Source organism: Haematobia irritans, chromosome 4 (assembly GCF_050003625.1).
Source record: "Haematobia irritans isolate KBUSLIRL chromosome 4, ASM5000362v1, whole genome shotgun sequence".
Taxonomy (NCBI): domain Eukaryota; kingdom Metazoa; phylum Arthropoda; class Insecta; order Diptera; family Muscidae; genus Haematobia; species Haematobia irritans.
Window position 1 is genome coordinate 216414500 of NC_134400.1, and position 72089 is coordinate 216486588.

Genomic DNA, 72089 nt, shown 5'->3' on the forward strand with positions numbered 1-72089 from the left:
TTCGACAGCGAATTTCATACATGTAGTGAAAAGTTATTCGATGCAGATCTCCAGTCTTAGTATTAAATATCGTGTCGATAAAACAACTGATCGCATACAAACATTTTACTAACTGGTAATTTATACTAATCATAGTCGGAGAATGAGAAACCACTCTAAAATGTGTAAACTGTCGTTAGACAACCAGTATGGGAAGCACAAAATACGCGATGGAATCACTTCACGGTTAGTGGAACATCGTCACATTAAAACTCATTTCAATTCCTTAGCGATGCACCTCCAGCTGAAATTTCCGCTACCAATATATTTGCTAACGAAATTTACGTGGGGCGTTATTATCGATTGTTTACATTTTGCTCCTTTCTATTTTAACGTGTCAACCCAAACGCTTAAACCACAAGTAGGGTCTTAACGCCCTTATTGATATAAAATTCACAGATTCTAATTACCCCTCAAGGACATCTAAACAACAATGATAATGCCATAAGTCCGGTATGCACCTCTAGCGAAATTTCCGCTACCCAAACTCAAAGCAAAAATACTTTCTTCCGAAAATAAATTCCTCTGTATTTTCGTAAGAGCACATAAACCCAAATTTATGACAAACAATGCTACGATTACTCCTACTATTTTTTTATTTGTTTTTTTTTTTTTATTGTTTCCTTTATTTAAAATGTCGTTCCTCAGAAAAGAAAACTATTCTTTCTGTGCATAAAATATTAATTTGCACTTTTGCTACCGAATATTCCCTGAGACTTTGTTATCGATTGTTTACATTTTGCTCCCATAAGAAACAGATGGCAAAACTGTATTATTGGCACATAGAAATTTACATTTGCCTATATTGCGTATTAGCTATAAGTTAGCGACTTTTTATATATCCTCCAAAAAATATGTTGGAATTTTGACGTAGTTAATGAAAACTCTCCTTTGGAATAAAGGATTTTTATTTAAGACCAATGAAACTGTAAACGTTGCAACGATTGTGTCTTATCGATTTTTTTTTCTTTTTTTTAGTATTAATCAACAATGTCAATTAAATAATTAATTGATAATTAACAATTAGTTGAATCAATTAAATATTTAACCATTTCTTATGGGTAGCAAAAATAATCCCACTTTCAACTCTTATGAAAATTCTTAAGACAGTTTTCGCATATGTTCTTATTGGAAAACTTTAAACAATCGATAATATCACCCTACCAAAAATTCCTTACATTTCTTATGGGTGCAGAAACTTCGCTGGTGGAGCATTCTGGGCTTTGAATTCGGTATACACCATAGTGAAATGCATTGCTAAAGGGTGATACGGTCAAAATTTGGTCAATATAAACTTGACGTATTTCATTCAATTTTGCATTTAATAAACCTGAACTCCCCTCATTTTGAAGGTGTGTGTAGAACGTTGCTCCTATTTTGATTTTGGAATTCACTCTTCACTTGTCAAAATGCCGTCCAAGCAAGAAGAGCAGCGTATCAATATTTTGCTCGCGCATCGCGAAAATCCGAGCTACTCTCTCTTTCAAGCGAAACCCTAACCTCTCTCTCCGAGATGCCGCAAATAAGCTGGGTGTATCGTCTACAACCGTGCATCGAGCCAAAAAACGAGCCGAACTACCGACTTACAAGAAGGTAGTGACTCCAAATCGCGATGATAAACAAAATACGACGGCCAAAGCGCGATCCCGGAGGCTGTACACGACGATGCTGACGAAGTTTGATTGCGTGGTAATGGACGACGAAACCTACGTCAAAGCCGACTACAAGCAGCTTCCGGGACAGGAGTTTTATACGGCAAAAGGAAGGGGAAAAGTAGCAGATATTTTCAAGCACATACAACTGTCAAAGTTCGCAAAGAAATGTCTGGTTTGGCAAGCCATCTGTACCTGTGGCTTGAAAAGCAGCATTTTCATAGCTTCCGGGACTGTCAACCAAGAAATTTACGTGAAAGAGTGTTTGAATAAACGTCTGCTGCCTTTCCTGAAGAAACACGGTTGTTCCGTACTGTTTTGGCCGGATTTGGCATCTTGCCATTACGGTAAAAAGGCCATGGAGTGGTACGCCGCCAACAACGTGCAGGTGGTTCCCAAGGACAAGAACCCTCCCAACACGCCAGAGCTCCGCCCAATTGAGAAATACTGGGCTATTGTCAAGCGGAACCTAAAGAATACCAAAAAACTGCTAAGGACGAGCAGCAGTTCAAGGCAAACTGGCTTTATGCGGCGAAGAAGGTGGACATGGTGGCTGTACAAAATCTGATGGCAGGTGTCAAGCGTGAGGCCCGGCAATTCGGATTTGGAAAAGCGAAAGCCTAACTGAATATTTTTCCTGAATTTTATAATTGAACTTGAAAAAGAAATTTAATTTGATTTTTTAAATAAACGATTTCACCGATTTACACTCGTTTTCCCTTGAACAAATTTTGACCGTATCACCCTTTATATTTGCTACCGAAATTTTGATGATTTTTAAGATTTGCTGAACGATTAATCTCTTAAACATTAGTTTGATATTTCATTGGATATTTGACCAACGACGAGTATACATATTTGTGTCGGTTTAGCCGTCAAGCCGCCGCCAAAAATTAAGTGTCATCTAGCGCCGACATGGATGGATCGGTTTCATTCTTTGGTTAAATGACCGTTTTTATCGACTGTTTATATTTTGTTCTCTTAAGTCAGGTATGCGGCTTTAGTGGAATTTTCATTTCTGTGCAATAACACAGTTTTATCATGCATTTCTTAATTGTAAATAATCGATAATAGCGACTCTCGGAATTTTCGCTAGCATGCATTTCTTATGGGCAGCGAAAATACATGACAAAACTAAAATTAATTTTACGGAAGGCGAACGAAGGGTTTTGAGATTCACATGGTAACGTGGAAAACTTTCGAATGGCAAATTAACATTTTGATGAAATCCTACTAATTTGTTATTACGATCTTACAACTATAATAATTTTCTTTCTAATTATCTTTTCCAAAATTTAATTTGTTATTTTTTTTTTTTTTTTTTTGATAAATTTCTGTATTTAAACAACTAAAATTATAATATCATCATTATAATTGAATACATATTCTCGACATTTTATCATTTTTAATGTTAGTCTTAAGTCCAATACGGACTCTAGGTGGTCCGTATTGAACTTAAGACTAACATTAAAAGTGCGAGAGCTCACCGATGCCCAAAAAAGTTATCCAGGAAAGAGTCAAGGAGTTCCTTTGCTTACACGAAAGTGGGCAGTTTAACGAATTAGGTTTTCTCTGATGAAAATCCATTCCAAATTGAGCAGTTTGCGAACAAATAAAATTATTGGGGGCATCGACTGGCTTAAAAAGAAGGTTCCTCGCTTCGTTTCTACCGCACAAAATATCATCACAATCAGCGGATCTCAATCCGTTGAACTTTTGCGCTGTCCCTCTATTGTACAACGAATATAATGTTTGCGAACCCGACTTTACCTACAATTACAGCCCTCATATATGAGCTCATAATTTATAGAGATTCACTACTTTTTGAAAGATTATTAAAGTAAACTCTTTGGAAATCATGCAATATCCTTACATTGATTAGCTCTCCTTATAACATAAATGTATGCTGTATAGTTTAGTAATTTCTATCTGGGCAATCTAAATCTAAGGTTTGCAATAAATTAGTGGGAATGCAGATAGCATTATTATCTTCTCCTCGTAGCCTTCACACAGCCTTTACAAAATTAATAACAAGATTTTCTGTTCATAGTCTGGTATTGGTTTTGATGTTGGTTGCAACTCCATTAAGTTGACTAGAGCATAGCTATTTTCCTCAAAACTTGCTACTATACAAAACTGCATTGTCTTATAGCGCTAATCGTAGTCTAAGGATTCGTTTTTATCGACACGCATCAGTTGATATGCTGTCACTCTTCCCTCATTTCAACTCATTTTGAACTTTGCGAACATTACACAGCCACTTAATAATTCGGGCATTTCTTTCCACAATCGATGGTGGCTCAGTGGGTCTATAGGTTTGTGTGGTTTGCGGCTGGGTCTCAGTGCTATCAGGTAAACGCATAGAATCAACAGTACTGACATCTGAAAAGAAGACTGTACTGTTGTCCGAATCACTGCCGTTGCTGTGTTTTCTCTTCGACATAGTGTAAATCTCATGGAATTTATCATCGTTTAGACCCAATCGATCGAAAAATTTCTCCAGATCTACTATAGACTCTGATGAGGGTGGAGGATTGGGTTGCAGGAATTCCTGAGAACGTCTTAGCGAATTATTTGCATATTGATCTCTGAACTCTTTGATTTGTTGCTGATGGGAAGACTGATGCGGTTGGGACAAATGTGATGTGGACTGAGAATTGGAATGGGATTGTGGTTGTGGTTGATAATCATCGGCCGAAAAGCACTTGGGAAAGAAATAACGTGGTGGATCTGAACGCCTATACGAATCCATTGCTGAGGATGTGGGATGGGATGATAATTCATTGGCCGATGTTGGCTGTTGCGGCAACGATATACGATGGCGATTCTTGAAACGTATGCATTTTTGCCGTTTGAATTGTATGGGTGGCGGACTTATGTCCTCTATGGATGGCTGTGAGCCTGGTGATTGCACTATAGGCTCGTCGGATGAAGCCTTATGTTTCATATAACCATGACCAGCTAGTATCTGATGAGACGAGGAACTATAGTAGCGAGTATCATCATTCTGATAGTTGTGCATGCGTGGTGATGGAGGTATGTAATCATCTTGGAATGCCTCGGGTACTTCTGGTGTTGTGAAATTCAACAGGTAGTCCGAGGAGTCGTAATTATCCATTAGGGCTTTGCAAGAATAATCACAGTAGGAATTGTTGCTGTGCTGTGTTGAAGAGCCACTGTCACGACGATATTCGACTCGTGTTGTAGCACTACAACATTTCTTTGTGGGCTCTCTATCGCGGTCCATATCGACACGATGCTGTCGATAACACGGCTCACTACGATGAGTGTAGTGGCCCGAGGAGCCACCAGAATCTCGATTCAGCGAAGATTCTCCAGCTGATTTTATGGATCGATTGCCACGGCTGCAGCAGCTAAGGATTTCACTGTGCGGTGAATGACGATTGATTTGGGTATGCAAATCGGGCAGGGATTTATGGCTGTTTATATTGTACGAGGCGGCAGTGTATTTGGATTTATCATTGGCCATCTCATGGGAATGTGAGTAGGAGCGTTGATAATTGTATCTGAAAATGTATGGATATGAATTAATGTGGAATAATTCAAAGGTATTTATGACTCAAAAGAATTTCATATAAAGCAATCGCAAGGATATTTCACCATAATGAGCAGACGAAATGAATTTGTTTTACGTCATTCCTATTGTACCTGCAACCAACGACCATTCAGATTAAAGCACAGTTTTTGTTATTGCACAACTGAAACACTGGAGGTCTATACCAATATACTGTCACGGAGTTTTCGTCGGTATGTACCACTAGCGAAATTTCCGCTATTCCGTTGCATTAGTATTTTCGCTACAAAAAAGTATGTTAGTCGTTGTTATCGACTGCTTACATATGACTCCCTTAGGTAATAAACGACAAAGCTTTTTTAATAGCAGACAACGTGAATTTTTAGGAGAGCTGCAATTAGGCTGAAAGATAAAATACGCGGCGGAATACCGCGACATTAAGTGTGTAGGTTAGGTTAGGTTATGTGGCAGCCCGATGTATCAGGCTCACTTAGACTATTCAGTCCATTGTGATACCACAGTGGTGAACTTCTCTCTTATCACTGAGTGCTGCCCGATTCCATGTTTTATAGCCGAGTCCGAACGGCGTTCCACATTCCAGTGAAACCACTTAGAGAAGCTTTGAAACCCTCAGAAATGTCACCAGCATTACCATAAACATGCAGCAGTATCGATAATGCCTTCGGACTTAACTTCCCTGCCAGCATTTCAATGTTCCATTTCATCCTCATCGCTACCACAGACTCGTAAGTGACACTGCAACAATCGCCAACTGTGATAGTATTTTGCCATCACTATTCGCATGAAAGTATTTTGCCATCACTATTGTTACAAGAGCCATTTTATATTTTGTGAAACACCAAGCGCAACTGGCTTATTATAATTTATTTCAATGAAAACGAAAATAAAGTGCTGAAAACATAGTTATTACGCTTAAAATTGTGAAAAGTAAATTGGTGAACAATTTTTGACTTTCCAAATGGAATAAAGTGATAGTTTTTCAAATATTTTTCCAGACACGCTGCCTCCATTGGGAATAAAAGTACTGGCTGATAGACGCTACAACATTTAACTTACAACTTGTAACTCAACATCAATCTCTTATTAATGCATAAAAATGTGTTAAATGTGATGTGATAGTCGTATAAATGTTATATTTATGAGAATTTATAAATGTTTCATAAAATTAATAAACATCTAAACAATCGTGTTTTACTTGACCACAATGATTCTTTTACAACTATCTTAAAATGCACTTTGTCTGATTGTTTGAAGGGGATCTTATTGGCGTCCTTCTAAATGTATCCAGAAGGGATACATTCATGCGATACTTTTTTGTAGTAACTTGGCGTGGTACAACTTCTCAATAGTGACGGCGCTTTTCCGAGGAGTTTTGGATATCGTATACGACTGTTTTCGACGTAGTGGGGATTCTCAGAAGCGCCCCCAAATTCAAAAAATGTTGGCAGGGTTATAATGTGCACAATATATGGGATATGTTCGACACGAGCACTGTCGTCCGGAATAACTGATAGTCTGTAAAGCACATAAGGCCTCTCATATAGGAATGAGTGGATACAGTTCGTACTCGGTTGTAATATAGAGATTGGTTTGGATTTTTTATTTTAATGATTTTGGATTTTTTTATTTAATGATAAAGTGATAGTTTTTCAGATTTTTTCCCAGACACGCTGCCCTCATCGAGAATAAACACACTGACGATGACTAAATAATCGGTAAATGTGTTATCGATCTCATAAACATGCAGCAGTATCGATAATGCCTTCGGACTTAACTTATAATGTGCACAATATATGGGATATGTTCGACACGAGCACTGTCGTCCGGAATAACTGATAGTCTGTAAAGCACATAAGGCCTCTCATATAGGAATGAGTGGATACAGTTCGTACTTGGTTATAATATAGAGATTGGTTTGGATTTTTTATTTTAATGATTTTGGATTTTTTTATTTAATGATAAAGTGATAGTTTTTCAGATTTTTTTCCAGACACGCTGCCCTCATCGACAATAAACACACTGGCTGATAGAGGCTGCAACATGTAACTTGCTACTTGTAACTCAACATCATTCTTTTATTAATGCAAAAAATTATGTTTAATGTGATATGATAGTGGTTATGTTATATTTATAAGAATTTATAAATGTTTAATCAAATTAATAAATATATAAACAATGGTGTTTAACTTGACCACAATGATTCTTTTACAACTATCTTAAAATTCACTTTTTATGATAGTTTGAAGAGGCTCCTATAGGCGTCGTTCTAAATTTACCTAAAAAGGCACCTCATAATTGAACTCATGCGACCCTTTCTTGTAGTAACTTGGCGTGGTACAACTTCTCAATAGTGACGAGGAGTTTTGGATATCGTATACGACTGTTTTCGACGTGGTGCGGATTCTCAAAAGCGCCGTCAAATTCAAAAAATGTTGGCAGGGAACGAACCGAAATTGTTACCGTTTTGTAACGAAACCCGTAAAGTAATAACCCACAAATAAAGACGTAATCGGAATAATACTTAACCAGTGAACTTAGGTAATCCCATCACAATACAATCACTTCTTATTTCATTCAATTTACCTGGGTCTAGAATCGTTGTGCGTCTCTCCAGAATCCTCAGCATATTCAGCTGGCGGACTAATTGGTCTGTAATTCTCCGTTAATACCAACGGCTCTTCTCCGCCGTCGTACATAGAGCTATACGATTGTTGAGAAAAATAAACAGGTGGAGGAATTCGAAATGCTACATCTTCCTCAAAGGAAACCGATTTTGTCTGTAAATAAATAATACGGAAATAATACGCAAATATCAAATATTATCGTCTGAACAATAGCTACACAATTGATTAGATCAAGGTTGTTATCAGACAGAAAAATTATAACACTATAGTCAGAAAATTTCAACCGAACGTTTTTGGACAGGTTTTAAGTATATGGTTAGAAATTTATAGGTAATCATTGCTATAAAGCAATATTGTTGTCAGTGTACCCAAGTTCATTGTCCATTGTTCAAACGATATACATAAGAATATCAAACATTGGTTATTTTCCATACTATACCTCAGTTAGAACTATTGGCTCTCCAAATTGTTCCTTACGATATCTGGTCAGTTTATCCCTTTCGTGACCGGTATCCGTTGACATGGACATGCGAAATTTGCCCTGATACATGCCGGAATTTCCAGAGGAACCATGGCAACCAGAATTATGACTGTGATGATGATGCATATGTGATGATCTCCTGTGAGCAGCTGTTGCTCCATAACGACGCTCTGCTTCAGCTGCCGAATATGTAGTTTCCCCATATGAAGGATTATATTTACCTTCATCCAGGATAACACTTGAGCTATTTCTATTCCTTTTGCCACTACACACCAAAGTGCTGGCTCCGAAATTTGTGCGTTCCATAATGGGTGTATCACTCTTTACAAAATACGGCTTTGACTCCGCCAGAAGTTCTACGGCTGATTTACGCTTTGACTGATGACGTTCCGATGATCGATACAAGCCCGATGAAGTGGGCTGACTATGTCCCCAATAATTGCGACATACATCCGATGAGGTATTACCCCTTTTCACCGATGCTGATGAAGAATTATAGGATTTTTGCAAGGTTGAGTGTTGAGAGGAGTAACCAGAACTAACGGGCATACCATAGGCCAAAGATGAACTGAATGCTGAATGATGCTGATTGGGCGTGGTCATTGTCTGTTGTGCGCTGGAAGATCTATGATATTTTGGTAAAGAGGGATACATAACGGAGTCGTTCAAGTGATGAGATGTTTTGCTGAAACTCTGGCGACTGGCTCCTATGCTACTTAATCCGCCCCTCAGCGATAGACAGCTACCAGCTAATCCACCCAATCCCTCCCCCAATTGGGCGTAATTCGTGTCCAATTGCCTTGCAGTTGACGCTAATGAGGTGCAACTGCTTAGCACAGCAGCCATTGAATCTGTTGAATGGTAGGAACCAAAGAAAAAACAATGGACTTTTGATTAGAATCGGTATTGACCAACATACAAAAAGACACACACACCCCCACACAAAGGTATAATTAATAAACGTTTCCTTGTAATGGTGCTCGACACAAATTCGGGTCAATGTAAACAAGTCTCAAAAAATCACACATATTCACTGTAATCGTTTGTCGTTTGGCCCCCACGTCGCTAAACATGGAGCAGAGAATATCTGTGGTCTTCTTTTGGACAAATTCTGTACAAATTTTCAAGGCGTCCAAAGCTTTTCGTTGGGCCTTCTTTGACTATTCGCATATGGTTTGGCTACGACCATTTTCTGCAGTAGACAATAACCGGCACATGCGCACTATCTCGAAAAGTTTCTATACCAGTACAATTTTTTCCTCATCCACCAGCTAGCCAATCTGCAATCAGGTAGCCAGCCAACTTAAAAACTCAATGTTAAGGAATTTAATGATTTTTCACATATGACTCTAAAATTATGTCAAAATTAATCACACAAAGCATTCACTTTTTTCTTTCGATAATCAAGTGTAAATTTAATCACCATACCGCAAGGATTTACAATATTTTTTCTTCACTTCCCTGAAGGACTATGCCATATTTTTTTTGTTTGTTATGAATTCTTATTTGCAAGATTTAGGAAATACCTTCTCTTTGAGTGATTTAAAAAATATTGTGCTTTGGACTTCCGTTTCCAATTTCTTATATACTTTTACAGTTTAAATGATGTTTGTGCGTTTTTGTCTTCTTTAATTAAAATATATTCCTTGTAGATATAGTTTTCAGTGCATTTCTTTACTTATTTACTACTTATGCCAGGTTATGGATGCTTTTCATCTTTGAGACCTATGTAACAGCAAATCGTTGGTTGGCTTTCGAAGTCTAAGTTCGAACATCCCTTCATTATGAGGGAGTAAGGCAGCTGTTAACATTTTGTCAAAAAAAAGCTCACCACATGTGTTTTGTAGATGGGGATATAAAGAAAGCTTTTGCTTAAAAGCCGACCTTCCGATATAAAACTCTAGCGAAATATTTGGTTAAAATTGAGGTTATAATAAAGTGGCATCGCTAAAACTGGTGATATCAATTCGTTTTTGGCAGGACACATTCTTGTTTTGCTAAACTTACAAAAAAATCGAAATGATAAGCATTTTGGAACAAATCCATACAATCATATTGAAAGTTTTCTGTCATTTTGAACGTATTGCATTTCGAACCCAAGGTATTTTATAATCAACGTACAACGGAAATTGTTAAACAAAGTGCTGCTCATTTTATAGTCCATTTCTACTTAAATATAGAAAATAATGGATAGTTCAACTTGAAATTGTATAGAGGACAAATATTTTGTAATTATAGAAGTGACACTACCTATCTTAGTTTTAAGTTAAAATACGGGTCGTTTCCGGTCTAACCGGATATAAACATGTTGACGCTTAATATTTAGTACTAAGTTCGTTTCTGCGAAAAACGAATATCTTCATCTATCTCCGTACATAGGGCCTCAAACCCAGGGATGTTAATTTATTTATGCGAAATAATATGCCTTCCTATTTTTTCGTGCGAAAAATCCACGGTTGTATAAATATGTGTTTAAAAATGCTCAAAACAAAGATTTCGCATTTATTGTGCGCTAACGTTTTTTATATGGAGTATAACAGTTTTTCGTACGAAAACGTGATCTTAGTACTAGGCTTAAGTGTATAAATATAACCATAGCAATAGGCGAAACATTTTTCGTAGCGACAAAAATTTCGAGAAAAAAACTCAATACAAAGATTTCGCAGTTATTCCACGCAAACGATTTTTATATGGAGTATAACAGTTTTTCGTACGAAAACGTGAATAAACATAAGGCATGAATAAACAAAAACCAGCAATATGCTCAATAAACAAAATAATAACATACACATACCCACGCTGCATTCTTCAAGAATAAACACTGATAGACGCTGGACTCTCAGCCGAATACAGCAGAATTACAACTTATAAATCAACATAATTCCTTCGTTAAGACATTAAGTCCGGTACAATGTTCGGTTTAGGCAGCGAAATCTCATACAAAACCAAAAGTTGCGAAAAACTAGCGAAATTTTTTCCATATGTGGTACTTTGTTTTTTTTTCCGAGTTGGAAAACGGTCGTAAATAGCGTAGTCAGTATTTTCATAATATGGGGCCATTTGCAATGTGAATTAAGATATAATTGATTTATTAAACTGATTTGTGTGAATTTATAATACAAACGTGGATCGCATTATTATTTAAAAATGTAATCGGATCGATTGATAATACAAAATATAACATCCCTGCCAGCATTTCAAAGTTCCATTTCATCCTCATCGCTACCACAGAATCGTAAATGACACTGCAACAATCGCCAACTGTGATGGGGGGAACCATATCAAAAAGTACAAAATGTACATGGAAGTATTTTGGCATCACTATTCTTAGAAGATCCATTTTATATTTTGTGAAACTCCAAGTAATTTATTTATTTAAATAAAATCGATAATGAAGTACTGGAAACATAGTTATTTCGCTTAAAATTGTAAAAGGTATATTGGTGAACAATTTTTGACTTTCCAAATGGAATAAAGTGATTGTTTTTCAGATATTTTACAGACACGCTGCCTCCATCGAGAATAAACACACTGGCCGATAGACGCTGCAAAATGTAACTTGCCACTTGTAAATCAACATCATTCTATTATTAATGAAAAAATTATGTTAAATGTGTTGTGATAGTGGTTCAAATGTTATATTTATAAGAATTTAAACAGGTTTAATCAAATTAATAAACATCTTAAAAATCGTGTTTTATGCGCTTTACAGACTATCAGTTATTCAGGACGAAAGTTCTCGTTTCGAATATATCCCATATCCCTGCCAACATTTTTTGAATTTGGGGGCGCTTCTGAGAATCCCCAGTACGTTGAAAACAATCATAAACGATATCAAAAACTCGTCGGAAAAGCGCCGTCACTATTGAGAAGTTGTACCACGCCAAGTTACTATAAAAAGGTTTCGCATGAGTGCAATTATTAGGTGCCTTTATAGATCAATTTAGAACGACGCCAATAAGAGACCCTCCAAACAATCAGAAAAAGCACATTTTAAGATAGTGGTAAAAGAATCATTGTGGTCGAGTAAAACACGTTTGTTTAGATATTTAATAATTTGATTAATTATTTACAAATTCTTAAAAATATAACATTTATACCACAATCACATCACATTTAACATAATTTTTTGCATTAATGATGAGGTAGAGTTACATGTTGCAGCGTCTATCACCCAGTGTTTTTATTCGATGGAGGCAGCGTGTCTGTAAAATATTTGAAAAACAATCACTTTATTCCATTTGGAAAATCAAAAATTGTTCACCAATATACCTTTCACAATTTTAAGCGTAAAATCTATGTTTTCAGAACTTTATTTTCGTTTTTATTTAAATAAAATATAACAAGCTGGTTGCGCTTGGCGTTTCACAAAAAATAAAATGGCTTTTGTGAAAGTAGTGATGGCAAAATACATGTATGAAGTACATTTTGTACTTTATGATATGCTGCCCCCCATCACAGTAGGATGGTTGTAGTGACATTTACGAGTCTGTGGTAGCGATGAAGATGAAATGGAACTTTGAAATGCTGGCAGGGATATTGTGCACATTATAAGTTAAGTCCGAAGGTACAATCGATACTGCTGCATGTTTATGGGATTACTTTTCTTTAATAATCCATTTTAAGGAATACAAACTTTGTGAAAATTTGCTTTGGGCTTTTCCCCATCAAGTTATAATAAAATTTGCAACAAATATGTATAATTTCATGCATTTTTCTTACTTATTTAGTTTTCACTTTAGCGATTTTAGCGGCTAAACTCGAACTTAATACTCACCTTTACTACAAAAAAGTTTCGCATGAGTGCAATTATTAGGTGCCTTTTTATATAAATTTAGAACGACGCCAATAAGAGCACCTTCAAACTATCAGAAAAAGTGAATTTTAAGATAAGGGCTGTTTTCTTTTAACCCCTGCCAACAATTTTTAAATTTGGGGGCGCTTCTGAGAATCCCCACTACGTCGAAAACAATCATATACGACATCAAAAACTCGTCGGAAAAGCTCCGTCACTATTGAGAAGTTGTACCACGCCAAGTTACTACGAAAAAGTTTCTCATCAGTGCAATTATTAGGTGCCTATTTAGATCAATTTCGAAGGACGCCAATAAGAACCCCTGCAAACTACCAGAAAAACATTTATAATTTCTTATAAATATAACATTTTTCGGTTCATCTCATCACATTTAACATAATTTTTTGCATTAATAAAACAATGATGTTGAGTTTTAAGTAGCAAGTTACATCCCTGCCAACATTTTTTGAATTTGGGGACTCTTTTGAGAATCCCCACTACGTCGAAAACAATCATATACGACATCAAAAACTCGTCGGAAAAGCGCCGTCACTATTGAGAAGTTGTACCACGCCAAGTTACTACAAAAATGTTTCGCATGAGTGCAATTATTAGGTGCCTTTATAGATCAATTTAGAACGACGCCAATAAGGGACCCTCCAAACAATCAGAAAAAGTGCATTTTAAGATAGTTGTAAAAGAATCATTGTGGTCGAGTAAAACACGTTTGTTTAGATATTTATTTATTTGATTAAACATTTACAAATTCTTAAAAATATAACATTTATACCACTATCACATTACATTTAACATAATTTTTGGCATTAATGATGATGTTGAGTTACAAGTAGCGAGTTACATGTTGCTGCGTCTATCAACCAGTGTTTTTATTCCATGGAGGCAGCGTGTCTGTAAAATATCTGAAAAACAATCACTTTATTCCATTTGGAAAATCACCAAATTGTTCACCAATATACCTTTCACAATTTTAAGCGTATAATCTATGTTTTCAGAACTTTATTTTCGTTTTTATTTAATTAAAATATAACAAGCTGGTTGCGCTTGGCGTTTCACAAAAAAATGGCTTTTTTAACAGTAGGGATGGCAAATTACTTGCATGTACTTTTTGATGTACCTTTTCATGATGGTTGAAGTGACATTTACGAGTCTGTGGTAACGATGAGGTTGAAATGGAACTTTGAAATGCTGGCAGGGATATTGCAGCGTCTATCAGCCAGTTTGTTTATTTTCGATGGAGACAGCGTGCCTGGAAAAATATTTGAAAAACGATCGCTTTATTCTATTTGGAAAGTCGAAAATTGTTCACCATATACCTTTCACAATTTTAAGCGTAATATCTATGTTTTCAGAACTTTATTTTCGTTTTTTATTTAAATAAAATGTAACAAGCTGGTTGCGCTTGGCGTTTCACAAAAAATAAAATGGTTCTTCTAACAGTAGTGATGGCAAAATACTTTCAAGTACATTTTGTACTTTTTGATATGCTTCCCCCATCACAGTTCGCGATGGTTGTGGTGACATTTACGAGTCTGTGGTAGCGATGAGGATGAAATGGAACTTTGAAATGCTAGCAGGGACACTGTATGCAGCATTTGTATGGGCTATCCAGAACATCGTTGCACTGGTGTTCTATCCAGAACATCTCATCAGTGCAAGTCGAGTCGGTGTTACCAGATTGCATTTTGATAAAGTGACGCTTTTTAGATTCCCAATAGCAATTTATTGTGACTAATTTATCGAATATCATGAAATTCAAAGTGATACAGTGTCATGAATAATCGCAGCAGTACATATTTATAACTATTTGAGCATTTCATACATTAAAAATGTAAGATTTCATTTGTTTTCTGTGATTGTTTTTAAACAGCTGATGACAGTGTTGCATATTTTTTGGAGATGTCCTGGATAAACGAGTACTCTGTTTTCTTTTAGTCCGTGACTGCTTAGGGTATCTAGTGCAAAGAGAAAACAGCGCTATAGTTGTAAACGAATCATTGTGGTCAAGTAAAACGGCCAGCTGATATTTCTCTAATACGGTGTTCTCACCAAGCATGTTTTGGGGATTGAAATGTTTTCCCTTTATAAGCACTTTAAAACGAGTCGTTTTCGCCATACTACAAAACAAGTTCAAAACACAAGTTTTCCTCCAAAAGACGTCAATTTTAGAATGTGAACCTACCTAATTTGAAATATACCCCCGAATAACATACCCTATTCAAAATATTGAAATAAGTTTCATTGAAAAAAAAGAATAAACAAAGGCTTTTAAGAACATGGACATGTGAAAATAACATAAAAAAAATTTTCCCTTTGCGCTCGCGGTAATTATTTGGACATAGGTTGCATATATGTAAATTTCGAGTAAATGTGAATTTCTAGTTTCCATGGTAACTGTCAAACTAAAACATCTCAACCCGGTGTGAACGGTGAAATGTTTTGGAAAAACGAATGAAGAAAACGAGTCGGTGGGAACATAGCATAAGAAAATCTACTGAAACCTATGATTTCGGTCAAAATCCTCTTTTACGAGGTTTCCGTGCCTAGTATGAATGGGTTCTAATCTCTTTGTCAACTTTATACATAATTTTGTTTTGTTTTTCGTTGAATCGAATCTACCTCTAGATTCAATTCATATGCATTTAGAAGCGTTCCAATTTATAATGCGTTTAAAGTCATTACGCAATTATACTCACCACAACACAGCCTGTATGGACGCTGTAATTTAGTGACATTCTAGTATTATCAATTTGACGGTTCTTCTATTCACCACGAATCCACAAAATACAACACTGTTGCGAATGATGGCCACAAAATAGAAACGACAAACATTTTTGCAAATTGCAAATAAACAATCGATGACAACGTGTTGTGTTAATTTTTCCGGTAGTTTGTTTTTATGGAGTGCTTTTGTGAATTCTATCGAGTGTTAAACTATGTCTAAGCGCAACATAGCCTACATTAAGCCGCAAGATCCATCATTTTTAGCAAAACTAAAACAAGAAATCGGATATAAAGAGGGACCTAATGTTGAGACCAAAGTATGTCGGGTGCAGAGTGATCTTTTGATCCTTATCCAGCGAGTATAAGAACTAATCGTTTGACTATTTTACCGTTTACACCAGAAACAAAAACTAGAAGACTTGGATGCCAACTTTTCCGATAGTGAAGAACCAGAACGTGAAGACGAAAAACCTTTGGTGGTTGTCTTAAAACCAGGTGATCTTACTGCCCAAGAGGCCCAAGCAGAGGAGAAACGTTTGGCCAAAGGTAAATATAAACAAAATTATTCCAAATATCCTGGACCTGTGGGCATTGAAACGTGAATCTTGTTACCCAAGCGAGTGCTGCCTTGTGGATCGCAATGATAAGGTGTACTTCTATCCCACCCGTCCGTCCGGCCATCCACACAGTGTGGTGTGTCTGTCCGTCCATGGCTTTCTTTCGACTTGTTTTGCGTTGTTATTCGTCGTGGTTTTGTGTGTTTTATGGCGTAAAGCAGTGAATGCGAGTGTGTTCTGTCAGTTAGCTGTCATTTTGGGTTTAGTTGAGTCAGAGTCGAGCGTTGTGTCTGTCGCTAGTTATTTTTTCATTTTGTCGTTTCCACGCTCCTCTTTTTCTACAAAAAAAATCCAACAAAATAAATTTTTGCAAAATAGCAAAAATACATTAGCACAGTGAAAGAGTACGACGCATCGACAAGAAGAAGCACACACTACAAGAACCTAGTGAAAAGTGAAGAAAATCTATTTTTCAATCTAAATATCCATTAAAAAAATAAGAGTAACGGTGTGGCATAAAAAGTGTCTGTGGAATAAATGCAAATCTCAAAAAGGTATTGAAAATATCACTGGACTCTTAACGAAATTCTCACTTTGTCCATTTTTTTTCTTTGTATATCTTGAAAATGAAAATTGTTTGTGAGGGTCTTAAGGAGATTATGTTGGCCCTTTTAAAAATTTTCAACTTTGAATGCATTTTTTCAAGTCCTTAGGAAAAAGTTTTTCCTAACCTCAAAATTTGTGTTGCCTGAAAATTTTATTTTTCTCAAATTCTTGTGGTTTTTCTTGGGATTTTTTATGAGAAGTGTGAAGTTGTAGTATAGATCTTTGCCCTCGTAAAGAAATTCCTTCTTCCGGTAAAGGATATTGACCAGATTTATGCAGTGCTAGGAAGTTTCTTTTTGCCAGCGGAGCACCACCATCAATTAATCTGCATGAAAAAAATGAAGTCGATTCTATGTGACACTCATGCACACTCACACAGCTATTCGGCCAACCAACCAACCAACTGGGGCTCCGCTAAAGCAAACGCGATGATAAAAGTGAACATTAAAACGGAATGGGCCAACAACAAAAACAACGACAACGGAGGCAACAGCAGCTGCTGTCGTCAGACGACGACTACGATGCTAAGACAGCCCGCGCAATAAACCAACCAACTAACCGACCATCCAACGAAACAACTGACAGTAGGTTAGAGACACAGCAGCAACAACAACAACAATACCAATAATAATATGATGGAAGCAACAATAATCAGAGGCAGGGAAACGCGAGGGAAATGTATTTCAAATAGTCGATGGGTTATCAATAGAGGAGAAGAGGGGTAATTTAACATCTGGAATCCGCATCTAATAATTCTTTTAAGAATATGCCAAGGATACCCATCCTGCAGAGTTTTGTCCTACTGACCATGGATAGCGTTCTTGGAGCATTGGTATTCATGTATGTAATGGCAAAACAGTATGGGAACACTAGTTCCACATCCCATAGATTAGATAGCAGCAGACAATATTGGACGGACATGGGAATAAAAACGAACGTAAAGCGAACGAATATATGCTCAAAAAGGAATTTGAAACACACAAAAAACACCAAAGCAAAAACTAAATTGAAGAAATACAAAGAAACACAGGGCGAAGTAAAGGATGACAATGGCTGATGTGAAGAGTAAAGCATGATAAATTATCGAATGAAGAGAAAACCAAATAGGTATGAGAACGAAAATGGTTGGTTTCACATCCAATAACTGCGTGTTCTGTTTTCCATTCTTCAAAATAGCGCCAACAACAATACCACCACCACCATTTATAGGCAGCTGCTGCTCCTTCCTGTTGTACCATAACCCCTGCTGCCTAATAATGTTCTTGGTGGGTCCGTTTAGAGGTGTCTTACGATTGTATGTCGAGGACATGGCCTCATCCCAGTAAGGCGTTTAACTTAGTTTGAATAGGTTTTTAACCTTACACCAACACATAACTCCTCATCCTCAATATGTTCGAAGGGTCAATAATATCTGATTGAGAATAATGTTACTATCTTAAAAAGCTTTGTATGAGCTAGTAAACACATACTGTCCATGTATATTAGGAACACAAACGTTAAAAATCGGCTTTTCGACTAATCGTCTTTTAGTAAAAAAAAAAGTCGTAAAGTTGTAATTTTTAAATTTGACTAATCGACTTTTGATGTTTTGAAAAAGTTGAAAGCTGGAAAAGTCAACTTTCAGTTTTCCATTCTAACGGTCATTTTCATGTATCTCCGTTAGACTTTAACCCATAGTTAACAGAAAGTAAAGTCGAAATATCCTCTCTCCGGTTAACTTTAACTGAAATTTTTTTAGCAGTTAAGTTCCTAACTGGCATATGGAATATATAGACAAGATGACAGACATGTCCATAGTACGGTTTAAAAGTTCGTTAGCTAACGTAGCACTAACGGAGCTTCCTGAAAATGAAGGTTAAAAGGAGTACTAAAAATTTTTACAGAAAGGAACATTTTAATCTCTTGTATATGACATTTCTGGTCGGCTCAAGACTTTTAAAGAATTTCACGTAAAGCCTTGTCACTATTGTCATATTGAAGTATTATTGAGCTAAATGTAGAATCGGACAGGACTCATTAACATCAGCGAACGTCCCATCATATTGATAGATGAAATGTCGATAAGAATTTCATCCAGATATGTCGTATTCTTGCAAAACAAAATTGGGAAATTTGAAATCTAGTTTTTATAGTTTTCAATTTTGACCAATACAAAATGACTTTCGTTTCGTCAAAATTTAAATATTTAATAGAGCTCGACCGAAGCTTTTTTTTTTTTTTTTTTTTTGAAGCCAATGTTCAGCAAATAAAAAACAGTAATAGGCCGAAGCCGAATATTTTCCTAAAATTGGTAATGATAGAAGTTTGAAGTGTTTTAGCTCAATTAGCATATTTTATTGAACAAAGTCATAAAAGACAACAATAAAATGTAATTCAGTCCTTGTTCTATAATATTCTTTAGAATTTACAAACTTTTTATTAGTATTAAAAAATTAAGTTGTTTGCTACTATAATGATAAAAAGGATTTTTTGAACATTTTCTCTTTGCAAGCTTAATCCTCTTCCGGAAAAAGAAGTCCTGCTGCACTGAACAATTTTTTGCCACACTTTTCGGTGGAGCTCTTAAATATTCTATTGCCGCTGCTATTAAATGTTGAAAAGGAGAACTCGGCCAATATTCAAATATGTTGCCGTAATGTAGCATAGAATTTTCCATAATTATTCTACAATATGAATTCATTTCATTCCTTAACGCTGCTTTTTTTTTATTTATTTACAATTTTTTCTTTTACAATTTTATTAATTTATTTTATATACTTATTTATTTTCTTGGCGAATCCAAGCCGCAAAGCCATGGAGTCATGTTTTTCCCATATGGAGGACTTTGATCTTTATTTATACTGGGTGTTTTTCTGCGACAATACTGGAACAATTCGATCATTTATTCATAGTGCCGACTATCGATTTTTGGCCGAAGCCGATTCTTCGGTTCAGCTCTACTATTTACTCTTTAGGTTGTCCAATTTCGACTTAACTACACTCGATGTTTACAAAAGTCTATTGATAGGGTCTTAACGCATAAAATTAATCAAGCTGATTATATGAAGATGTAAATACCTATATGAAGATGTTAATATCTAAAACTGAAAATTGTTCTAATTGTTTTGGATTTTTAAACATCCCAGCAAACAAAAAACTAAAATGATATTTCAAAAAATTTGTGCAAATTTGGATCATCTCTAATAAATTCAAAATTGTATGCCTTCAAAGTTCATTTGAATGACCAATTTTTTCTCTAATTTTACTTATTATTTTCATGAAGTTTTTTTTTCTACACTTTTGTGTTTTACTATATATTTTTAGCAAATTGAAAAACAAGAGTTCCGACCAGTGAACCTGGTTATGTTAGCACCATAAGAGAATGTCTTAGCACAAGAAACCACAAACGCATTCGATACCAAAACATTCTAACTACTTTTCGAGATGTGCTTTATGATTATGAGAAGAAGAAAAGACGAACGCTGCAATGACAGTTTTAATTTTCATATATTTTTAAATTTTTTATACATTTATTTGTCAAATTTTTAATAGGGCATTTTCCATGATATATCAAAAAAAAAACTTCATAGGATTTCAATAAAATGGACAGGGGATCCCTGGATATACTTAAAAAGCAACGTTGTGGAACAACATATATAGTAGCTTTAGCAGCTACTATAGTTGCTACATAATAAATGCACTAACAAAGGGAGAAGATTCCTTACAATTATAGGATCTTTCCATAACGATATTGGGTATTTAAATATAGTCGTGGCTGTTTAGTACTAATAAATGGCACTGGTTCGCAAAAAAATTACATTTTATCCTACTAGCATGATTCTAGCAGCGGGTTCGTCTCAATATAAAACGAAATTCAAAGGTATACTACATACTTAATTAACTCGTATGGAACTAGAGATACATGGTACAATTATTTATAAGCTAGCCTCACTAGCCCAAAAATAATAACAAAAGTGAAAATGTCAACAATATGTTTTGACATTTCACTGAGTACTTCAAAGTCATCTGATGAACTAATTTGTATTTTGATTGGTCGCAATTGTAAATTACACATTACATTGCCGTAGAATATTTAATTCAAGTATATAGATATAATCATAGTTTGAAGAAATACTGCATGCACACAAAAAAATTTCACGAAAATTTTTCCAATTAAAATTTTAATTGAGTTTTAAAAAATATTCAATTAAAAATTTAATTGATTCAACAAATTTTTTAATTGAAACAAAAATCAATCACAAAAATAATAATATCAATTAACTTTTTAATTGACCTTCAATTAATTTTTTAATTGATACTATCATTTCTGTGATTGAAGACATTTCAATTAAAAATTAATTGGATCAACAAATTTCGTGATTGACCGCCCTCGTTGCAGTCGGGTCTACGGCCCGGGGCGGACACAGGGTTTTCAACCCTGTCCAAGGACTGCAAACCCCCATTTGGAGTATGCTTATTTCCCGAAAAACTCGAAAATACCAACTCCAAAGGGCTACAACAACAACAATAACATTTCGTGATTGAATCAGAAATTTTTTTTTTTGTGTGGTATTTGGTAGGGGAAATGACAAACACATAAAACCCCTTTAGCTACGCCTATGTTATTAATAAAAGATATTTGAATTTGAAGCAAATACTGACAATCAATGTTCTGTTCAAATGAAAAATTTGCAATCAGCTGATATCATGGAAGTACCTTACTAAATATGCCGTGATGTAAAGATACATATGTATTTTAAAAGTAAACTATGTATCTTTACATCACGGCATGTATTTTAAAAGTCGAAACTCGACTTGCTTAACATTTTAAAAAATCTAAAATTTCAAAATTTGGCTCCAGTAATAAATTTGAATTTTTTGTTTAATTTCAATTTTTCAATTCATCTTTATTAGTCTTAATTACAATGTTTGAATGAGATTTTATCTAATAGATATTGGTACAAATAAGATTTTTCATTGGAGATATTAACAATATGTTTTCAACATTTGAAGTGACTTCCCTTTCAAAATAGAACAAAAATAAATTTTCTTTCGTTTGAAATACGAATGAAAGAAAAATGACATTAAAATTTGTTTTGCTTGCCCCCGAAAAACTTTCGATGAAATCTTTTGAAATCAAAAAGGTATAAGACAACAGTTCCATGCTGTGATGTAAAGATACATATGTATTTTAAAAGTAAAATATGAAAGTCAAAACTCGACTTGTTTAAAATTTAAAAAAAAAAATCTAAAATTTCAAAATGTGGCTCCAGTAATAATTTTGGGTTATCTTTTGAAATCAAAAAGGTATAAGACAACAGTTCCATTTTGGAAACCTGAACATCGTTATGACTTATGTTGAAAATCAAAATGAATTTAATATCGCGTAAAATAAATGTTAGCTCCATGGTTATTATTTGTGAGCGTTATTTATTTATTATTTCCTTTAGTTCTGATTCGAACCGTTTAGGGCCTACCTAGGTTAGGTTAGGTGGTAGCCTGATGTATCAGGATCACTTAGACTATTCAGTCCATTGTGATACCACATTGGTGAACTTCTCTCTTATCACTGAGTGCTGCCCGATTCCATGTTAAGCTCAATGACAAGGGACCTCCTTTTTATAGCCGAGTCCGAACGGCGTTCCACATTGCAGTGAAACCACTTAGAGAAGCTTTGAAACCCTCAGAAATGTCACCAGCATTACTGAGGTGGGATAATCCACCGCTGAAAAACTTTTTGGTGTTCGGTCGAAGCAAGAATCGAACCCACGACCTTGTGTATGCAAGGCGGGCATGCTAACCATTGCACCACGGTGGCTCCCAAAATTACATTTTATCCTACTAGCATGATTCTAGCAGCGGGTTCGTCTCAATATAAAACGAAATTCAAAGGTATACTACATACTTAATTAACTCGTATGGAACTAGAGATACATGGTACAATTATTTATAAGCTAGCCTCACTAGCCCAAAAATAATAACAAAAGTGAAAATGTCAACAATATGTTTTGACATTTCACTGAGTACTTCAAAGTCATCTGATGAACTAATTTGTATTTTGATTGGTCGCAATTGTAAATTACACATTACATTGCCGTAGAATATTTAATTCAAGTATATAGATATAATCATAGTTTGAAGAAATACTGCATGCACACAAAAAAATTTCACGAAAATTTTTCCAATTAAAATTTTAATTGAGTTTTAAAAAATATTCAATTAAAAATTTAATTGATTCAACAAATTTTTTAATTGAAACAAAAATCAATCACAAAAATAATAATATCAATTAACTTTTTAATTGACCTTCAATTAATTTTTTAATTGATACTATCATTTCTGTGATTGAAGACATTTCAATTAAAAATTAATTGGATCAACAAATTTCGTGATTGACCGCCCTCGTTGCAGTCGGGTCTACGGCCCGGGGCGGACACAGGGTTTTCAACCCTGTCCAAGGACTGCAAACCCCCATTTGGAGTATGCTTATTTCCCGAAAAACTCGAAAATACCAACTCCAAAGGGCTACAACAACAACAATAACATTTCGTGATTGAATCAGAAATTTTTTTTTTTGTGTGGTATTTGGTAGGGGAAATGACAAACACATAAAACCCCTTTAGCTACGCCTATGTTATTAATAAAAGATATTTGAATTTGAAGCAAATACTGACAATCAATGTTCTGTTCAAATGAAAAATTTGCAATCAGCTGATATCATGGAAGTAGCTTACTAAATATGCCGTGATGTAAAGATACATATGTATTTTAAAAGTAAACTATGTATCTTTACATCACGGCATGTATTTTAAAAGTCGAAACTCGACTTGCTTAACATTTTAAAAAATCTAAAATTTCAAAATTTGGCTCCAGTAATAAATTTGAATTTTTTGTTTAATTTCAATTTTTCAATTCATCTTTATTAGTCTTAATTACAATGTTTGAATGAGATTTTATCTAATAGATATTGGTACAAATAAGATTTTTCATTGGAGATATTAACAATATGTTTTCAACATTTGAAGTGACTTCCCTTTCAAAATAGAACAAAAATAAATTTTCTTTCGTTTGAAATACGAATGAAAGAAAAATGACATTAAAATTTGTTTTGCTTGCCCCCGAAAAACTTTCGATGAAATCTTTTGAAATCAAAAAGGTATAAGACAACAGTTCCATGCTGTGATGTAAAGATACATATGTATTTTAAAAGTAAAATATGAAAGTCAAAACTCGACTTGTTTAAAATTTAAAAAAAAAAATCTAAAATTTCAAAATGTGGCTCCAGTAATAATTTTGGGTTATCTTTTGAAATCAAAAAGGTATAAGACAACAGTTCCATTTTGGAAACCTGAACATCGTTATGACTTATGTTGAAAATCAAAATGAATTTAATATCGCGTAAAATAAATGTTAGCTCCATGGTTATTATTTGTGAGCGTTATTTATTTATTATTTCCTTTAGTTCTGATTCGAACCGTTTAGGGCCTACCTAGGTTAGGTTAGGTGGTAGCCTGATGTATCAGGATCACTTAGACTATTCAGTCCATTGTGATACCACATTGGTGAACTTCTCTCTTATCACTGAGTGCTGCCCGATTCCATGTTAAGCTCAATGACAAGGGACCTCCTTTTTATAGCCGAGTCCGAACGGCGTTCCACATTGCAGTGAAACCACTTAGAGAAGCTTTGAAACCCTCAGAAATGTCACCAGCATTACTGAGGTGGGATAATCCACCGCTGAAAAACTTTTTGGTGTTCGGTCGAAGCAAGAATCGAACCCACGACCTTGTGTATGCAAGGCGGGCATGCTAACCATTGCACCACGGTGGCTCCCAAGGGCCTACCTAACTAGAATGACAATTTGGCTAGATGTGCAAAAATTCAAGTCATTTGCTAAAAATTGCGCATTCTTATTAGTTCTGCTCTGTAAAACTTATCATGTGGAATAACGCATAATGTGGTTCGGACCCGACAACCTCAAAAAAATCTACTTAAATCCCAGCGTTTCTAGAATTAATAAATCTTTCCTCTTGTTTTATTTGTAGAAGCTGCTGAAGCTCCGGCCGATTTAAATCAGCCCATCGTTTTTCGCAAACGTCACAAGCCACAAGAAGCCTCCGAAGCTGCCCTAACAACTTCATCATCAACATCATCGAAATCGAATAAAGCAGAAAGGACGCACAAGGAGGACAAGCGTAAAAAATCAAAAAACGAAAGTACTGCAAAATTATCCTTTAACGCCGACGAAGAAGACGAGGAGGAGTAGACGGAATTATAGGAGAAAGAGTTCATCCAAGCATTTGTCACAAAAAAATTCGATCAATAAATTGGGAAGTTTCCACGTAACAATCATTTTAGTAGACAGTGGAGTTGGTTTGTGGGAGATATATACGAAGATATACATATAGATGTTGAACAGGTATGTATGTATCTACGATGTGTATACCTACTATTAGTATGTATATCCAAATGTATATAATCAATGTTAGATAGGAATAAACATACAGACAAATACATTCAGACATATCTATATAGCTATGTGTATGTATGTAAGAATCTCATGAATTGCCCTTATATACTGGTATTTAGTGTACATATATACCGATGTGCATACACACGTACCTTTGTATATATGTATTTGGATGTGTGTGCGTGTAAATGAAATGAATTTTCTTGCTTATACATACTACATACTAAATTATTTTTAAGCTCTGGTTTGTTGTCGAATGTATCATCTCTTTTGTTATGTTCACTTTGCAGTAATTTAAAAATTTCAGTCAGTAAAATATTTATTTTCAAATTAAAAATAATTAAGTCAGTTTAGGATTCATTATTCCAGAAGACGTATTTGTATCTTACAGGATAATTTATAAAAGTACTAAAACTATATTTACTATATAATCGAGCGTATTGTCAATGGTATCGACGTCCTCCTTATAATATGTAGATTCTTGATCGGAGCAAAGCTCAAGGTGCACGTTAGCAATCAGTTAGTCTTACATGACGAAGGTGCGAGGTCCGATTCTCGTCATGGGTCCCATTACCACTGATCATTTACATACTTAATAATTACCTATAACTTCTATCACAAGCAGCTCATATGATGTTGATATTTATTGAAGCCATAATGAAATTAAAATGATATTAAAAGTTATCACCTTAGCTATCGCTCTGAAAGTACTTATTAGTTTTCTATTTGCATACAAAAAACCCATAAAAACCGATATTTCGATTCAACTTCTTGTAAGCATAGAAGACATCAAAAAAAAAACATATTAAGAGAACCTTTGTCCCTTAAATTAACTTGAATCTAAAACTTTCCATTGTTCCTCGATTTACCTGATATCCGAGTTTGACGTTTAGCTGAGAACAGAATTTTCTAATACGATAAATCTATTTTAACGTATGGGTCAGACCAGGAGAAGTGTGACATAGATCAACAGGGATTTTTAACTTTCGTGGATATATCGAAAATTATATCCATATATAAATTGTGCCAAAAATTGAAGTAAAATTCCCTCGGTTATTGTTGCTATTTAGCAATTGAAAATTTTGAATTTTGTATTCTCAAAAACGACTCAATATCTTTGAAAATGGGGGAAAATTGAAAGTTAAAAAATTGACTACACTGAGAAAAATCTTTTCAAAAATACTTAATATTTGTGGAGTTTGTAAGTCTTGAGGTAATGATGTAATAAAATCTTAGTTTTTATAGTGCTTTATTGTCAAATCTTTCCAATCAAAAAAAAAAAAAAAATAATAATAATAATAATAATAAATAAATAAATAAAAAACAAATAAATAAACAAGTATATACGGCCGTAAGTTCGACCAGGCCGAAGCTTATGTACCCTCCACCATGGATTTCGTAGAAACTTCTACTGAAGACTGTCGTCCACAATCGAATTACTTGGGTTGCGGTAACACTTGCCAAGGTATCTTAAAACTTACTTACACCGTCTTCTAAATTGCAATGTAGTCCATACGTGGTATATATTAAACTAATGCCGATTAAATACGTATATAATTATTTTTGACAACATATTCCATAGAAATAAAATTTTGACAAAAGTTTATATAGAAATAAAATTTTGACAAAATAAAACTTTGACAACATATTTTATAGAAGTAAAATTTGGACAAAATTTTCAATAGAATTAAAATTTTGACAACATTCTCTATAGAAATAAAATTTTCTATAGAAATAAAATTTTGGTAGATTATTTTTGGCTCGAGTGGCAACCATGATTATGAACCGATATGGACCAATTTATGTGTGATTGGGGATCGGCTATATATAACTATACACCGATATGGATCAATTTTGACATGGTTATTAACGGCCATATACTAACACCACGTTTCAAATTTCAACCGGATCGGATGAATTTTGCTCCTCCAAGAGGCTCCGGAGATCAAATCTGGGGAACGGTTATATAGCCCCCATATATAATTATGGACCGATATGGACCAATTTTTGCATGGTTATTAGAGACCATATACTAACACCACGTACCAAATTTCAACCGAATCGGATGAATTTTGCTCCTCCAAGAGGTTCCGGAGGTCAAATCTGGGGATCGATTTATATGGGGACTATATATAATTATGGACCGATATGGACCAATTCTTGCGTGTTTGTTAGAGACCACATATTAACACCACGTTCCAAATTTCAACTGGATCGGATGAATTTTGCTCCTCTAAGAGGTTCCGGAGTTCAAATCTGGAGATCGTTTTATATGGGGGCTATATATAATTATGGACCGATATAGACCAATTTTTGCATGGTTGTTAAAGAATATATACCAACACCACGTACCAAATTTCAACCGAATCGGATGAATTTTGCTCCTCCAAGAGGCTCCGGAGGTCAAATCTGGAGATCGTTTTATATCGGGGCTATATATAATTATGGACCGATATGGACCAATTTTTGCATGGTTGTTAAAGAATATATACCAACACCATGTACCAAATTTCTACCGGATCGGAAGAATTTTTCTCCTCTAAGAGGCTTCGAAGGTCAAATCTGGGGATCGGTTTATATGGGGACTATACGTAAAAGTGGCCCATTTGCAATACCATCCGACCTACATCAATAACAACTGCTTGTGCCAAGTTGTTTCGTTCGGAAGTTAGTGTGATTTCAACAGTCGGACGGACGGACGGACATGCTTAGGTTAGGTTAGGTTATGTGGCAGCCCGATGTATCTCAGGCTCACTTAGACTATTCAGTCCATTGCGATACCACAGTGGTGAAATTCTCTCTTATCACTGAGTGCTGCCCGATTCCATGTTAAGCTCAATGACAAGGGACCTCCTTTTTGTAGCCGAGTCCGAACGGCGTTCCACATTCCAGTGAAACCACTTAGAGAAGCTTTGAAACCCTCAGAAATGTCACCAGCATTACTGAGGTGGGATAATCCACCGCTGAAAAACTTTTTGGTGTTCGGTCGTAGCAGGAATCGAGCCTACGACCTGGTGTATGCAAGGCGGGCATGCTAACCATTGCACCACGGAGGCTCCCACGGACATGCTTAGATCGAATCAGAATTTCACCACGACCCAGAATATATATACTTTATGGGGTCTTAGAGCAATATTTCGATGCGTTACAAACGGAATGACAAAGTTAATATACCCCCCTTCCTGTGGTGGAGGGTATAATAAAATACTATAAAAACAAAAAATTTTTTAGTTTATTACAACATGACGTCAAGCCATACAAACAACAAAAAATTATTCTGAAAGTTCAAATATAAAACAACCACTACTATTATATTCGTAATATTTTAACCCCCATATGCAATAAAGTTACATAATACTTCAAGCCTAACTACTTTTACCATATAAATTCATTCGATAAACTGTCAATAAATTGTTTTGCATATGGGCATAAATATGCAACACACACAAGATAACTAATCAATCATACACCAAAATGTAGGAACGAATGTTACCTTTCAGGAATATAGGCAGACAAGTTGGTATTCTCAAGTAGTTTCGGAGATATATCTATTCAAATGTGGCCATCTCTCGAATAGTGGTGTTTCTATTTGATTTTTGCGGCAATTACATACTTCTTTTTTCGTATTTTGGAAAATGGTTAATACATTTTAGAGTAATTCAGAAAAAATACAAATTTCTGAAAAGTTTAACATTGAAATTGCGACAACAATTGCGAAAATATCACTATCATTTTTGGCACAATTTTATAAATGGGCATAACCTTTATATATAACGAAGAAAGATCAAAATCCCTGGCTCATTATGTCACACTTCTCCTGGCCCGACCCATATATCAAGATTTGTTTATACCACCAATCCGTTTGGAAAAATAACAAATTTTTGTTCTACATTGCTAACAAGTTAATTTCTTTACTATCCAATAAAACAACCAATTCAAAGTGATTTGGATTCCATGTTATGATCCGAAAACTTTATACATTTGAGTCACATGCAATGAAATCTTGTCATTGCTTTAAAGCATTTTTTTTAAATAATTTTATGTTTTACTCTCAAACAAAGCAAATTGAAAAACGTTTTCTCCTCAACCTAGAGTTTAACCTGCACAGGTTTGTACCTTGACAGTATGGCTTAGCGAACTATGTCTCAGTCACGGCAAATGTAAACGTTTCAAATGTGAACGAATTATGGAACCCAAGGAATAACATTTTTCCAAATATACATTATTATTGTATACAGTATAACCTCTTTAATTCGGGCACTAACCTCTAAGTATCTCGGTTGCCACTCGAGCCAAAAATAATCTACCAAATTTGGTCAAAAATGACCAAAAACCCACCAAGCAAAAAAATTTATTTTGTCAAAAAAAATAGTTCTATAAAAAATGTCAAAATTTTATTTTCATAAAAACTTTTGTCAATATTTTATTTGCATAGACAGTTTTGTCAAAATTTTATTACCATAGAAAATTTTATAAAAATTTGATTTCCATAGAAAATTTTCTCAATTTTTTTTCCATAGAAAGTTTTGTCAAAATTTTATTTCCATAGAAAATTTTGTAAATATTTGATTTCCATAGAAAATTTTGTAAGAATTTGATTTCCATAGAAAATTTTGTCAAAATTTTTATTCCATAGAAAATTTTCTCAAAATTTTATTTCCATAGAAAATTTTCTCAAAATTTTATTTCCATAGAAAATTTTGTCAAAATTTTTTTTTCCATAGAAAATTTTGTCGAATGTATCTCTTATAGAAAATTTTATCAAAATTGTATTTCTGTAGAAAACTTTGTCAGAATTTTATTTTTATAGAAAATGTAAAATTTTATTTCTATAAATAATTTTTGTCAACATTTTATTTCTATAAATAATTTTTCAAAATTTTATTTCTAAAGATAATTTTATCAAAATTTTATTTTTAGAGAAAATTTCGTAAAAATTTTATTTTGTCAAAATTTTATTTTTAAAGAAAATTTCGTAAAAATTTTATTTTGTCAAAATTTTAGTTCTATAGAAAATTTCGTCAAAATGTTACTTCTATAGAAAATTTATAGTGTACCCTTTAGTTGGAGAGGAATATTTTAGAAAATCTACCAAACACTAAAAAATCTACCATTTTTGGTAGAATTCTACCAATAGTGGCAACCGTGCTCAGTAGTCCGGTCGAAAGTCATAAACACTCAAGTCAAGAAAATGGGTCTTATTGAAGATCAGTCACCATATTACAAAAAAAAAATGAACGAAAACTTTAAATCTACTTTTACCATACAAATGCCTTCGATAATCTGTCAATAAATAGTTTTGAATAAAGCAGATGAATCTGCTCTATGTTGGAGAGTTCTTCCAATAAAAATATGGATTCACCCAATAGAGACTTAAGCACCTGAAAAAAAACTATCGTTAGATATATTAACTTTTATACCATGCTCTAAAGCACGATCACACCCAAAAGGACAGGAATCCTTTAATTTAATTATGTTAAGATTAACCCTTACAGCTCAGAATCCTTCTACTTAAGCAATACGCCAAAACTGGCCAATGGGCTTGTGACGATAATGAATGTGCCCATTTTTCTGACGACGATATTCGGTCAGTCTTTTTTAAACCAAAATATTGAAATATATGTCTTAAGAAATATTTATGTAAAATCCGAATCAATTTTAAATTTGTTTGTACTGTAATCCGGACAATTCAATAATCCGGATAAGGTCCGGACAAAGATATTTTTCCGAATTAGGGAAGTTGTGCTGTACATTGTTATTAACGAAGTTTCATTTTGGTTCAGCAGCTGATTTTTTTTTTTTGTTAAATGTATTGAACAATTAAAATCTAATTGTTAAACTAGTTTTTTTTTTGTAATTTCGCTTTTGAAAAATATTGGAATATAGTATTTTTTATATATTTTTTACATTGATCACGTGGCCGAAAACTTTTTAATGTTGTAAAGAAAGAATTCAATTCTTTGACTTGTATTTAATAATAGTATTTTCTCAGTCTTCTCAAACCGCTTTCAATTAATATTAAAAAAATGGGATAAGATAGTTTTTGAAAAATTATGAACTTAAATGTGGAATAACTAACTAAGCGCATTTATTTATTTTTTATTATTGCCAAATAGATTGCCTTAAATTTGTTTTATAGCTATTTGAATATTAGAAAAAATTAACATAAATATATATACCTAAGTACAGTACAGTTATATAACGTACATAAATATACGGTATAATCTAAAATATATTTTTTTATAATAGGAAAATTAGCATGTATTTGGTGGGGTTTTTAGGCTTTTGTATATTTCCCTACATAGAAGTGTTCAAAACGCATTTCATTTTTTTAAATAAATTTTTACCACCCACCCTGAATATCGTTCTATTAAATTGGTCAGCATTATATCACATATCTGTGAACTCAACATCCCATCTCTTCCCCCATGACCCCCGTGGCATTATGTTAGTATATATTACTTATATTTTATACCCAAATCTGTTTTATAACATTTTTATCGACTACTGCTGTGTTTTCTATATGTTTTTTGTCTTAAACTGTTTTATCCAATTTCCTTTTGTTTTGCTATTCGCGTAGAGGTAGAAGGTGTTTTAGTAAAACATTGGAACAATTTCAAAAAAAAAATTAAATTCAAAGCACAGTGGCAACACTGTGGTGTCGGGGCTCACAGCCAAAGAGTATAAATAACTAAAGAGGGTCGAAATCAAAGAGTATAAATAAACAAGAGGGTCGAAACGTCTCATTTTTGAAATATCGTATAAATGCCATAGATTAGGGTCGAACATGTTGCAAAACGGTACCAACATTTTCTTCGTATTCCCTTTTGTTATGTACGGCTTTTCACATGGTTTTGATTCGGTAACTTGCGATTCGATTTTGAAAAATCAAATTATTCTTTTTGTAATCAAAAAATTTCTTAATTTATAATAAGAAGTGAATTCTTATAATTTTTATAAATGTTAAAAAACAACTTCATGCGAAAATCTAGTGAAAAAGTGAAAGTTTTCTGGAGTATTTTACGTTAAGCCTAGTATTCAGCTTTAGCCGAAATTTCATGTAGGTACCAATTCAGATGTTCTTTGAAATGTTTGCTTAAGTATGTTAAAGTCATATTGTCATAAAAAAACAGTAAATTTATTGTTTATCGATCTTTAATCAATTGTCTAAAACACGACAACTTATCGAATGTATGTTTTGGGACATAGAATTCATAGATTTAGCAAACAGAAGTATTCTTTTGGTCCTTTTTTGCGTTTTTCGTTTTGTTTTTAATGAAACAATAATTTGAACATAATGAAAATCTAACACACATTGCAGAACACGCCTTATAATTTTTCCATGTTATCAAACGTAAATAAAACATGTTGCATGTTTGACCCTAATCTATGGCATTTGGGCATATCGTAAGTGAGCGATTTCGACCAAAGAGTATAAATAAACAAGAGGGTCGAAACGTCTCATTTTTGAAATATCGTATAAATGCCATAGATTAGGGTCGAACATGTTGCAAAACGGTACCAACATTTTCTTCGTATTCCCTTTTGTTATGTACGGCTTTTCACATGGTTTTGATTCGGTAACTTGCGATTCGATTTTGAAAAATCAAATTATTCTTTTTGTAATCAAAAAATTTCTTAATTTATAATAAGAAGTGAATTCTTATAATTTTTATAAATGTTAAAAAACAACTTCATGCGAAAATCTAGTGAAAAAGTGAAAGTTTTCTGGAGTATTTTACGTTAAGCCTAGTATTCAGCTTTAGCCGAAATTTCATGTAGGTACCAATTCAGATGTTCTTTGAAATGTTTGCTTAAGTATGTTAAAGTCATATTGTCATAAAAAAACAGTAAATTTATTGTTTATCGATCTTTAATCAATTGTCTAAAACACGACAACTTATCGAATGTATGTTTTGGGACATAGAATTCATAGATTTAGCAAACAGAAGTATTCTTTTGGTCCTTTTTTGCGTTTTTCGTTTTGTTTTTAATGAAACAATAATTTGAACATAATGAAAATCTAACACACATTGCAGAACACGCCTTATAATTTTTCCATGTTATCAAACGTAAATAAAACATGTTGCATGTTTGACCCTAATCTATGGCATTTGGGCATATCGTAAGTGAGCGATTTCGACCCTCTTTAGTTATTTATACTCTTTGATTTCGACCCTCTTTAGTTATTTATACTCTTTGCTTACGATATGCCCAAATGCCATAGATTAGGGTCAAACATGCAACATGTTTTATTTACGTTTGATAACATGGAAAAATTATAAGGCGTGTTCTGCAATGTGTGTTAGATTTTCATTATGTTCAAATTATTGTTTCATTAAAAACAAAACGAAAAACGCAAAAAGGACCAAAAGAATACTTCTGTTTGCTAAATCTATGAATTCTATGTCCCAAAACATACATTCGATAAGTTGTCGTGTTTTAGACAATTGATTAAAGATCGATAAACAATAAATTTACTGTTTTTTTATGACAATATGACTTTAACATACTTAAGCAAACATTTCAAAGAACATCTGAATTGGTACCTACATGAAATTTCGGCTAAAGCTGAATACTAGGCTTAACGTAAAATACTCCAGAAAACTTTCACTTTTTCACTAGATTTTCGCATGAAGTTGTTTTTTAACATTTATAAAAATTATAAGAATTCACTTCTTATTATAAATTAAGAAATTTTTTGATTACAAAAAGAATAATTTGATTTTTCAAAATCGAATCGCAAGTTACCGAATCAAAACCATGTGAAAAGCCGTACATAACAAAAGGGAATACGAAGAAAATGTTGGTACCGTTTTGCAACATGTTCGACCCTAATCTATGGCATTTATACGATATTTCAAAAATGAGACGTTTCGACCCTCTTGTTTATTTATACTCTTTGATTTCGACCCTCTTTAGTTATTTATACTCTTTGGTGTGTGTCTCGTTTAACATTTTATCGTTTTTGTTTTGTTTTACGTATTCGTAGCAATTGTGCATGGAATGCATGACATTTGTAAGAGAGCATGTTTGTTTGGCTTTGTGTAGCATCTACCAACTGACCGAAACGATTGTTGAATATATTTTCCAATTTAATTTCTAGTGACATTTGTTTACTTCTTGTTTGCCTTCTCAAACATTTGATGTTTTGACATATTTAAGAGCGCTTAAATGCCGGTGTTCTCTTGCTGCTGTGTTGGTTCCATCTTGCTCTCTTCTTGCTTAACTCTTAATTTGTAAAACTCACCCTCTTTTGTGGTGAAGTTCCTAGATTTCGGCCGGTCACCAAGAATGCAGAGTTTCTACTACAAGGTACAGTTTTGTATCCACGAGATAATTAAAGGCACTATATTAGTACTTTATATCATTATTGGATTGCCGTGTAAGGCAAGTTGTATATTCCAAACATGATCTGTCTTATTATAATCTCCATTAATATTTTCCAAGATTGTCCAAAGAATGTATTGGTGTTGATTTGTTTTTATTTTGGATTCTGTAGTTTACAGATTCTTTAGGGTTGCCATGCTTTTGTATAATGTGTACGAGAATATAGTTGTGTTTTTGTCGATTCCAAAAAAAAGACGCGAGTATGTTTTTCTTTGATTGAAAGTGCGCGCCATGCTCGATTTCCGCGCTGACATCCAGTTTATTTTCAAGCTTACTTTTTTTAAGTCAATTATTTTCAAAGACAAAATTTTACACAATTAATACATTGAAACTTTCCATTAAGTAGATTTTATGAAGATCCATTTTCAGATAATCACCCATGTTCCGATATCCACTTCAATTCCACTTCCACTATTCACGTCAAATCCACGAACGTGAAAATTTGGTGTTCTTAATTCCACGTTCTTTTTTGAACTTTTCTGTAACCAACTGGGTTGCACAAATCACCCAAAAATTCATAAGTGGAATCAATAGACTTATTATAATTTATTATTTTTTTTTTAATTAAAAATGACGCAGTTTTAATAAAACTCATGTATTAAATATAAAACATTTAAAATTTTTTACGCGAGTACTTTTTTTAACCGGAAATACACCCATCTTGGACATAATTCAACATTCACCAAGACGTTTGCAAGTGAATTGATTTCACGAAAATTCCGGTGAAAGTGGATTGTAGGACACGAAAATCGTGGAATTGATTCACATTCACCTGGAAGTGGATTTGGGAACATGGGCAAATAGCTCAATCCAAAATTGGGTTTAGTAACGGCTTTCTAATATTTGAAGATTTCGTCCAAGAATATGGTGAAGAAATTCATAAAAACTAGAAAATTACAAACACCCAAAAAAGTGAACACACCATGAAACTGTATGTTTATTTTAGAAAATTTTAACTAAAATTGTTTTCCAATTACAACATATTACACATAAGGTAATATAATTTGTCGCATTGAAAAAAAATTATTAAAAATAATGAATTTTTTCAGTGGTTTAGGAAAATTTCATATGTTGAAGGAAACAAATGGATTTAAAAGTTCAAGGTACAGGTACAATTTCAGTAAAATTTGCTCATTTGAGAGACTTATGAAATCAATTTAATCAAACTTCTCCCATTTTATATACATTTGCTCATTTTGTGCGAAATGTTGGTATTAGTGTCCCCAATAGTATGATTCTGTTAATTGAGAAAAGGTTTACCACAAATTCTGTGCAGAAATGCTAAAATATCGGGATGTTTGGTAACAATATTAGATATGTTAAGTAAAATTCACATTCCGCAGATATGCTGTTTTTGCTTCGTTCCAACATCGTTTAGCTAAGATGTCGGAAAAGATCAAAAAGAGGAGTGCCGCTGGGGTTAGGTCAATACGAACATTTCTATCAAAAAAAAAACCTAATATCTGGTAATTTGCTAGTATGCAATTCCAGAGAGAATAAAAGACAAGAGAACGAAAAGCGCTCTTCTACAAAAACAACAAATGTCAACCGTATAGATGTCGACAATACCTGCAGCTTTGGTATTACCGACGTTGCGGTCGAAGCGCTGTTTTGATAAATTCTTTATAAAGGCATCGGCTGTTATAATTTCAAATTGTCTGTCAAAAAATTTAATAGAATGAAACGATTTATATAAAAGAACATTTGTAATTACAAAGTAGGTTCTAAATCCTATTTTCTTTACGTTTCGTAAAGCCGGCAGTGAACTGAACTGGGTGACGCCGACACAAACTATGATATTTCAGAGAAGCACCGACAAAAACTGCATATTAGAGAAATTTTCCTCATGACTGCCACTTACTGACGCAGTTTCGCTTCACAGTTTCGGCCTCTTGTCTTTTTATTCTCTCTGGCAATTCTTTTTCAGATTGCAATATTTTGTGGTATGGTAACCCTGCATATGGTTAATTTTGTAAAACTAAACCAGGGATGGGCAGAGAGGATTTGTGTTTGTGTGCGTTTTCAATTGATCGCTCTCTTTATGCACTTAGAGAAATGATACTTAATAATTATATTAAGTTAGTTTTTTATGAGATTTTTATGAAAGACTTTAAAGACGTATTTCTGTCATTGATACAGAAGTTTAATATAATTAACTTTTTAACGAAACGAAACATTATTTGGATGTCCAAAGAGGCACTGTACTAAAAAATTACCATATAAAATCGTAAAATATTAAGTGTTTTTTGTTTATTGTGTATTTTTATTTGATTCGCAATAGTAAAATAAATGATATTTTTAGGTTTTCAGATACGCACAATAGAAAAAATTCAATAATTATTAAAAAAATATTTTTTTATTACATCTGGTTATTATTTAATTGAAAGTTATGAATTCTGTAAACAAATAATTATATTGCAAGTACTAATTTATTTCGAATTTCATGTAATCGCTGAACAACATGCGACAACACACCCAGCTCGATCGGTTGCTCAAGCGAGACTGAAATGTGTTTTCAAAATACAAATTCATTTCGTCGTGTGTAAAAAACCTGTTTTGAGACTTAACTGAGCGAGAGAATATTTGGGTGAGCAAGAGCAAAACGCCGCGTAGTCTCTTTGCCCATCGCTGAACTAAACAATCATCCATTCAAATACAACACAGCAGCACATTGTGAATTACGAACAAATAGATACTCTCTCGCAAGGGCTCTCTCTCTATCTCTCTGTATCTTTCTCTGATTGCGTCAACGTTACTCTGCTCTTCATAATTTTGGCAATCTTTAGTTGTTTGTTGGTTCTCGAGAGTGTTGTGTGTTGTTTTGATATCACGGAATCGTCTATGGCTGTTACCGTTAGCCGGTCAAAAAACTTTGTTGTTTTCCCCACCCCCTACACTGCCAGTGTTGAAACACACTACAACTCATATTGCCATCATTGTCAACACCACCACCTTACTATCATCATTCTCCATTGATGAACGCCCAACTCCAGGATTATTAGTGCTTTTATGTGTGTGCGTGTGTGATGCTACCTTCATTCCTAGTTCCAGCCTTAAGACAATCTCAGGAAATTGCAGCGAAAAATTGAGCAATGTTTTGTTGTTGTTGCAACGACAAATCATGGTATGTGAGAATTAATTCCCCGCACGTCAACCATCTCGCAGGACTTTATAGTGAAAACACGATATAATTTTTGATTTTTGTAAAGTTAGAAGCTGTCGTTGATGTCTTTTCCGTTTCGTTTCACCACCATGCAGACTCGCGTTTCCTTCTTCTTAACGTTCTTGTGTACTTCACTTGGACTTATTTTGCTTATAGCGAAACCAGCCAACTACTATAGCCATTATGTGTATATTTGTGTGTGTGTCGTTACTGCTTCTTCGTGTTTTTTTTGTCGCTCGCCTAACAATCTGTCTGTCCTTCTTTCTCTTCGTTCGTCGGTCTGTCCGGCTTTTGTTTGTGTTCATAGATTGGGTCTCCACATGAAGGGAACACCGACCGACTGACCGACCAACAAACAGCCAGAATGTCAGTTCAAGCAGCACACTGTTCAAATCGTGGTACTGCCACAGTGTAGATATGTTTATAAAATGTTATATATTCTATATACAATTTTTTTGCCGCTACTTACAAACTAAACGACCGACGATTGTTATATACATCAATGCCATCTATTGTGGACGTACATATATATATATATATAGCGTGTATATATGTATGCTAGTTAATATCTTCCCCCACCTTCACTTATGATTTAAATTTATTGATAATTATTTGTTTTTAAAATTTATTAATTTTTTCAATATTTCGGGTCATAATCGGATTGATGAGTGAGTTTTAGGAACCAATAGCTCGATATGCTCATACTATATAGTCTGAACACTTACAAGCATTTAAATAGTATTTTGCAACGGTTGAAAACCCCAGTATTTCTAGCGAAATTCTTGAGCATCGTGGATGAAATTAGAGTCGTGCTATTCTCTAATGTGAGGCATGTTCCCGTGTTTCCAATATGCAATGCCCGAATTGCATACGGAAAATGGTCATGGTTTTATGGGCTTACTTTCGACTGGTAGTAATTCTGGCGAGTGTTTCAAGACTTCTCTAGCAGATTTTTCAAATGCCATTCAGCTGTAATAAGAAAGTGAAGGTCACCACCTGTGGCATCACAATTGATAAAAGTCGGTCTAAGTGTGTCTTTATAAAGGGTGATTCTTTTGAGGTTAGGATTTTCATGCATTAGTATTTGACAGATCACGTGGGATTTCAGACATGGTGTCAAAGAGAAAGATGCTCAGTATGCTTTGACATTTCATCATGAATAGACTTACTAACGAGCCACAACGTCGAATTTTCAGTGAATGGGCCCTAGAAAAGTTGGCAGAAAATCCGCTTTTTTATCGACAAATTTTGTTCAGCGATGAGGCTCATTTCTGGTTGAATGGCTACGTAAATAAGCAAAATTGCCGCATTTGGAGTGAAGAGCAACCAGAAGCCGTTCAAGAACTGCCCATGCATCCCGAAAAATGCACTGTTTGGTGTGGTTTGTACGCTGGTGGAATCATTGGACCGTATTTTTTCAAAGATGCTGTTGGACGCAACGTTACGGTGAATGGCGATCGCTATCGTTCGATGCTAACAAACTTTTTGTTGCCAAAAATGGAAGAACTGAACTTGGTTGACATGTGGTTTCAACAAGATGGCGCTACATGCCACACAGCTCGCGATTCTATGGCCATTTTGAGGGAAAACTTCGGAGAACAATTCATCTCAAGAAATGGACCGGTAAGTTGGCCACCAAGATCATGCGATTTGACGCCTTTAGACTATTTTTTGTGGGGCTACGTCAAGTCTAAAGTCTACAGAAATAAGCCAGCAACTATTCCAGCTTTGGAAGACAACATTTCCGAAGAAATTCGGGCTATTCCGGCCGAAATGCTCGAAAAAGTTGCCCAAAATTGGACTTTCCGAATGGACCACCTAAGACGCAGCCGCGGTCAACATTTAAATGAAATTATCTTCAAAAAGTAAATGTCATGGACAATCTAACGTTTCAAATAAAGAACCGATGAGATTTTGCAAATTTTATGCGTTTTTTTTTTAAAAAAAGTTATCAAGCTCTTAACAAATCACCCTTTAGTTTATTTGGATCCTATAGTAAATACCCACTAAAAACTAACACCCAGTTTCTCATATCCGATACGAACGGTTTTTTCCGACTGATACGCCAAAATAGCTTATTTTTCTTTATAAATTCGTATATGTTGAAGGAGATTTGCGTATTTTGCTGAGGTAAGATGTATACTCACACGAAAAGCCATAATCACACACGAACAAATTTAGAGACCTACGCTCACTCACGTTTCACCACTATTCACGTTACAAATTTACAAAATAGCCAAAAAAGAGTATGAATCGCAAGCCAATTAATGACAATTATTTAAATGAAAGATTTGATTCAATTATTCGTGAATGTGGTCGTTCGTGAATTTGAATAAATTTTATTCACGGGCCGATTTTTATTTATTTTTCACTAAGCCCATCCACGACATATTTGATTAAGTTCCATTCAGGCGCACTCACGGCAGTTGCTTTGATTTTTGATCACGATTCACGGACACCTCTAATATTGAACTTCGAAAGCATTCTTTTCGTATATGAGAAATTAGCCACAAGAAATCATTGATTTTTGTGGTTATTAGCTGAAATGTTATGCTATGGTCACACTGGGCAAAAAAAGAAAACAAGAAAAGAAAAGATATTTAGCTCATATTGGATATATAACATCATTTTAGGATTCTTTTCCAAAAACCATATCGAGATATTTGGAAAATGGTTCTGGAAAAATGTTTTTGGTCAAATATTTGCCTAGTGTGACCATAGCCTTATGGCGATTTCGATTGGGAAAAAGGTGTAACATTCTCGAAATTGATTGCCAAATATAAAGGACACTGTCATAGATTTTGGATCCTGTATCCCACACAATATTATGAATTAACAATAACTTTGGAATGACACTATTATTTGAGCGAAAATACAATGAGGGAAAAAGTAGTGTAACACCAGGGCAACATATGTTTTGCGAAACGAAAACGCCCTTAGTCATTTATATAATTTATATAAATAAGAATTGATATTCTCAATACTGGGGCCACAAAGGGTATCAATGCGTGTATTTTGAAGAAATTTGGATTAGTAATGGATTTGTAGGTTTCGATAATCCTCCATTTTATAACAAAATATAACACCCTCGGATTTCAATTTGAACTTCTGAAATATGGGGTAATACGTTTTACACAAAAATTTTACAACATTTCGCACATAATTGAATCATATCTTTTTTTAGGAGATGTAGATGGGTAGCAATTGTTTATCCCACAATGTTTTTTTTTCATATTGGTTGGGTAGACTGAAGCTGAATGTTTTGGAGTTATATGGCAATAATCATAATGTTGAAAATTCACTCTAATTTTAGTTTGTTGTTGTAGTTCCTGTAATATACCAGCTAAAACTTTTATTACCAAATAATCTTAGGGCTAACCATTAAGTGGAAATCTTGTTTATCTACGCAAGGGCATGTCCTATGAGGAAAGCACTTTCCTGTCGCATTTTGGACAACATATGAGTTTGATCCAAATGCTTTTGGTAGTTTTTTACTGGTGGGATTATGCTTCAGATCACATGGGTTAACTGTTGCAGGTGATAGCAGTCATTATATTCAGGTGTATCAGCACGTATTTCCGGATAGTCATTGAATCCGATTACTAATGTTCAATTCTTTAATTTCTATCAGCTAGCAAACAGGTACAAAGAAAGAACTTAACTTTATTGTACCGTCATGGAGATGGACCAATACAAATATACATTGATTTGTCCTAAGTTAAAAAAAACAAATGTGGCAAACATTTGCTAAATTTAATTGAATACTGTTGTCTAGTATAATGCTTTTTTGAAGACAAAACATTAATAATAACAATTACATAAAAAAATAAAATCGTATATATAGAGATCAATTTGGTTCAGTTTCTTTACTATTTGGAATACAAACTAGATATATACTTCATTCTCTGATTGCATAGAGTAGCACTTTTATAATGATGTCTATTTTTTCGTTTTTGTTTTCAGCTTTACTAAATTGGATTTTAAACATTGAATAGACTGACAACAGTTATAGTACATCCAGGCAAATTTCTTTACACATCATCTCAATAATATGACAGAAGTTGATGTTTCTATACCGGATGGTGGTACCACATTGTCAACCAATGTAGAAAGTTCGGATACTACAACGGAGATATCTGGACATCAGAATGGAAATTCCAGTAATAACAACAAGGTTACCAGCAGCAAAGACGAAAGCATGGAGGTGGATGGTGCTGATACTGAAGAAGACGATTCACAAATAACATCCTCAACTGAAACTGTTGGTGGTGGTGGAGGGGGAGGAGGCGTTAGAGATCGAGATGAAAACAGTAATAGTAAAACGGATTTACCCTCGAAAAATCCAGGTAATATACACGAAGATTCTTCGAATGCCTGCGAAAGTATATCACAACATTGTGATAGTGTAAATAGCTCTGAGGGAAAGCCCCAGTCAAACCATACTCGAGACTCGGACAATGATGATACAAACACTAATGACAGTCATGCGGTGTCCAAGACTCATCCTGATGATGAAGGAGGAGTAAGTAGAGACGGCTCAACAAATCATGTGGATGAAGCTTCCAATGATAATTCCTCAAATCAAACGAATCCTGATCCTCTGGCTACGCCCAAGCCCAAAAATAATCAAAATGGTTCCGCCTCTAACGAAGAAAAACAATCGGATGGGGTTGTGGATTTGGGAGATGATTCCGACGTTGAAATGTCGGAAACCCCCAATGAAAGTGTTGCTCGTTGTGCAAACAAATCCAATTCTAATGATAGAGATTCCGATGGTGCAGTGGTCATTGGTTCCGACTCTGAAAATGAAAGTGAAAAACCCTCTAAACCCGTCCCCATGCAAACACCTCCACCAACAAATTCATCATCTAGTATTCCTACAAAGCCTGCACAAGTTGTTGACGAGGATGACGATGATGACGATTGTGTGGTCATAGAAGACGATAGTCCAGCACCTAACGATCTCTCCAAACGTAAAATCGATGAGGCTAGTGCTCAAGAAGACTTGACACAGCCTCCAAGTAAACGGCAACGTAATAGTCTGCCCCAAACACAAGGACAGCTGAGTATTAAAGATGCTCGCACCCTAATGCCGCCTGCCCAAGAAACGCCATTCAAAAATGCAATTGTATATCCTGTAAATATAACACCTGCCTCGCCAGTAGCAACAGGGCCTCCAAAACTTGTTCCTGTTGGTTCTCCCATTGCCGCTCCTGCTTCGGCCCTAGCCGGTTTGCCAGGCATGAACACTACAACCAACCCAAATTGCTTGCCCGGTCTAACGGACGATATGTTTGTTTTAGAGGCACCTTCGTTTATAGTTCCATATATCTATGAGAAACCTCCATCGGACCAAATAAAGGATGTCGTCAAAGCGTTGGAGACCAAATTTGCCTTTACAAAAGAAGATTTATCTGTGGTGGATAAAACTGATGAATTTGATATGATGACCGAACAAAATAAAGAGGATCGTGAAGAGACTGCCACCAAAAAGAAGAAAAGAGGAGGTGAAGACAACGATGACTCATGGTCGGAGGAAGAGGCGGACTCGGAGGATGACGACGACGATTCAGAATCAGGCATGCGAACAAAGGTACTCATAAAAGAGGCTTCCGATGACATTACGGCTTTGAAAGGAGCCATAAAACCTGCTGCTGCGCTGGCAAGCACTGGAAATGCAGCAGCAGTACCAGCTAAACCTGGTCAAGAAAATTATTTCGAAAGTCCTCTGGGCAAATTCTTTATGGACATAGGCGTTGGTTTAGTTCAGGAATATGTACAAAATGACTTGATACGCCTACAGAAGAGAAAAATGAGGAAGAGTTTGGGCCGCAATACAGCTGAATTTGAACAGGCCATAGCGGCTCTTACAGCCAACATGGAGGCTTCAAAGAAGAAGAACGCCCCCTTCAAATTCAACATGAAACGCTGCGAGTTTTGTAATTTCAAATCAGAATCTGCCCTATCCATGGCGAATCACTACGAAACACCTCATATGAATGGACAATTGTATAAATGTAATTTCTGCATCTTTGAAATTCGTAATGCCACTGAAATTGTTTACCATATGGAAGCCGTTCACAATATCAAGGCACGTCTCATTAAACCATTGCCCTATCATCAATGCCCCAATTGTGGTTTCGAAGATAATGGTAAAGCCAAACTGGCCCGCCATCAACCGGTGTGTGCTAAGAAGTTCCGACCTGAAATCAATTTAGCTCCTCCCAATGATTGGGAGGCACCAGCCAAAATACCCCGCATTAAACCCAGACATGGATTGGTGGGAACAGCCACAGCATATCAGGCTATGGCTGCTCAGGCCGCAGCTCAAAAGGCAGCTTTGGCTTCTATACAACAGCAGCAACAGGCGAGAAATCTCCAGGCTGCTGCTTTAGCAGCACAAAATGCCGCCAATAAAATGAGAGGTCGCGCTCCACCAATACCAATTGGTAAAAACGTGCAACAAGCGACCGGTGCTATGATACGATCGGCAAATCAAGTTCGAAATCCTGCAGCTACTAATGTTGTCCTGCCCAATAATTATCAGCTTGGAGCTGGTGGACAAATTCTGCCGGGAAATGCAGCGAACAAAAAGCTTACTACAGGACAACCCAGCATTTCAATAACACCGCTACCTCGTCAAGCAGCAGCAACTGGTGGACAGTCGCCATCGACCAGTAAGGTACCACCACCAGGAATGAAGCCAGGCCAAAATCCTGCCGGTGGCAAAGCTCAATTTGTTATATGTGAGATATGTGATGGATACATAAAGGATTTAGAGCAATTACGCAATCATATGCAATGGATGCACAAAGTCAAGGTAATTGAATGAAAAATGTTCATATGTTAGTACTCAAAATTCAACAAATTCATTATTTTCTTTGTCGTCATTATTTAATATTTCTCCCTTTTCAGATACACCCCAAAATGATTTACAATCGACCACCATTGAATTGTCAAAAGTGTCAATTCCGATTCTTCACAGATCAAGGCTTGGAACGCCATTTATTGGGCTCTCATGGGCTAGTTACGAGCTCTATGCAAGAAGCTGCTAACAAAGGCAAGGATGCTGGCAGATGTCCAGTTTGCGGCAGGGTAAGAATCATCATGATTATCTATTTATGATAAGTTTACTCATTACAATTATTCCTATGTTTTCAGATGTATCAATGGAAACTCTTGAATCATGTTTCGCGAGATCATCATATGACTTTAAAACCAGCACACTTATCCTATAAATGTACAGTTTGTACAGCCACATTTGGTATGTACAAACAATTCGAGACTCATGTCTACACGGCCCACAGTACAGTGGCCAAGAAAGCTATGGATGGCAAAAAGAACTCCCCAGCCACAGCTGGCAGTAGTGGACGTAATAGTTTATCAGCAGCGAATGACTCATTATTGAAGCCTTTGAAAATAAATGATGAAATCACTATAATACCACAACCTGCATCGAAATCGCGCATTTCAAACATGGATACTCATGTTATTGGTAAGCATGGTGGCGAAAATTGATATTAGAGTAAATCTAATTTTTCCTTTTTTCTTTCAGATTAAGCTTTCGTTTAAGAAAAAAAAAAAAAAACAATAATGGTCGAGAAATGAATGAATTCTTCCCCCTACCTGTTCAAAATTTTAATCTATAAGGGGTCCATTTGAAGTTATATGCTACAGCATTCGGCTAGCTTAGCATGGGTGCAACAGCGACAGAGATAATATGCGAAATTCCTTTTTTGAGTACTTTAAAGATGGTTGACTTATCGTAAGAAAAGAAAGTAAAAGAATACCCAAAAAGGCTGCTGTTTGTATAATATAAAAACAATTGGAATGGATTTCTCACCAATATCAAAGGAATTGGGAATTAAACATTTCGGGTTCCAATCCTCACATGCCTCTGGGACGATTAAAAAAAAAAATAAATCACCCGCCCTCTTTCACATATTCAATGTTTTATCAATGCGAAAAGGTAGTCATGCCTATTATTGTTCCACTTTTATTCTTTTCGATTAGCTGTGGCAAACTCTTCGTGTTTGGAATGTTCGTTTTAGCATATCTTTCCATATTAATTTAGAACTTTTTTTAAGCATACACCGTGAATCATGAATTTCGTTTTCGAAACAAACAACCATTTTTTTCCTTTTTTAATTTTCACCGAATATATTCAATATAATGAAAAGAGGAAACAACAACAACTAAACAACACAACATTATAGTAATTACAACAAAGAAAACAAACATTAGATGTTACAAAAACCTTAAGTGGTTGGAATGTACATTAGTTAAAATACCTAATAAGAGTAGCATACAGTATACATTAGTAATTATGATAAAAAGCAAAAGATGGCAAATAAAGCTCGAAACCTTTTTGAAGACAAAAAAAAACAACAACAACAAACTTTTAATCGGCGTGCATTTGTTACGAAATCATTGTAAGAATTACTTTCTTATGTTGTCTTTGTCCTTGCCCTCAATTAGCCCATTCTCATACTATATATAATGAAATGATTTTCTTTTGAATGCACGTAATCGTTTTTTTTTTTAATTTTCCAAATCAATTACGAACATACATTCGTTTTCCATATGACCCCTCCCCCTCAATACACTTCTCTATACATATATCGTATATAAGATACAAATTTGATGAAAAAGCGTATACATATGATCAATAAGGCACTATAATTTAAAATGTGAACAACATCTTTAAATTAAAAGATCCAAAAAAGCAAACAAAGTTAAATAGAAACTAAATAAATAAGAAATAAAGTATATATACTAAAGGTAACATTTATAATTATTACATAATTTATATTATTTTTAATTTTCAGTAAAATAAAAATCTTATTATTAATAACTACGAATAATAATAACAATACGATAATAAATGCAAACAACATTTTAAACATATTCTGTTTGAAAGTAAACAATTTCACAGTTTCAATTTTATTGTATTGGTCAATTGTGGTAAGACACTATTTTACTAGGGCAAGATTTGGGCTGGAAAGTAAAATATGAACTTTGAAACTATTAAGGTCTAATGTCATGCGGTGTCAAAGGAAACAATCATTTGTCTGTTATATGAATGACCTTGATGTGAGGTCATACTACTTTGAAGAACTAAGCTCATAGGTCTGCCAGTTCAATTTGATCTCCATCACCACCATAGACTATAACAATCATCAACTGTTATTGGTACATTTTCCACCAATATTTTTGAAAGTATTTTACCATCACTATTGTTAAAATATTCTTTTGATATTTTTTTTTGTAATACCAAGAGTAAATAACTAATCGAAAAAAAGTGTAATAATCGAAGTCGACTTTTCGCAATCTTCAAAATCGAATAATCGACTTTTGAATTTGATGTTGGTCAAAATTGATTAATTGGCTTTTCGTAGTGACCAAAATCGAACTATCACGATATATTTGAATTGAAATGGAGTTTGTAACGCAGTTCTTTTAATGCTGAAAATTCGCCAAAAAGTCTAATGTCGCATTATGAAAATAGTCCAAAAAGCCGACTTTTACAAATTTTTTAAAAGTAGAAAAATCGACTAATTTAAATTTGGTAAAAGTCGAAACTTGGCTCCAATTTTCCAAGTGACAAGTCGAAAAGTAGATTAAGATTATAATTACAATCCCTCACTATAATCTCAATCTGTGGTGGTGGCCAAAAAAAAAAAACAAAAAGCTAAATTATAACTAAACTAATCTAATCTAAAAGTATATTACAATTGACGCAATTAATTTAAATGAAACTAAATTAATAATAAATCTCTACAACGAAGTTAAAACTACTAATTTATAGCAGTTTCAATTAGTTATCACAGTGACTAGAAACTAAGCATTGCGTGTTCCTCTAAAATAGATTTTGATTTGTTGCTTGCATTAGTGTAGTACAAACCAAAATAAAAAAAAAAACTAAAATTAAGGGATGTCAGTTATATGAAATGATGGTGGACAATTGTGGAAATAGTTTAATTTGGGAAAAATAATTCGTATATGAATTCCATTAGAAGTTAGCATAGAAGACCAAAAATGAATCACCTTCCTCCGCCAGATCCATCCTGAAGACTGGAAATTCGCTTAATCGTGTGATGAAACCTTTATAAATAGTCCTGTGTAAATTGGTACGTGGCATTCTATTTTCAAAAACGTAATAATATCACTTCCTTCATCTTCTTGTCCAATAAGTTTGTATAAAAATTATAATAAACATGCTTGTTCTGGGTCCCATCCACGGCCAAAAATAATCTACCAAAATTTGAAGAAAATTTTACCACAAATCTACCAAATTAAAAAATCCCAAATTTTATTTCTATAGATAATTTTGTCAAAATTTTATTTCGTTTTGTTTTGTTATTGTTGGTTTTGTTCTTTAATCATTGTTGTTGTTTTTTTGATTTCAGCTTAAAACCATGCATTGACTAAGCTACAAGAGTATCTTAACCAACAGAGGAAAATAATGTTTGTCAAATTTATTTTGGCAAAGTCCTATAGACTATAGAATGTACGCACGTTTCGGAATTACCACATTCCTCATCAGCATCCTCTACTTGCAGCAAAACTATCAACCAATTATCAAAATAAATTCAGGCAGTTCATTAAACCCAACAATGAATCACACTTGAACCTTCCGAAAAAAGGTTTTACATGATAGTGGAAAATTTTGTCCAAATTTTATTTCTGTAGAAAATTTTGTCCAAATTTTATTTCTATAGAAAATTTTGTCAAATTTTATATAGAAAATTTTGTCAAAATTTAATTTATATAGAAATTTTTTTTTCAAAATTTTATTTCTATAGAAACTTGTCAAAATTTCTGTAGAAAATAATGTTAAAATTTTATTTCTATAGAAAATTTTGTCAAAATTTTATTTCTATAGAAAATTTTTTCAAAACTTTACTCCTATAGATTTTGTCAAAATTTTATTTCTATAGAAATTTTTGTCAACATTTTATTTCTATAGACAATTTTGTCAACATTTTATTTCTATACAGAATTTTGTCAAAATTTTATTTCTATAGAAAATTTAGTCAAAATTTTTTTATGGAAAATTTAGTCAAATTTTTTTTTATGGAAAATTTTTAAAAAATTTTATTTCTATAGAAAATATTTTTTTATTTCTATACAGAATTTTGTCAAAATTTTATTTATATGGAAAATTTAGTCAAAAATTTTTTTTATGGAAAATTTTTTCAAAATTTTATTTCTATAGAAAATATTGTCAAAATTTTATCTCTATAGAAGTTTGTCAAAATTTTATTTCTATAGATTTTTTTTTCAAAATTTTCTATAGAAAATTGTTTCAAAATTTTATTTCTATAGAAAATTTTTTTATTTCTATAGAAAATTTTGTCAAAATTTCTGTAGAAAATGTTGTCAAAATTTTATTTCTATAGAAAATTTAGTCAAAATTTTTTTATGGAAAATTTAGTCAAATTTTTTTTTATGGAAAATTTTTAAAAAATTTTATTTCTATAGAAAATATTTTTTTATTTCTATACAGAATTTTGTCAAAATTTTATTTATATAGAAAATTTAGTCAAACATTTTTTTTATGGAAAATTTTATTTCTATAGAAAATATTGTCAAAATTTTATCTCTATAGAAGTTTGTCAAAATTTTATTTCTATAGATTTTTTTTCAAAATTTTCTATAGAAAATTGTTTCAAAATTTTATTTCTATAGAAAATTTTTTTATTTCTATAGAAAATTTTGTCAAAATTTCTGTAGAAAATGTTGTCAAAATTTTATTTCTATAGAAAATTTAGTCAAAATTTTTTTTTATGGAAAATTTTTTCAAAATTTTATTTCCATAGAAAATTTTGTCAAAAGTTTACTTCTATAGAAGTTTTTGTAAAAATGTTATTTGTATAGATTTTTTTTTTAAATTTTATTTCTATAGAAAATGTATTTTTTTTTATTTCTATAGAAAATTTTGTCATTTTTTTCTATAGAAAATTTTGTCAAAAGTTTTTTTTTCTATAGAATTTCTTTTTTGAAAATTTTATTTGTATAGAAATATTTTTGAAAATTTTATTTCTATAGAAAATTTTGTCAAAATTTTATTTCTATAGATTTATTTTGAAAATTTTATTTCTATAGAAAATTTTGTGAAAATTTTATTCCTATAGAAAATTTTGTGAAAATTTTATTCCTAATGGAAATTTTGTCAAAATTTTATTTCTATAGAAAATTTAGTCAAAATTTTTTTTTATGGAAAATTGTTTTCAAAATTTTATTTCTATAGAAAATTTTGTCAAAATTTTATTTCTATAGATTTTTTTTTAATTTTATTTCTATAGAAAATTTTGTAATTTTTTTTTCTATAGAAAATTTTGTCTAAAGTTTTTTTTCTATAGTATTGTTTTTTTCTTTTTGTTGAAAATTTTATTTCTATAGAAAATTTTGTAAAAATTTTATTTCTATAGAATTTTATTCCTATAGGAAATTTTGTCAAAATTTTATTTCTATAGAAAATTTTGTCAAAATTGTATTTCTATAGAAAATTATATTATATAAGTTAAATTATATAAATTATCTTATTTATTTGTATACGCAAAAAATCTCTAAATTTCACATTTGACGCCAATTGACCTCCTATATGCAATAAATTAAATTATGACATAAGTCTAAAAAAATGATCCGTAGAAAAATTGATATCTTCTATAATCTGATACAACAAAATCAACCCCTAATTTAGACCAATCATTATTTATTTACAAAAATAGATTTAAGAAAAACTAAAAGCTTTCAAATTTTGTATATTTTTTTTTTTTGTATTACTCATCATGGGTATTGATCAACAATACACATTCAACAATTTTATAAATATATATTTATGTATAGTATATAACCCAGCAAAAACTCTCATTACCCGGTAATCTTGTAGGTAAGCCTATATAAAAATTAATAACCACTTATTAATTGGCATCGCTTCGGATTACATTTACATACGCATGTCCTAGGAGGAAAGTACTTCTCCCCAGGCATACTTTCGGCCATAAAATAAGTAGTGCATTTAAAGCATATAATCACCTAATATGTAATGACTTATTCGTAGATACACCAAAGCTTGCAAAATAGCCACTTATTGTCTCAGGCAACCAAATCTCGAAAATATTGATTTCTATCGCCGATTACAATGGATCAAAATATGGCGAGTGGTGCTGTAATAGGAGAACTACTTGAATAGAAACGAATATTGTATAAATAAAGAAAAAGTCTAATAAATAATCTAAATAAGATTACACTCAAATTAATTTCACACTTAAAATAGAAATAAATGTACGTTGTGTAAGGGAGTTGGATTCGTGAATTACGTTATAATATATCCAATAGCCAATTCACATAAGGTTCGAAATCTACTAAAACTGGATTTTAAGTCTCTTTTTTATAAGGCAAATGGCATTTGAAATTTAGTTTATGCGCATTTTGGAAGTGTAATGTCAATGAGGTATAAGAAAGCATTTATTTAAAACATAATATGATAATGTCATTAAACACAATTATTATGAAATCTTTGTGATAAAAAATTCTTAACGGAAAAATCTTCAGAATTACCGTTACATTACATATTCTTTTTGATTTTTTTATGTAAGTGCTCGATTATGTGAATAATTATATAAACTACAACTGCCTAAAAATTTGAGAATAACAATTCGAAAATTACCGAGAAGTATTTATTTTTGTCATTACAAGTTAGTCATTATAACTCGCCGCAATGTAATGCAACGTGTAATGACAGCTTTACTCCTGGTAATGTCAATTGTAATGAGATGTGGTTACCTAGTTTTTGCTGGGTAACAAATGATGTGTACTAATGTGTAGCTCAGCTAAAACATTTAATTTCAAACTTTTTTGTTTTTGTAAATAACAATAGTTTCCATTTGTGCCAGTCTTTTCCTAATTTCTAATTTTTGTTTGTTTTGTTGTTGTTTTTTTTTGATATTTACATTAACTACTTAAAACCTGGAAATTCTGCTAATCGTCTTCGACCGAGTTGGACGAGTCATCTGTTTTACTACTTTGGGAGACGATGGGTGGCAATCTAGCCGAAGGAAATAAAGAGGCAACTTTGGATAGATTATTAACTTGGTTTGGATCTATGACTTTAGGTTTAGCATCGTCGGTAATATTGGATTTGGTCAGTTGATAGTAGGCTGTGTCACTGTGTGTTATATTGACAATACTGCCAGTTAGGGGTAATGACTGCAACAACTCTGAGGGACTGCTAAAGGCACCAACATTATAGGGAGCTATTCCAGTTAGAACTTGACCCGAAACATTTGTCTGAATTGGTAGAGGAATGTTGCCCAAATCGATGAAACTGTTATTGGTATGGGCATCGAAGAAGGTTAAGTCTACCCGTTCTTGAGATTCAAAACTGGTATCATTTTCACCCACTTCGGTTAGAATGCCAATTTCATAAACCACAGCCTTAACCACATAACTGCAAGGCAAAACAAAAGAAGACAAAGATAAATTTGGGATCGTCAGCATTATAATGGTTATAGACACTTACAGATTCTTGGGAGTGTCATTGAGACTAGCTTTCAATTCCTCTATGGTTTGATTGTCAATACCGGAACTGGAATCCAATACGGGCAATGACCAACATATCGAACTCAAGGTGGCCAAGCAAAACCAGGCTACTATCACTAGTAGAGTTTTCATGATGATCGATTTTAAGGAATTATGTTAATTTCTCTGAAGTCCTGTGATTTAAATCCAAGCGAAAAGCGTCTTACGTTGTCTCTCTAGCCACTAATCCAAACCAAGATACGCAATGCTTTAAACTGTAAAATGGCATGGAACAATCTTTTATAGGATCTATAATTTAACGCCTCTTATAATATATGCGCATTTGATCGTGTATGGATGAATGTGTAGTATATCACCACCTGCCCCGCACCACCAATATATTAGTCAGAAAGCCAGTCCAACGTGCTGACAATTAACATCCCTGCCAGCTGTTAATTGCTAATCTTGGTGCGAACTGTGAAAAAATTGTGGCGGGTTTATTTCGCCGAGGGGAATAACTGACTTTGTTTTTGCATCGATATGAAGTGATGATGGACGAGTGTATGTATGATGACGATATTGGTGTTTACTATACTTCGTTTAAATGTGCTAATTAATTGTGCTCGAATGGCGGTGTGTTTCCTGTCAAAAAAGAGAGATGGCAAGAATATTAAAGCTTAACCAGTGTTTCCTTGCCCTTGCTTCTCGAAGGTATGGAAACTGGATATTTGTCCAGGGTATTCCTCAGATATCATCATAGACACATTCTTGAATTTACCATAGAAAACAAAAACTCATGGGACTCTTTTTAAATAACAATAAAAATTATTAAAGTCAAGTGGGGTTTCTCCAGACTATGTCACTGATACGGATATGGAAGTAATCGTTATTGGGCAAATAGAGCTAGGATCCTCATTAGGCCACTATTTCTCATTAGACTGTAAAACAGGTTAGAAAGGCACAAAGCCCAGGCCAAAACTCCGCCATGGATTTTAATCATAAGTTTCTGCTGCAGCAAAAACGTCAGTTTACGGGTCTGAAAAACCAAGAAAACCAATGGATCACAAGGTCATCATTTAGATGATCATTGAGATCATCGGAAAAAAATAAACGACAATTTTTATAATCCATTTAAATGTATTTTAGTTTTAGTTCATGAAGAATATTTAGTTCATGAGGGTCCAGTATGAATTTTAAGCATAAGTCTTTGCTGCATCAAAGACATCAGTTTACAGGTTTGGATTGGAACACAAAGGATTGGATGACCACTGAGCCCAGTGTGAATTTATGACCCACTCTCAGAAAAAAAAATCAATGAAAATTTCTATAGCCGATTTAACTTTAGTTTAGTTCATGACCATTAGTTGATTTTAATTAATAAGACGGTATTTGCTATTGCTTATTATTATTATTTTTATTTAAATAAAATAAAAAACAACTATTTGCGGTTGTAAGTTCGGTCAGGCCGAAACACCATGGATTTCGTAGAAAGTTCTACTAAAAACTGTCATCTACAATTGAATTACTCGGGTTATAGTAACACTTGCCGATGGTAAGGTATCTTAAACCCTATATAAGCCAATTCAGTTCTTGGTCGGTTTATATAGAAGAGCTTACAAATAACCTATGCAAGGTAATTAGGGTAAGTGCAGCAAATGTGGTATACCCATTTGTTTTTCGATAGCAACATTTTTAGTTTTTGTCCGGCGAGGCTAAGATTTTACGACATTCATGTTACTAGTGTTAGCCATCCAAGCTGCTATGAACGAAAAATAAGAAAGCCATAATTTCAGATATATTTGCGAATTTGTTGAAAAACTCATTACACACGAATTCACAAAATGTGAAGGTAATGTGGTACACCATATGATTGTATTGTGGTATACCACATTACCAGTTTATAGTTTCTACTCATATTAAGTCATTGAAAGTAAATATATACCTGGAAACTGTTCTGCTATGAAATCGTCATCGGTGAAAATGTTTTTATTGAAAGGATAAATACCTGTCACTCTAAAACCATTTTTTTCCAGTCTAAACTTTTAAGTAGGTTTTATTAAATAGGCCAGTAATATCATAAGGTGTCAGTTTTCTTCCCTCCTCTCTCATACATCTTCGTATTTCTTCATTGTAATATTTTTTTAAAGGACACATAAATGTTTTGTCTAATGGTTGAAGTTCAAGTGACGAATGAGGAGGCAGTGAAATAATGGTAACATGATGTGCTCGAGCTAGGTCCAGCACTTCGAGATTGCGAGTGTGGCTGTAATGACCATCTAGAATTAGTAAAATTGGGTAGGTTGAAGATGACTTTGATTCCTTTAAAAAGTGTTTGAACCATTCCGCAAAAATTGGAATTTGGACCCATCCAGATAAATGACATGCCGACTTTGAGCCAGGCGGGCATCCTTCATAAGAAGCGGATTGTAATTTTTACGAGGGATTATAAAAAAAACGGTGGCACAAACGCTCCTCCAGCACTCATGCAAGTAATAATGGTAACCAGTGACCCGCGCTCGGCTGATGTAATCATACCAATCTGTATTTTGCCTTTTCATGCAATTACTTGTGGTTGCTGTGATGGCACCATTGATATTCCGGTTTACGTTCCAGATACGAGAAGGTGGGAAATTGTGCTTATTGTACTCAAGTAAATTAAAAAGTAGATCAACATTTTCTATAGAGAATTCACGAACATGATCCATACTGGACCCAGTAGACTTTCTTAAACTTATTATGTTTCGATGGCGTCTAATAAACCCTTTTAACCAATATCTTCCTGCACATTCTTTCATTACAGAAAATTTATTCGGTATGTTATTTATTGAGGCAATTTGAAAACATAAGGATCGTATGTCAGCTCGTGTTAGTCCCCAGTATCGTGACTCCAGTTCTAATATATATCTAACATGTTCGTTTTCCAAATCGGCATCTAATGTTGGACGTCGACCAAGCTTAATTGCTAAAAAATATCTTCTATGGTTTCTTCGCATAACGTTGTAAAGTTGTGTGGGGTACACCAAAAGTTTTTGATGCCAATAGAATACCCATTGTATTCCTTCTAACAGCCTGCATAGCAGCTCTATATCATCTGCTTTCCAATTCCTTATTTCTCCTTTTATCGACATTCTTTTTTTTTTTGAATGTAATATGGTATACTATACCAAATTATCTGCTGCAAACTATACCACAATTGCTGCACTTGAGCTTAATGTAAATGTTTTTGAAAAAATAAAAAATACAGCGTATACACAGCAATTGCACATATGTAATGCTTATTTAGTACTCACCAGTTATTTACATCCGAAAATTGAAAAATTAGTATATACCTTTCAGACAAAACAAAATGATTAAGAACCACCAAAAAAAAAAGTCGACCTCACATACATTTGAATTTTTTCAACTGGCACAAAGAAAGAGTTGCAAACATAAAACTGATCTTTGATTTCTTCATTCTCTGACAGCCGCAATCTATTTTTTCTGATTCCGTTATTCGAATGTTGCCAGATAGAGAAAAACGGTACCATACCACATTACCAACCTGTACCACATTTGCTGCACTTACCCTACATGGCCAAATTTCATCCGGATCGAATGAAGTTTGTTATTCCATGAGACTCCAAAAGTCAAAATTGGGGTTCGGTTTACATGGGGGCTATATATAGTCACGGACCGATGTGGACCAATTTTTGCATGATGGTCAAAGGCTACATTTCAACCGTATCGGATAAATTTTACTCCTCAAAGAGGGCTAATTTTTGCATGGTTTTGAAAGAGATATTGCAGCATAAAATGGTTAGTGTGCTCGCTTGCCATGATTTTATTGCTCATTTCAATTTGCAATAAATTATTGTTGGATATTTTCCATTGTACACTCAAAAAAGCGAACCGTCTATTTCACTAAAGCCAATTTAACTTTATTTTAGTTCATGGAATTATTAAAAGTTTCTTTTACTCTAATATTTTTTCCGTACGTTAGTTAAATTAACTAAAAAACGGGAATAAATTATACACAAATGAAGCATAAAGATTTACTAAATTCAGACTTCTCACAAAATAGGTCAATTTTAAATTTGTGAATTTTAGTAAAAATACGCCCATCTTGAACTTCGTATGGCACTTTTGCAATTTCGCACTCCAATTTTTTCCTTCAAACTATAAAATTTTCTTTAAAATGTAAAAAAAAACAATTAATTATGTCTAATAAATTTTCTTGAATTTGTCGAAAAATATTTACTTATTTTTGTGATATCGGCGTGATGTCAGCTTTTGTAAAACTGTTTAGTTAAAACTTTCTAAAAATATGCAAAATTTTCTAAAATTAACCAACATTTTTATACCCTCCACCATAGGATGGGGGTTATTAACTTTGTCATTCCGTTTGTAACACATCGAAATATTGCTCTAAGACCCCATAAAGTATATATATTCTGAGTCGATCTGAGCATGTCCGTCCGTCCGTCTGTGGAAATCACGATAACTTCCGAACGAAACAAGCTATCGACTTGAAACTTGGCACAAGTAGTTGTTATTGATGTAGGTCGGATGGTATTGCAAATGGGCCATTCGATCCGGCTGAAATTTGGTACATGGTGTTAATATATGGTCTCTAACAACCATGCAATCATAAGCGTAGGAAGGCCTCTGGGGAGGGGGCTTAGACCCCCCCAGAAAAATTTTAGCCCCCCCCCCAGAATTTGAAACTCTATTTATGATTTTCCATTTTTCAATAAATGTCAATAGTTTTTTTTATTTTTTTATAAAAATTAAACAAGTATATACAATCGCACAAAGTTCCGCTAAAGACTTTCATGAACAATCGAATTACTTGGGTTGTGGTAGCAGTTGCCGATGGCAATGTTTGAAGTCAGATATTTATGAAATAAAGCTGTGGTTGAACTTATGATTGATTTAGTTTAGTCAATTTAATTAAAAAAATAGTAATTGATATTAAAACTATTCTTTCATAAATTAATATCTTAATAATGCTTCGAAAATGCGTTGCCAAAAAAGTAGTGAAAATGTCCTTTTTGGGTCTAGAAGTGGTGCAAAATTGGCGGAGAAGCAATGAATGTAATATGAGCTTGTCATAGGACAAATGTCCACCGTTTCAACAGCCGTTGCAATGAATTTGTATTACTTCTTAAGGTGAGATCCGAATTCAGTGTTTTGAATGTGAATTAAAAAATTTTGTGATATTTTCCCAAATAAATAATTTTTATATTGTTTTTATGATTTTTAATGCATTCTGACGCTTGTTTGAAACGTTTTTCCTCGAATAATTTCCAAAATTATCGATTTTTCTATAATGGATTTAGCAGTTTTGTGGCAAAATTTGAATAATTTGTACCAATTTATTTATTCTTACTCTTTTTTTTTTAAACTATTTGAAAAAAAAGAAAACAAAAAATTACACATTAAAATATGAAAAAAATGAAGTAAAAAAACTTCCTGTGTAGTTAAAATAATTGAGGACATTTTTGGAAGTACTTTTAAAGTTGTGCCTTTAGAACAACTCACAATTTTTTTGCTGGGAAAAGTGTGGAACTACTTTTAGTTGCTTTATTATAAATTAATTGTCGAGTTATTTTGATGTCTAATTTTTTATTCAATTTTATGAAATAAAACATTAATTGAACCTATAAGTTCAGTCTATAAATTTTTAGCTAGGGGGGCTATAGCCCCCCCTAGGAAAATTGTCTAGCTACGCTAATGCATGCAATAATTGGTCCACATCGGTCCATAATTATATATAGCCCCCATATAAACCGATCCCCCGATTTGGCTTGCAGAGCCTCTAAGAGAAGCAAATTTCATCCGATCCGGTTGAAATTTGGTACATTGTGTTAGTATATGGTCTCTAACAACCATGCAACTTTGGTTTACATCGGTCCATAATTACATATATCGCCCTCATATAAACCGATCCCCAGATTTGGCTTGCGGAGCCTCTAAGAGAAGAAAATTTCATCCGATCCGGCAGAAATTTGGTACATGGTGTTAGTATATGGTATCTAATGGCCATGCAAAAATTGGTCCACATCGGTGCATAATTATATATTGCCCCCATATAAACCGATCACCAGATTTGACCTCCGGAACCTCTTGGATGACCAAAATTCATCTGATTCAGTTGATATTTGGTACGTGATGTTAGTATATGGTATCCAACAACCATGCAGGAATTGGTTCATATCAGTCCATAATTATATATAGCCCTCATATATACCGATCCCCAGATTTCGGAGAAGCAAAATTCATCCGATCTGTTTGAAATTTGGTACGTGGTGGCAGTATATGATATTTAACAACCACGCCAAAAGTGGTCCATATCAGTCCATAATCATATATAGCCCCCCATATAAACCGATCCCGAGATTTGGTTTTGGAGCCCCTTGGAGGAGCAAATTTCATCCGAGTCAGTTGAAATTTGGTACATTGTGCTAGTATATGGCCGTTAGCAACCATGCCTAACTAGGTCCATATCGGTCTATAGTTATATATAGCCCTCAGATAAATCGATCCCCAATCACACAAAAATTGGTTCACATCAAGTTAATAATTGTATATAGCCCCCATATAAGCGACCCCCTTATTTCAATTCTGGCTCTCTACGTACCGTGCCAATGTCCATATTGATTCGTAATTATTTGTAGACACACCTTTTTTGTCTAATATATACCACGTATGGACTAACTCACAATTTAGACAAGTAAGGAAAGTCTAAAGTCGGGCGGGGCCGACTATATTATACCCTGCACCACTTTGTAGATCTAAATTTTCGATACCATATCACGTCCGTCAAATGTGTTGGGTGCAATATATAAAAATTTGTCCCAAATACATACATTTAAATATCACTCGATTTGGACAGAATTTGATAGACTTTTACAAAATCTATAGACTCAAAATTTAAGTTGGCTAATGCAATAGGGTGGAACACAATTTTAGTAAAAACAAGTAAGGAAAGTCTAAAGTCGGGCGGGGCCGACTATATTATACCCTGCACCACTTTGTAGATCTAAATTTTCGGTACCATATCACATCCGTCAAACGTGTTGGGGGCTATATATAAAGGTTTGTCCCAAATACATACATTTAAATATCACTCGATCTGCACAGACATTGATAGACTTCTACAAAATCTATAGAGTCAAAATGTAAGGCGGCTAATGCACTAGGGTGGAACACAATGTTAGTAAAAAGACAGTGTGGCGCAGGGTATAAATATGGGAAACGTTTAAATCTGAAGCAATTTTAAGGAAACTTCGAAAACGTTTATTTATGATTTATCACTCGATATATATGTATTAGAAGTTTAGGAAAATTAGAGTCATTTTTACAACTTTTCGGCTAAGCAGTGGCGATTTAACAAGGAAAATGTTGGTATTTTGACCATTTTTGTCGAAATCAGAAAAGCATATATATGGGAGCTATATCTAAATCTGAACCGATTTCAACCAAATTTGGCACACATAGCAACAATGCTAATTCTACTCCCTGTGCAAAATTTCAACTAAATCGGAGTTAAAAATTGGCCTCTGTGGTCATATGAGTATAAATCGGGCGAAAGCTATATATGGGAGCTATATCTAAATCTGAACCGATTTCAACCAGATTTGGCACGCATAGCTACAACGCTAATGCTACTTCCTGTGCAAAATTTCAACTAAATCGGACCAAAAAATTGGTCTCTGTGGTCATATGAGTGTAAATCGGCCGAAAGCTATATATTGGAGCTATATCTAAATCTGTACCGATTTCAACCAAATTTTGCACACATAGCTACAATGCTAATTCTACTCCCTGTGCAAAATTTCAACTAAATCGGAGCAAAAAATTAGCCTTTGTGGTCATATGAGTGTAAATCGGGCGAAAGCTATATATGGGAGCTATATCTAAATCTGAACTGATTTCAACCAAATTTGGCACGCATAGCTACAATGCTAATTCTACTCCCTGTGCAAAATTTCAACCAAATTGGGGTAAAACTCTGGCTTCTGGGACCGTATTAGTCTATATCGGGCGAAAGATATATATGGGAGCTATATCTAAATCTGAACCGATTTCTTCCAAAATCAATAGGGATCTATTCTGAGCCAAAACACATACTTGTGCCAAATTTGAAGTCGATTGGACTAAAACTGCGACCTAGACTTTGATTACAAAAATGTGTTCACGGACAGACGGACAGACGGACATCGCTATAACGACTCAAGAGCCCACCCTGAGCATTTTTGCCAAAGACACCATGTGTCCATCTCGTCTCCTTCTGGGTGTTGCAAACATATGCACTAACTTATAATACCCTGTTCCACAGTGTGGAGCAGGGTATAAAAATATGGGAAACATTTAAATCTGAAGCAAGTTTATGGAAACTTCGCAAAAGTTTTTTTATGATTTATCGCTCGATATATATGTATTAGAAGTTTAGGAAAATTAGAGTCATTTTTACAACTTTTCGACTAATCAGTGGCGATTTTACAAGGAAAATGTTGGTATTTTGACCATTTTTGTCGAAATCAGAAAAACATATATATGGGAGCTATATCTAAATCTGAAGCGATTTCAATCAAATTTGGCACACATGACTATATTACTAATTGTACTCCTAGTGCAAAATTTCAACCAAATTGGGCCAAAACTCTGGCTTCTAGGGCAATATAAGTCCATATCGGGCGAAAAATATATATGGAAGCTATATCTAAACCTGAATCGATTTCAATCAAATTTGGCACACATGACTATACTACCAATTGTACTCCTTGTGAAAAATTTCAAGCTAATCGGGATAAAACTCTGGCTTCTGGGTCCATATAAGTGCATATCGGGCGAAAGAATATCGGAGCTATATCTAAATCTGAATCGATTTCAAATTTGGCACGCATAGCTACAATGCTAAATCTACTCCCTGTGCAAACTTTCAACCAAATTGGGCCAAAACTCTGGCTTTTAGGACCATATTAGTCCATATCGGGCGAATCAAATTTTGCACACTTGACTATACGACTAAGTGTTATGTATGTACAAAATTTCAAGCAAATCGGAATAAAACTCTGGCTGCTGGGTCCATATTAGTGCATATCGGGCGAAAGAACCGATTTGAACTGATTTCTTCCAAAATCAATAGGGTTCTGTTCTGACCCAAATTAGGAACATGTGTCAAATTTGAAGGCGATTGGACTTAAATTGCGACCTAGACTTTGATCACAAAAATGTGTTCACAGACAGACGGACGGACGGACAGACGGACATGGTTATATCGACTCAGGGACCCACCCTGAGTATTATTGGCAAAGACACCATGTGTCTATCTCGTCTCCTTCTGGTTGTTACAAACATATGCACTAACTTATAATACCCTGTTCCACAGTGTGGCGCAGGGTATAAAAACGATTTAAGATACCACAACCCAAGTAATTCGATTGTGGATGACAGTCTTTCGTAGAAGTTTCTACGCAATCCATGGTGGAGGGTACATAAGATTCGGCCTGGCCGAACTTACGGCCGTATATACTTGTGCTTCCTGGTGGGTTCACTGTTTTTTCAGTGTACCAAAATCTTTAGTTAGACTAGGTTACGTATTGTGGCAACCCGATATTTCATGCTCACTTAGACTATTCAATCCATTGTGATACCACAGTGGTGAACATCTCTCTTATCACTGAGTGCTGCCCGCACTTAAAAAAAAGCATACCCGGTTCCAAAGATTTTGTCTTTACTTTAAAAAATTTGGTATTGATTCCGAGCCAAAGAAGCGGAGAATACAAGTAAGGATACTTTTAAGACACAATTCTCTTTTAAAATCGGGTTTTGTGTACTTGCTTCTAGGAAGCAAATTTTAATTTTTCGCTTTTTCAGCTTTTTTTCTTCATATGCTATCAAAGTCCTTTAAAAACAAGCTAACGACGACTTTATTTTCCAAATTAAGACTCGACTTCTAGTAGAAATTATGCTGTGTTTCAAAACATGTCCTATATTTGAACGATTTTTTGCTTTGTAGTCAAGATGCAAAAAGACAACAAATTTAAAGACAATTTCATTAAATTTAAAGATTTTTCTAAATTATTAAAGTCACGTTGACCTTAGCCCAAACATTTTTTCTTTCATGTTATGATATCCATTTTTAAATCAAATCACTTAATTATAAGGACAATACGACTTCATTGAAAAGTTTATCGACCTTTGGTCAAGGAAAAAAACTTTATACTAGAGAAATGCGTCTTCTATACTAAGCAAAATTTGCATTCGTATTTTAAAGACATGAAATCTTTGACTTCACGACAATATTTTTTTCAGTGCGATTCTATGTTAAGCTCAATGACAAGGGACCTTCTTTTTTATAGCCGAGTCCAAACGGCGTTCCACATTGCAGTGAAACCACATAGAGAAGATTTGAAACACTCAGAAATGTCACCGATGAAAAACTTTTTGGTGTTTGGTCGAAATTGGGTTCGAACCCACGACCCTGTGTATGCAAGGCGGGCATGCTAACCACGGTGGCTCCCACCAAAATCTTAGCAATAACAATTTTCATGAAGATTGGAAGTAAAATCTTATCCATATCTTGAAAAGGATAATGAACATTCATGGCAACTTGGGACATTTAAGACAAGGGCCTCAGTTGGTAATGCTTATATCTAGCAATGCGTGACTTGGGATCTGTCTCATTTCAGAAGTATTTATCACTGTTCCCTGCAGGGACAATTTTCTCTTTGATTTGAGAGAAGTGCTTCAATTGTCCGTAAGGATAAACTGATTGGGACTAGTGTTAAAATTTTTATTTATGGACTTAAAGAAGGTTGAAAAAGCTACCAAATTTGTTGGTACTTTTTATACTCAAATAGTATCAAAAAAAGTACAAAAGTGTCATCTTTATCAACCCTGGCCGGGATATTATTTTGGACTTGGTCGTCAATATCTGCCTGTTAGCCTTATTATTTTTAACACAATTTTTCTGTGCGTGCAGTTCCACATAAACGCAATTTTAAATAATAGACGTACTAAAATGTTTGTTGTACATTGTATATATGTTTTTGCAAAATATATTAAATAAACACCAAAAATCTTTACCTACTTCTTGGTCTCACTCTATAGCGGATGTACAATTTGCACTTTGGTTTCCAGGAGAAAATCAGTTCAAGTGTAAACTACGAGAAAATGACATATTATTCATCGCAAATGACGATTTTTGTTGGATAAATGGATGCTACCATGACGTTACTGGCAGCAATTTGCAAGTAAATAAAAAATCATTGACCATATTTTGTGTCTTAATCGAGATATTTAAATTCAGGTCTTGATTAAAATGGCCAGAAGATAACGGCGATATAATTACGGGAGTAATTGTAATCAATATTTATCCATTGTAAATATCACCCATTGACATAGATAACCTAGTCCACACATTCAGAACATTTATATGTATGTGTTTGATGGATTTTTCGAAGAATTCATTTGTTTTGAACCATGGAAAATTCCCATAGCACAGTAAATTGAATTTACACCTAGCGTGGATGCTAAGATCTATGTCGATGTGTGATATTGGATTTGATTAAACTGAAACTAATTAAAGCTGCTTCCTAATTAATTTGGTTTTTTGTGTTTTTTTTTTTGTAAACAAAATTAAATCATTATTTTATCATTTTGCACCTAGAAAGCACCATGTATGACACATACTCGTCGTATTTATTATAAAAACATCATAATTAAAAAACATATGCATTTGTTTTTATAGCAATTACCACTTTGTCAAAAGAATTCCTGAAATTAATTTTTATTAAGAGAGGACCTGTTTTCAATGATTATTTTCATTCATAAAGACTTTCCAAAAAGAGGTGTTATTTTGAATTACTCGATATTCCGTTGGATGTCACTTTTGAAGCTTTTGTTCTTTGACATTTGACGCTATTACTACAAGTTCAACAAAATTCAAGCGCTAGTGTTTTTGGTCTGGCGGGGTTATTGAACCTCTTGTGTTTTGAAAGTGAGTTTGGATCATCAGTTGCGGATTGCGGAGTTTGGATCATCAGTTGCGGATCGAGAGATGTCTGCCAACATTTTTTTGAATTTGGCGGTGCTTCTGAGAGTCCTCACCACTTCGAAAGCAGTCATATACAACATCCAAAACATGTCGCAAAAGTGCCGTCACTATTGAGAAGTTGTACCACGCCAAGTTACTACAAAAAGCATCGCATGAGTGCAATTATTAGGTGCCTTTTTAGATAAATTTAGAACGACGCCAAGAAGAGCCCCTTCAAACTGTCAGACAAAGTGCATTTTAAGATAGTTGTAAAAGAATCATTGTGGTCAAGTAAAATACGATTGTTTAGATGTTTGTTAATTTGAATAAAAATTTATAAATTATTCCAGGTATAACATTTATACGAATAAAAACACATTGAACATTGTCTTATCAAAGGAATTATGTGGATTTTTATGTTGCAATTCTGCTATATTCGGCTCCCAGAAAAAAAGCTTCCAAAAAAGTAGTTTGGATCCCCAATCTGTGATCCGGAAGTAGTGCAAACTTGGATCATCTCCAATGAATTTTATATGGGCTTGTCATAGGACGGAAGTACTCCCTTTTTGGATCATTTGCATTGCTTTAGAAGTTGTGCCCTGGAAGTTAATTTGAATGAAGAAATTTAAAAAGCGAAAAAAAACAATTTTTCAACCAATTTCACTTTTTTCATCCATATGTTTATTACACAATTATTTTCCTATTATCTAATTTTTACAATTTGAAAAACCTTTTTCGCTCCGATCAGGGGTTGAACCTGGGTTTGCTGGCACCATAACAGAACGCCTCAGCCACAAACGCCATTGAACATAAAGCGTCGAAAGATCAATTCAAATGTTTGTGATATGATCGTAATACGACGCCAAGGAATAACATTCTAATTGCTTCTCGAGATGTTCTTTATTAGTATGAACGAAAAAATAAGAAACGCAGGTTCAAATCTCACCAGCGGCAATTTCTTTTATAAAATATTTTTCTAAAAAATTATTTTTTTATATCGTTTTTATTTTTTATTTTCGGCATATATTTTCGTATAAATATATTTTTCCATTAAAAATCAACAAAACTAAAAATTCTCATAATTTGCAAAACCTTCTCAAAAGAACTTCCATGGAAGCGAAAAAGTCAAACGGCACAGATTTAAATATTAGCGGGGATGAAATTTATTTTTTACTATTTTTTTAATTTTTTTTATTAATTTCTATTTTTTTAGTTTTTTTTTATTAATTTTCTATTTTTTTGTAAAATTTAATTGTACAAAATTTGCAATTAAAACAGCCTGATTGCGTTCTTTCTAATACTTGTCCACAAGGACTGCATCGGAAGTAGAAAAAAATAATTGGGGGATCCCAAAATGCGCTTTAGAAGAAGTGTTTGTACACTTGTCCAAAAGGACTGCATCGGAAGTGGACAAAAAATTATTGGGGGATCCCACGGTGCGCTTTAGAAGAAATGTTTGTGGACTTATCCAAAAGGATTGCATCGGAAGTTGAAAAAACTCGATGTTTGTGGAAAAACTTCCAATTTTTTTTTGCTGGGCTGCTATAAAATTGCTCTTGTAACAATAGTGATGGCAAAATGCTTTCATGTACATTTTGTACTTTTTGATACGCTTTCCCCATTACAGTTGGCGATTGTTGTAGTGTCACTTACGAGTCTGTGGGAGCAATGAGGATGAAATGGAACTTTGTATATGCTAGCAGGGAGGTTTCTTTATTTTTTTAATTTTACCCATGAAAAAGAGCATAATCTTGACACATGTTCATGTAAATCATATGGTCCTTTGAGTGTGGTCGTGGTGGCTATTTGGCAGATATTTCTGTTAACCACTCTGTTCATTTACGGCATACCTTACTCCTTATCATAGAATGAAGCCGACCCATTTTTGTCGGCGGCGGCTAACACTAAATTTTTGCCTCCGGCGGCGGCGGCTTGACGGCTAAGCCGATAAAAAATTGTCTGTTCGGCGGCGCAAAATTATCTATTATAAAATCAATTTGAAGTTTTCCGAATTGTAATGAGATTAGTTGTACAACCAATCTTACAATCAAATTTACATTTCATTCAAACTTTTTGAGCTAAATTTTTGTAAAACTATTATAGCAACTTGATACTAATTGATTGAAAGTGGAAAGTTCAAAATTTTGGCAAAAACTATAACAAATATTATTAAATTTTTCTGATATAAATCAATATTTTAGATTAATTGGCGGCTAAATTTGAGTCGAGATGAGTCGACATATTCGGCGGCGGCGTCGACTGCTAAAAATGGGTCGGCGACGGCTAAAATCGGCGGCGCGACTCGGCGGCTTCATTCTCTGCTCCTTATTATTTCAAAATATGCTATTTTTGGTTGAATCCCAAAAAAACACACACAATTTAATTTGATAACCCTTTTTTACGTTTGTCTTCTTTTAGTATTGGTTACGAGACTTGTGAAGGATTCAGCACAAAATAAAACAGTTTCATATTCAGTCAAAAATCAGCAACATCAGCAAGTTAAATCTGCTGATTTAAGGTTCTTCGTGGTGCTGGAAGGCTCTTAGCCTTAAATTAATAGCGAGCTTTTACAATCAGTGCTTTAGACATTGTTACATTCCATAGAGAAATGGAAGCATTACACTCAAAAAAATTCACTTTAATCCAAAAATGTTTACCTTCCCTTAAGTCAAAGATGATGCTTCTTCTAAGTAAAAATTTTGGGAAGCTATTACTTTATAACTAGGCTCTATAAAATTAAAATTAGGATCAGACCTCATTTATCTAATTTTCATGCCATTTTTTCGATATGTTCACAAAGTTATTCACTAAAAAATTCAATAAAAAAATGTCATTTTAAAAATCCAAATTATAACATATACGTCAAAGTAGATTTTTGGTTTAATTAAAAACAAACAAACTTTGAACTAATGATTCAAAATCCTCCAAAACGTTTTAGCCTATATTAGAAGCTTCTCTATCAAAAGTTCCATATCTAACTTAATTTAAAGATTATTTCTTTAATTAAAAAAAACAGTGTTTTTCCTTATTTCAAAAAATTATAGAATTTAACACGTAGGACAAAGATTTATGTCCTATATATAAAGAAATTGCTTTTAAGCAAAAATTTTATACGTTATTTTAATCAAAAGTCTGTAAAAGAAGCAACGTTTATCATAAAAAGTATATAGTTTTCTTCTAAACAAACATCCTTACAGCGTAAAGCAAATGAGAAACGATATTTGTTCAATTTTTTTTAGAACACGTGTCTCGCAACTCTGGCCATTATGTATTAATTAGTGTTGTAATTCACAAATTCACATAACGTATGAATTGTTTAATTTTTTATTATATATTGTAATAATATTCATAATCAAATTAAGAACCATTCTCTTCCCCCAATATGGTAGCATCTTCATTAACTTTATGTTATGCCAATAAAGCCATACAAATATTGAATATTTAATATAATTCACATATAATTATATATTAAATGATAATATAAAATATTCTGAATAAAGTATTGGAAGAATAGATGAACATGACATTTCACAATTTTCAATAATATTGCCAAAAATGTCCATAAAAATGACGTTTTCAATAAAATAATATAAACAAGTATATAAGGCCGTAAGTTCGGCCAGGCCGAAGCTTATGTACCCTCCATCATGGATTGCGTAGAAACTTCTTCTAAACACTGCCACCCACAATCGAATTACTTAAGTTGAGGTAACGCTTGCCGATGGCAAGGTATCTTAAAACCTCCTAACACCATCTTCTAAATTGTATGTAAGTCCATACGTGGTATATATTAAATCAAAAAAGATCGATCCAATACGTATATAATTCAGTTTGACAAAGTAGACATAAAATTTTGACAAAATTTTCTACAGAAATAAAATTTTAACAAAATTTTCTATAGAAATAAAATTTTCACAAAATTTTCTATAGAAATAGAAATTTTTACAAAATTTTCTATAGAAAGAAAATTTTGACAAAAATGTATACAGAAATAAAATTTTAACAAAATTTTCTATAAAAATAAACTTTTGACAAAATTTTCTATAGAAATAAAATCTTTGTAGTTTATTTTTGGCTCGAGTGGCAACCATGATTATGAACCGAATAAAATTTGAACTAAATTTTCTATAGAAATAAAATTTTGACAATGATGAAAATTTTATTATGAACCGAATAAAATTTTAACAAAATTTTATCTAGAAATAAAATTTTGACAACATTTTCTATAGAAATAAAATTTTGACAAAATTTTCTATAGAAATAAAATTTTGGTAGATTATTTTTAGCTCTAGTGGCAACCATGATTATGAACCGATATGGACCAATTTTTGTGTGATTGGACCAATTTTGGTATGGTTGTTAGCGACCATATACTAACACCACGTTCCTAATTTGAACCGGATCGGATGAATTTTGCTCCTCCAAGAGGCTCCGGAGGTCAAATCTGGAGAACGTTTTATATGGGGGCTATATATAATTATGGATCGATATAGACCAAATTTTGCACGGTTGCTAGAGACCATATACCAATACCATGTACCAAATTTCAGCCGGATCGGATGAAATTTGCTTCTCTTAGAGGCTCCGCAACCCAAATCTGGGGATCGGTTTATATGTGCGCTATATATAATTATGGACCGATGTGGACCAAATTTTGCACGGTTGCTAGAGACCATATACCAATACCATGTACCAAATTTCAGCCGGATCGGATGCAATTTGCTTCTCTTTGAGGCTTCGCAAGCCAAATCTGGAGATCGGTTTATATGGGGGCTATATATAATTATGGACCGATGTGGACCAATTTTTGCATGGTTGTTAGAGACCATATACCAACACCATGTACCAAATTTCAGCCGGATTGGATGAAATATGCTTCTCGTAGAGGCTCCACAAGCCAAATCTGGGGATCGGTTTATATGGGGGCTATATATAATTATGGACCGATGTAGACCAATTTTTGCATGATTGTTAGAGACCATATACCAACATCATGTACCAAATTTCAGCCGGATCGGATGAAATTTGCTTCTCTTTGAGGCTCCGCAAGCCAAATCTGGGGATCGGTTTATATGGGGGCTATATATAATTATGGACCGATATCGACCAATTTTTGCATGGTTGTTAGAGACCATATACTAACACCATGTACCAAATTTCAGCCAGATCAGATGAAATATGCTTCTCTTAGAGGCTCCACAAGCCAAATCTGGGGATCGGTTTATATGGGGGCTATATATAATTATGGACCGATGTGGACCAATTTTTGCATGGTTGTTAGAGACCATATACCAACACCATGTACCAAATTTCAGCCGGATCGGATGAAATATGCTTCTCTTAGAGGCTCCACAAGCCAAATCTGGGGATCGGTTTATATGGGGGCTATATATAATTATGGACCGATGTGGACCAATTTTTGCATGGTTGTTAGAGACCATATACCAACATCATGTACCAAATTTCAGCCGGATCGGATGAAATTTGCTTCTTTTTGAGGCTCCGCAAGCCAAATCTGGGGATCGGTTTATATGGGGGCTATATATAATTATGGACCGATGTCGACCAATATTTGCATGATTGTTAGAGACCATATACTCACACCATGTACCAAATTTCAGCCAGATCGGATGAAATATGCTTCTCTTAGAGGCTCCACAAGCCAAATCTGGGGATCGGTTTATATGGGGGCTATATATAATTATGGACCGATGTGGACCAATTTCTGCATCGTTATTAGAGACCATATACCAACACCATGTACCAAATTTCAGCCGGATCGGATGAAATATGCTTCTGTTAGAGGCTCCACAAGCCAAATCTGAGGGTCCCTTTATATGGGGGCTATACCTAAAAGTGGACCGATATGGCCCATTTTCAATACCATCCGACCTACATCGATAACAACTACTTGTGCCAAGTTTCAAGTCGATAGCTTGTTTCGTTCGGAAGTTAGCGTGATTTCAACAGACGGACGGACATGCTCAGATCGACTCAGAATTTCACCACGACCCAGAATATATATACTTTATGGGGTCTTAGAGCATTATTTCGATGTGTTACAAACGGAATGACAAAGTTAATATACCCCCATCCTATGATGGAGGGTATACAAATTTCTATAACTGATTTACGGCCATTTTCATGTAGCTCCATTAGGCTTTAACTGTCATTTTAGAGAATGTCAATTGCAAACATTTAACCAGAGATAGTCTGTATCAAACATTTTAAGGTCTTCGACTGCCGCAAAGTTGTAAACGTCGTAAACGTCACATACACGTCGTAAATGTAGAAAAAGTAGCAAACGTCGCAAACTCTAAATACTTCAGACCCTTCAGATAGGCAGCGAATGATATCCTAGATGATGATATATGCGAAGAAGTTTCAATTCTCAGGAATGTTCATAAAATTATTAACGAGTTTAAAAAAACTTGAGAATATAGTTATTTCAATTGGAAACTCGAAGCCAAATTACTATAAACTACTCGATGGTGCAGTAAACGTGACGGTCGGTACTCGCTCATAGTTAACCTTTCACAAATTACTGCAGAAACTGGAAGGAAGGAAAAGTACTTAAGTCTTATATAAGTGAATTGCTGTTTAGAGAAAATTTTATAAAATCACTGTTTGGCTTATTAGAACCAATTTCCATACTAATTAAAAATTTTCAAAATTGTAGCTAGCCAAGAATAGTTTGAAGTTGTGAATAAGAGATGTAAATCTAGTAGAGTTTTGAATAAACACAACATAAAACATTTTTTGCACACCATTTATTGGGAAGCTTAACTAAATTAAATTAAAAAATATTCACAATTTCTTTAATTCCAAATTAGGTTTTCTACACTAGGTTTACGACATTTGCGACATACGTATTATACCGTCGTAAACGTATGTCGCAAAAGTCACAGTTTGCGACAGGCCAACCCTGCATTTAACTTTAAATGAAAAACGATCACCAGTTAAATTCCTAACTGGAATATATAGGCCAGAAAACAGATATTCCGTGCGTTAGCTAACGGAGCTTAATGAAAGGGGAATTTATTTAATTTAATTTTTATTTATTGTTTATTTTGATCTTACAGTAAATACGAGATAAAAAGCAAGTGACAAAGAATTGGCTACTAAGGCCATCAGCTTTTAATTTAATTTTAGTTCATGATAATTAATTGATTTTAGTTAAATATTTCCAAATATGAGGAAATTCTCCTTATTTCAATTATTTGTCGCCTACTCTAAAAAAATTTTCTACAAATGAAGTTACATACATAATTATAATAATTTCAAAATTCTCATAAAATAGCTAATATTTCTGTAAACTGAGTAAAATTCACTTAAACTGTGTATGTCGCTTTCATAAATGAGTAAATTTGAGTCCTTTCAGTAAAGTCCAAATTATAACAGATACTTCAAAGCAAAAAATGTTTTCTATATTCCAAAAAACTTTAAACCAAAGATGCAAAATCTCCAAAATAAGAATTAGCCTATTC

The 72089-nt window shown here is 33.9% G+C and overlaps 4 protein-coding genes and 1 long non-coding RNA gene across 7 annotated transcripts; 3 read left to right on the forward strand and 2 right to left on the reverse strand.

Moving 5' to 3' along the window:
* Positions 1–3000: 3000 nt before the first annotated feature.
* On the reverse strand, positions 3001–9964 carry LOC142236368 (uncharacterized). Its single transcript, XM_075307611.1, has 4 exons — positions 9879–9964; positions 8311–9203; positions 7831–8024; positions 3001–5218 (listed from the first exon to the last, which is right to left on the reverse strand). Exons 2-4 carry the CDS (start codon positions 9196–9198, stop codon positions 3910–3912), a joined length of 2391 nt encoding a protein of 796 aa, XP_075163726.1. The 5' UTR covers positions 9199–9203; positions 9879–9964; the 3' UTR covers positions 3001–3909.
* LOC142236369 (uncharacterized) lies at positions 5929–6452 on the forward strand. The gene is made up of 2 exons (XR_012722003.1): positions 5929–6174; positions 6243–6452. It is a non-coding gene; the product is annotated as an uncharacterized LOC142236369 (long non-coding RNA).
* A 6026-nt stretch (positions 9965–15990) lies between the features above and the next one.
* On the forward strand, positions 15991–25380 carry LOC142236621 (uncharacterized protein KIAA1143 homolog). 2 transcript variants are annotated; one of them, XM_075307848.1, is made up of 3 exons: positions 15991–16206; positions 16291–16435; positions 25077–25380. In XM_075307848.1, exons 1-3 carry the CDS (start codon positions 16102–16104, stop codon positions 25295–25297), a joined length of 471 nt encoding a protein of 156 aa, XP_075163963.1. In that variant the 5' UTR covers positions 15991–16101; the 3' UTR covers positions 25298–25380. The 2 variants fall into 2 exon arrangements, 1 of the variants encoding a protein (XP_075163963.1); XR_012722119.1 differs by lacking the exons at positions 15991–16206; positions 16291–16435 and adding an exon at positions 16511–17000 and having other exon boundaries at positions 25077–25174.
* Positions 25302–46452, forward strand: MEP-1 (zinc finger protein MEP-1). Of its 2 annotated transcripts, none has more exons than XM_075307846.1 (5): positions 25302–25450; positions 42018–44874; positions 44970–45149; positions 45216–45549; positions 45610–46452. In XM_075307846.1, the coding sequence occupies exons 2-5, from the start codon at positions 42106–42108 to the stop codon at positions 45612–45614; spliced, it is 3288 nt and encodes a 1095-aa protein (XP_075163961.1). In that variant the 5' UTR covers positions 25302–25450; positions 42018–42105; the 3' UTR covers positions 45615–46452. The 2 variants fall into 2 exon arrangements, with proteins under 2 accessions (XP_075163961.1, XP_075163962.1); XM_075307847.1 differs by lacking the exon at positions 25302–25450 and adding an exon at positions 37685–38015.
* Positions 46453–50808: 4356 nt separating this feature from the next.
* Positions 50809–52875, reverse strand: LOC142234884 (uncharacterized). Its single transcript, XM_075306092.1, has 2 exons — positions 52582–52875; positions 50809–52509 (listed from the first exon to the last, which is right to left on the reverse strand). The coding sequence occupies exons 1-2, from the start codon at positions 52731–52733 to the stop codon at positions 52041–52043; spliced, it is 621 nt and encodes a 206-aa protein (XP_075162207.1). The 5' UTR covers positions 52734–52875; the 3' UTR covers positions 50809–52040.
* Positions 52876–72089: the final 19214 nt, after the last annotated feature.

Coding starts and splice junctions, on each gene's coding strand:
- LOC142236368 (XM_075307611.1), bottom strand. CDS start 9,198: ATGGCTGCTGTGCTAAGCAGTTGCACCTCATTAGCGTCAACTGCAAGG. Junction 8,025..8,310: donor AGCCAATAGTTCTAACTGAG/GTATAGTATGGA, acceptor ATTTATTTACAG/ACAAAATCGGTTTCCTTTGA. Junction 5,219..7,830: donor CACAACGATTCTAGACCCAG/GTAAATTGAATG, acceptor ATACATTTTCAG/ATACAATTATCAACGCTCCT.
- LOC142236621 (XM_075307848.1), top strand. CDS start 16,102: ATGTCTAAGCGCAACATAGCCTACATTAAGCCGCAAGATCCATCATTT. Junction 16,207..16,290: donor GACCTAATGTTGAGACCAAA/GTATGTCGGGTG, acceptor CGTTTACACCAG/AAACAAAAACTAGAAGACTT. Junction 16,436..25,076: donor GGAGAAACGTTTGGCCAAAG/GTAAATATAAAC, acceptor TTTTATTTGTAG/AAGCTGCTGAAGCTCCGGCC.
- MEP-1 (XM_075307846.1), top strand. CDS start 42,106: ATGACAGAAGTTGATGTTTCTATACCGGATGGTGGTACCACATTGTCA. Junction 44,875..44,969: donor AATGGATGCACAAAGTCAAG/GTAATTGAATGA, acceptor CTCCCTTTTCAG/ATACACCCCAAAATGATTTA. Junction 45,150..45,215: donor GATGTCCAGTTTGCGGCAGG/GTAAGAATCATC, acceptor CTATGTTTTCAG/ATGTATCAATGGAAACTCTT.
- LOC142234884 (XM_075306092.1), bottom strand. CDS start 52,733: ATGAAAACTCTACTAGTGATAGTAGCCTGGTTTTGCTTGGCCACCTTG. Junction 52,510..52,581: donor AATGACACTCCCAAGAATCT/GTAAGTGTCTAT, acceptor TTTGCCTTGCAG/TTATGTGGTTAAGGCTGTGG.